The sequence below is a fragment of the Malaclemys terrapin genome, chromosome 1 (assembly GCF_027887155.1).
Source record: "Malaclemys terrapin pileata isolate rMalTer1 chromosome 1, rMalTer1.hap1, whole genome shotgun sequence".
Taxonomy (NCBI): Eukaryota; Metazoa; Chordata; order Testudines; family Emydidae; genus Malaclemys; species Malaclemys terrapin.
In genome coordinates, this window is record NC_071505.1 from 154,637,937 (window position 1) to 154,698,884 (window position 60,948).

The 60,948-nt window shown below is 44.2% G+C and overlaps 1 long non-coding RNA gene across 2 annotated transcripts; it reads left to right on the forward strand.

Annotated features, from left to right (window-relative positions):
* Positions 1–3,864: 3,864 nt before the first annotated feature.
* LOC128845607 (uncharacterized) lies at positions 3,865–60,358 on the forward strand. Of its 2 annotated transcripts, none has more exons than XR_008446686.1 (4): positions 3,865–4,342; positions 20,715–20,859; positions 59,218–59,330; positions 60,141–60,358. It is a non-coding gene; the product is annotated as an uncharacterized LOC128845607 (long non-coding RNA). The 2 variants fall into 2 exon arrangements; XR_008446685.1 differs by lacking the exon at positions 59,218–59,330 and adding an exon at positions 59,383–59,529.
* Positions 60,359–60,948: the final 590 nt, after the last annotated feature.

Here is a 60,948-nt window from a genome sequence, read left to right on the forward strand (position 1 = left end):
TTATTCTACTTTTTCTACAGCAAGTTACAGTGGATCAGTATATTTGATTTGGGAGAAATGAAGTAACAGCTGCCCAAACTGAGCTTGAGCACTCCTGAATTTTGAGGTGTCCAAATCTGGAAGGCAGGTGCTGGGGGGGGGGGGCTGTGGCTCCGCGGGGGAGCACGGCAGCATGTATGCAGCAGCGTGTTTGGCGCTGTGCGAAGCCAGACACGCTGGTCTGAGTGGCACAGTAAGGGGGTTGGAGAAGGGGTAGGGGGTTTCGGGGGGGCAGTCAAGGGACAGGGAGAAGGGGGGGTTATATGGGTTGGGGGGCAGTCAGGGGACAGGCAGTGGTTGGATAGGCGTGGGAGTCCCAGGGGTTTGTCAGGGGACAGGTGGGGGTGGGTCCTAGGAGGGAAGTTGAGGGGGGGTCTCAGGAGGGGGCAGTTGGGGACAAGGAGAAGGGAGGCTTTGATAGGGGGTGGAGTCCTGGTGGGCAGTTAGGGGCAGGGGTCCCTGGAGGGGGTGATCAGGGGGCAGGGAGCAGGGGGGGTTGTGGTTTCTGTGGGGGGCAGTCGAAGGGGGTGGATGGTGGCAGGGTGGGGCTACCCTCCCTCCCTGTGGAGTGACCTGTTTTTTGAATGTTAAAATATGGTATCCCTACCCTTCAGATTGCAGCTCTCCATTCACATCAGGCTGCAGCGTGAGGTCTCAGCTTCCTCACTCCCTCCCCCTCTTTCCTGTTTGTAGTGGCCAAGGGAATGCTGGGAAATGTAGTTCTTTCCCTGTTCCAGGGCTGGCTCTACAGGCAGGGAGCTAACCAAGGAACTACAGCTCCCAGGGCCCCCTGTTGGTTCTCAGCTCCTATGCTGGATCCCTGCCGCCCCTGCAAATAGGCTGCCCCAAGTACGTGCTTGCTTTGCTGGTGCCTAGAGCCGCCCCTGACTATATTGAATCTTATTCTTCAATGTAAGAGTTTGCCATGTCCTCATATAAAGGTTTTCTACTTTCAAACTATGGAATATATAAAAGAGGATAACATATTTAAAAAATAACAATAGACCCCGGGGATAAAGTAGAAGCACTGGTCTTTTAACAAACCAATCTACACAGATATTTCCAGTATTTATTCTTCCTACACCAGAATGCCATAAAAATGTATCCCACATACAGCCATAAAATGAATATGCTTAGAGATCCTATTGGGTCCAATCCAGTGTCAATGGAAAGACTTCAATAGGCTCAGAGGATCTGGGGATTACAGTGGACAAGAAGCTGGATATGAGTGAGCAGTGTGCCCTTGTTGCCAAGAAGGCTAACGGCATATTGGGCTGCATTAGTAGGAGCATTGCCAGCAGATCGAGGGAAGTGATTATTCCCCTCTATTCGGCACTAGTGAGGCCACACCTGGAGTACTGTGTCCAGTTTTGGTCCCCCCATTACAGAAGGGATGTGGACAAATTGGAGAGAGTCCAGCGGAGGGCAACAAAAATGATTAGGGGGCTGGGGCACATGACTTACGAGGAGAGGTTGAGGGAACTGGACCTATTTAGTTTGCAGAAGAGAAGAGTGAGGGGGGATTTGATAGCACCCTTCAACTACCTGAAAGGGGGTTCCAAAGAGGATGGAGCTAGGCTGTTCTCAGTGGTGGCAGATGACAGAACAAGGAGTAATGGTCTCAGGTTGCAATGGGGGAGGTCTAGGTTGGATATTAGGAAAAACTATTTCACTAGCACTGGAATGGGTTACCTAGGGAGATGGTGGAACCTCCATCCTTAGAGTATTTTTAAGGCCCAGCTTGACAAAGCCCTGGCTGGGATGATTTTGTTCGGGTTGGTCCTGCTTTGAGCAGGGGGTTGGACTAGATGACCTCCTGAGGTCCCTTCCAACCCTGATCTTCTATGATTCTATGATTCAGAGTGGGTGCATAAAAGGCACAGCCATAGCACTGCAAGTGGTGATCTGGGCCGTTTCCATACTGTACACTAGATAGTCAGACATGTCCAGACCTTGTGCAGGAGAGCTCCAAGGAAAACCCCTTGGTGCTGCAGGAATTGTATCGGTGATTAGGATGTTATGGCCATAGTTTTCAGACCTGAGTGCCTAAAGCTAGACTCCTAAAGCCACATGTAGGGCTTGATTTTCTGAAGATCTGAGCATCTGCTGCTCCTAAAGGATTTAGTGGGAGCTTCTGGGTATTCAACTCTCCTGAACATCAAGCTGTAAATATGGATTTAGGCGCCTAACTTTAGGCAACCAAGTTTGAAAATTTGGGCCTTAGTTTTTAATAATGCTGTTTCTTTAAGCAAAGTAAATGGTCATCAGGGCAGGTCGCCACTTACTACCTGAAAAGCCTAATTCATCAGTTAGTGTAGTCAATTATACCTGTGCAAAGTGGATTTAAACCTCTTCCAAAGCAGAATGGAAGTGGTTTACACTCACTTTGCACAGGGAGCAAATGAGTGCACTAGAGAACCATCAAGCCACAAGTGCTAGTTCGCAATCTGAAACAGGAATCCCTCTGAATTATGCAGAAAAATAATGGGCCTGATTCTCACTTACACTAAAGTCCCTTTATCCTGTCAAGGTGTTATAAAGAAGCCTTAATGTAAATGAGAATCAGGCGCAGTGTATCACTATTCCTGTCCTCATATAATACTGGATTGCTTCACCTTTCTCCCACCATTGTATTTCCAGTAAAGAGAGTATAACTAAGAGTAGTGGAGACAAAGAGGAAAATTTAGATTACAAAGCAGTAAAACTTCCTGTCATTGAGATCAATTAGACTGTCTCAAGAGCAGTGTTGGAAGCTCCATAGATGGGACTTTTAAAACAAGCCTGAACAAGAGAAAACTACTGTAAGGAACAGTCTTCATTCGTTCCTAGACAGATGGAATGACCTTGTCTTTGTTCTCCATCTGTGAGGTCTATGTTTTTATGTCCATTTTCAGGGAAATAAATTATCCATTCCTTGGTTTTGTTCTACTTGCTGAAATGTCTCTTGGCCACTAGATGGGCAAAATTCTCCTTGCACATTTGCTTGACTCTAATAATCTGTTCTTCCTGCTTCTGAACGAGATCTAAAGCCCATTTAAGTCAATGTAGAAAGACTCCCATTCAGTGGGCCTTCGATTAGCCCATTTGTATGGCTGGTGTATGTAGTTATGCAAATTTAGGAGAGATGCTATGAATCTGATTTACATGTACTGTGTCTTTAAATGCAAGTCGTCTCCTTCTATGGTTTCTAGGGGCATAGGTGCTGGAACTAGGGATGCTGGGTGTGCTGCCGCACGTCCTGTCTTGAAGTGGTTCCCATCATATACAGGGTTTACAGTTTGGTTCAATGGCTCTCAGCACCCCCAGTATACACACTGTTGCAATGCCCTTGTCTGGGGGCAATGCTCTGAGATAATCCAAGATAGTTATTATCAAGAAAGGGAGTAACACCTCTCTCTCAATTTCTCTCTCTCTCTCTCTCTCACAGGGAGTCCTATTGTTTGTCCTTTCAGTGTTTGTCTTCTTCTGAAATAAGTCACACAGACAAATAGTAAACGATTTGCTCATTGTGTAGAGAAAACATGACAACAGGGGGCTTGCTTTGATGGACATCGATTGAGCAATCACATTGGCTGGGAGTGCTGCAGACCCAAAGAGAGCAAAACCGCAGAGTTGTGCTGTGTGGATGCGAAAGGAAAATTTTGTCCGTAGCTTGGAAACAAGGAGAGAAAATTATCTGTAATTAGAATTAGCAGAATTATGAGAAGTCTTGTGGCTAAACAAGGCATAGTTTTCCTGTGCTTCAACATGAATAATAATAATTAAAATTATTACGAATGGTACAAAGTGTACATTGAGGTTCCCAGACTGTGGGCTGTGGCCCAACATAGTCCCAGGTGGGCCGCCAACGCAACTGCATTCCCCAGTCAAGCTTAGTAAATCTTTAACTCCATGTTACTCATGTGATCGAAGTAAAAGCTATATAGATGTAATGTTCTAAACTGTGTATGTTTGACAGAGTATAGAAAAAAAAAATTATTTATTCAGTTATTTTAAAAAACCAAGCTGCAATATGTCAAGTTTAATTTTCACGAGTACAGTGCTGCCTTTCACTGCAAGGTAGCCTAGCAATATACACACAATCTGCCATTTACAACTGTAAAAAATGGCAAGCAGTATTTCAATCTGACACGGAGTGATATATTTTTTGAAAACAAGAAGGGTGCACCGGTGGAGAAGATAATGAAAGTCCTGGACCATCTACAGCTACAAGAAATGAGCCAGTCAAAAAAAGAAAATATGATGATACATACTTGAAGTTTGGATTCTCCTTTATCAGCTCGGATGAGTATCCAGTGTCTCAGTGAGTTATAATATAACTGTTATTTTATATTTTTATTTGCAATATTTGATTCTTTTCTATTAGTAGACTGTAGGGTTGGGGCTTTACGTACACAGTACAGGAATACAGATTTTACACTAAAAATTTTGAAAATACAATATAGTGTTCAAAGTTGGATGACTATTTTGTTTTAAAATCAACAACTAGCAACACGTATTTTTTTACAATTTTGTTAATATTGTTATGTTGCTTATTGTTCGGTTTTGTACAAAATTGTGTTTTCCCTGTTTGAACACTACATTTTGCTCTCAACGTTTTTTTAAAGTGTAGTTTTACTAAAGCTGTTTGGTTTCAAAGATCTTGAAGCTTTTCTTTGAGTGCATATTGCTAGGGATTTCTACCATCACAATTGCTTACATTAAAATGAAAAGGGAATGTGCATTGTTTATTTACAGTGTTACCGTTTATATGTATGTCATTAAAATTAATAATTTTCCTCAAGAAGTGTTAATAGTGGGCCACAGTGCCTATTGCAGCTGCACAGGTGGGCCTCAGGGAAAAAGGTTTGGGAAACCCTGCTGTGCAGAAATGTCTTTAGCTGTATAGTTTGAGAGAAAAAACCTTAAGGGTCAGAGCCTCAGCTGGTGTAACTCAATATGGCTCCATTGCAGTCAACCAAACTGCTCTCAAGAAAATAGATGATGATGATGATCAAAAATTAGCTCTGGCAAGCATGCTAAAAATAGCCTTTTCTTTTTAAAAACAACGGTTGTTATTGCTAGGTGTAAAGGTATACACCATGTAAACACTACAAAAGTACAAAGGGCAGCAGGTGTGTTAGAGTTAATGGGGAAACTGATGGTAATGAATGGTTAGAAGGTGTCTCCGGAGACTGCCTTTCCGCCACATGAGTGGAGGAAATAAGAACTATGCGATCGCTTCCCTTGCATGAATTCAGTGTCTTTTGCCCCCCTCTGTGGCCTATTTCAAAGCCCATTAAAGACAATGGAAAAGGGGGCTGCTGAGTGCAGTGGGCTTTGGACCAGACTCTAGGAACCCAGCTGAGAAAGCTGATGATGATGTCAGAAAGTCGAAAGGCAAACCTGGGGCCTCAATCTCTCCTTGCAGTAATTCCCACTGACTTCAGTGGGAGTTACTCATATCTTGTGGAGGGAAGAACTGGGCCCCTTGATCCTGCTCCCACTGCAGACAAGGAGCATTTTTCTACTGACTTCAGTTGGAGTTTGATTTGGCATCAGGTGAAGACCATATTGTGTTGGAGCCAAAAAAGACAAACAGAGTCTATGCTGAGGGGGTTCCATTGGGACACAGCCTCAGCTACAATCCAACTTAATCCACTGTACAGGGGGGAAACTCGGACACTGAGAGGTTAAGTGACTTGACCCAAGAGTCAGACCTAGAACCTAGATCTCCTGACTCCAAGTCACATACCGTAGACCATGCTGCCTCCCATCCTTTGAGCACAGAGATCCTCAGTAATCCAGTCAATGAAGCACAGAAATGGACTGACAAATGAAAGGAAGGCAAATTATTTTGGTCTTTCTTTGAAACATGCCTGAGAGTTTTCTCAGTACAATAGTTCCACTTTAAGCCCAAAGCAGGCTCCATAAATTGATCCCCAGCTTCAGCATCACTTGTTTTCCATGTTATAATAGCCTGGTGATGCAGGAAAAATGACCAAGGGATTTTTTTTCACACTCTACGTGGAATCTCAGAATGATCACCTGTCATCTGACTCTGTTATTACAGAAATGACTGAAGATGTCACTTTCCTAATCTGGGCTCTGATCCTGCAAAGAATGGCTCTGAGGGAGTATCAGGGACCATTTGTGCAGGTCACCTTTCAAGAACCAGGCCTTGCCAGGGACCATTCTTTCTATCCCAGAGTGCATTAATTACTACATCAGCATGCACTATGCTGCGGGTAGGAAAATACTGATGCTGCTGATTCAAACAGTTCCCAAACCTGGCTGAAAGCAAATGGGATCTAAATAAGACATTTTTTGCCGATGATCAGCATAAAGAAATATATACAATCAGCAAGTCACCCGTTTGCATCTTTCTTACAAAATAACAACAACGTAGATGACTTTATGGGCCAGAGTCACTGGTACACTCTTTTTTCCAAACCCACAGGCATGAGCCAAAGCCGATTGAAATGAATGGAAAGACTCCCGCTAATTTCAATGGGCTTTGCATCAGGCCCCAATTCACCTGTCCGTACTAACTGCTCCTCGGTTTTTTTGCAATGCATTGCATTAAATAAAACTTAGCACCATTCCTCCATGCATTTCAAAGCACTTGACAAGTGTTAATGGATTCCCTATGTTAAGGGAAGTATTATACCAGTTTTTGAGCTGCTGAAAATGAGTACAAGAGTGGCAAAGGGATTTTGCTGAAGGCTACAGTGAGTTAATAGGGGGGCTGGGATTAGAACCCATGAGTCCGAGTCCCCTGCTTTAGCTATAGTTAAACTGCACAGTACTAGAGTAGCACGTCAGTGTAGCTACTCACTCAGCTGCAGGAAAGCTTCTCTTGATGCTGTAGTTAATCCACCTTCCCAAGAGGCGGTTGCTAGGTGGACAGAAGAATTCTTCCATTGACCGACACGGGGGCTTAGGCTATGGCTGCACTAGAGAGTTTACAGTAGCGGAGCTGTAGTGATGCAGCTGCACCGTTGTAAGCTCTCTAATGTAACTGCTCTAAGCCAACAGGAGAGAGCTCTCCCACCGGCTTAACTACTCCAGTCCCATGCGAGTGCGAGCTAGGTTGGCGGGAGATTCCCCCTGACACAGCATTGCCTACACTGATGCATACGTCAGTGTAACTTTACATCGCTCAGCAGGGTGGCTTTTTCACAGCCCTGAGTGACATAAGTTATACCGCAGTAAGTGCTTGTGTAGACATAGCCATGGGGGCTTACCTATGTTGCTCAGAGGTATGGATTTTTCACATCCCCGAGGGATGCAGCTGGGTTGATCTAATTTTCTAGTGTAGACCCGCCCTTTTAAGCAGCATTGCCTGAGGAAGTCATTTTCTATGCAAGAACATAATTTCATTTTGAAAGTGATTCATGAGGGTAATATGCAGTATGAACAATTTCTGCTTTCTTCAGATCATTCCTCTTTGTATAACACATTGCAGATGATTTTATGAAATTGTATCATGACGCCTACATGTATGTGGGTCCACCGTGAGTTAGCAGGATTGCGTCACATCACTGCCAAGCCAGAGACACTGGTGGGTGATTAACACTCAATGATTGTCTAGTCTAAAGTAAAACACCTTAAGACAATGGGTTTGCTTTAGCTGGGAGAAGACACTCCCTTCTCTTGCCTAATGGGATGGGGTGTTGGGAGCAGCGGGAAGTTACCAAAAGGCAGAACAAAAGAAGCAGGTGACTCCAGCAGGAGTCTATAGGGGGGACTATAGGAATCTATAAGACTCCCATGGGAGAACTGGGATAGAGAGCCATTTTGCAACAGATTAAGATGATGGAGGCTGCTGGCTGCAGGGGCAGGGTAGGCAAGGAGGCGGGTGGCGGATCTTGCCTGCCTGCCTGATGGAACACGGATGATCACCCAAGGAAAGGGGGAGTTAGTGAGGGAGATTGTGGTTGGGATGTTTTATTGTTTTCTCTATGATCTGTGCTTTATCTGTTAAGAGCAATGGTGCTAGAAGCTATGCCAATTTTGTCTAGCAGTATGTGTTCAGTGCCTGCAACTGCCAAAAACAACAAGGAGTCTGGTGGCACCTTAAAGACTAACAGATTTATTTGGGCATAAGCTTTCGTGAGTAAAAACCTCACTTCTTCGGATGCATAGAGTAACTTTCACTCTATGCATCCGAAGAAGTGAGGTTTTTACTCACGAAAGCTTATGCCCAAATAAATCTGTTAGTCTTTAAGGTGCCACCAGACTCCTTGTTGTTTTTGTAGATACAGACTAACACGGCTACCCCCTGATACTTGCAACTGCCACATTGCCTCTGAGAGAGTTAAATTGTAGACCAGAAGGTTCATATCGTTTTTGGCTGAGTTTTGGGGGAGAGAGAGAGAGAGTGTGTATGTGTGTGTGTGTGTAAGTACCAGGAAACCAGAGAGGTCAGTGCTGTGCCCAAAGGAACTAGGGTTCAAAACTCACAGAGGTTGCCAGCTAGGAGATCTGTGCCCTGATAATGTGCCTAGGAACCCCAAGATTGGGATAGTGGTTGGACTCTGTTCAGGCTCCAGGACCTTAGCACACCTCAGGGGCTCCAGAGCACAGAAGCTTGTATTCCCTTCACAGCAGCACTAGTGGGTGGCCAAGAAGGGGCACTGGCTAGGATCTGTGACACTTACACATTGTCCATCATTGTGGTATCCAAGCACCAAGTGCGCATTTCAGCAGAACAAGGAGTCAGGATTCAGAAAGGAATGTCTAATGGGGTATCAGTGGGGAGTCAGGCTGATCCTAGAAATGGTAGGGACTAATTAGCTTAATGATAGTTCTAAGTGTAATTGTGTGACATTTAAAATGTAAATGCAGATTTAAATTGCTCCCAGCTGTGAAGAGGAGAGTGGAAAACTGCTCTGTTCCCTTCATTCTCATGGGTATCTGGTCCTATGTCAGTTTAAGTAGTAAACATGGGGCTGGATTGTCCATGGCCTAGCACCCTGTTTAGTCATTTACCTGTGGGCAAACCCGGATGCAAAACTATCAGGACACTTTGCACAGGCCTATGACTGCACAGGGCACCAAGCAATGGAGAATGAAGCCCAACATTTACAGTTGCACTTATTAAAGTAAAATTGCAAGAGAATTAGGATGATACCTTGTGTTTCAGGACATAAATTGGTCAACGAAGGTCAAGAAGAAACTTTACCCTCCTCCCTCACTATTAGTATGGCACAATAAAGTGCATTGGCGGAGGTTTACACCTTCCTCACCATCCAGCAATAGCACTGTTGGAGACAAATCACTGAACTAGAGCGACCATTGGTCTCCTCCAGCATGGCACTGTCTTTGTTCACATTGAGGATTTCAGTAACTGAGCCAGATGTTAGCGGGGGTCTATTACTGGAGTGGGTGGGTAAGGTTCTGTGGCCTGCAATGTGCAAGAGGTCAGGCTAGATGATCACAATGGTCCCTTCTGGCCTTAAAAATCTATGAGTCAATGGTGAAATTTGTCCATTGAATTTTTTTTTTTTATGGAAAATGGATTTTTGTTGTTGTTGTTGAAATGGAAATTTCCATGGAAAATTTCTGTTTTTCACACATTTTGTCAGGTTTCCGTTGAAAAAATGAAAACTGAAATTGTTGTGGTATTTATTTGTTGGAAACTGAAAACTGATGACAAATTTTGACTCCCCCCCCCTTCATTTTTGTCAAAAATATTAATGAACATTTCCCCCCCAGTTGTCTCTATTCTCATGCCCATGATTACATTATTTAATCCATATGACTACAGATGTTGAATTCAAGCTGCAAGAAATCTTACTACAGAACAACATTTGTTGTGCTGCAGTTTCTGATCAGAGACTGGCTCTAGCTGAATCGGTGGGTGTGATATTTCCCATGGGAGTGGGAGAAAGGAGAAACAGGTGTTGAACTGTTTATGTGATGTCACTATTAGAGGAGTTACGTGACTTGATATGCTGCAGTGGTTTCATTGGCTTCTCTCTCTCTTCCTCCCTCTTTTATTTATACACACACACACACACAGAGAGAGAGAGATTTCAGTCAAACCTGTTGTCTGAACTTGGGTTAATTGAAAGTCTGGGGCCCAGTGGAATCATTCCCATGGGTTATGTGAAGGTTGGATTTATCCCCTGAAATTTCAGTCCCATGAAGCTCCTATACTAAATTCTGCAGGACAAGAGCTTTCATACTGGAGAGTTTAGTCCTTTGGATCTCCTAAACTGCACAAGGTCCTCAAACCTGCATAAAGAACAGGAGTACTTGTGGCACCTTAGAGACTAACAAATTTAGAGAGCATAAGCTTTCGTGGACTACAGCCCATTTCTTCGGATGCATACAGAGTATGCATACTCTGTATGCATCCGAAGAAATGGGCTGTAGTCCACGAAAGCTTATGCTCTAATAAATTTGTTAGTCTCTAAGGTGCCACAAGTACTCCTGTTCTTTTTGCAGATACAGACTAACACGGCTGCTACTCTGAAACCTGCATAGTACAGGAGCTCTGTAGGACCAGAGTTCTTGTTCAAGTGAGCCCACCGGAGCTCTTAAAGTCTATATTACGGCAACTCTTACATCACAGAACTTCTAAGTTCTGCAGTACTGAAGTAAACTTCAGTAGGCTTCTAAACACTGCAGGAGCGGAGCTATGGAGCAGCTCCTGAGTTGCTATCATCATGACCCTGAGTACAGATCTCAAAGCCTCTTGGAAGTCCCAAAGATCATTGGATAAGTGGTTATCTACTGAGTAGTGTGAGGGTTTTTTTTTGTTTTTTTTTTTAAAGAAAATATGACAGTCGTAATTTGAAAGGTGAGAATGGTCAGACGTAAGCCCTTCCTAGACTATAAGAAGTTGAAGATCACTCAGTATGTTGTTAGGTTATTTCCCCCTCAATGTGGAATAAACTGTAATAACTCGGTCTATGATCTCCATCTCACAAGGTATTTAAAGATCATTAAACAGGTAATGCACAGACCAGACACAGTCCGGACACTGTTTGTCCTCACTCTTCTCCCCAGTTTGTTTTTCTCCATCTTTTGTGTCTCATCATATGCTAATATTGTAAGCTCTCTGGGGCATGTACTGTCTTCCCCCCCTCCCCCAACTCGTTTGTACAGAGCCTGGAACAATCCAGTCATCATCCCTCTAGGGAGCTTTAAGTGTTACCACAATACAATTGATAAATAGTTAACATATTTTTTTTGCACATTTTCAAGGAGTTTATTCGTTTGCAAGGATGAACTCAGTAACACTAGAACTCATTACATTCCAAAATGTAATATTTAACATTAAATATACTAGTTTATTGGATGGGGTGGTGACGGATAAAGATTTTGATTTATGGAGACAGTCAAGTGGTCTTCTGGTAACTTGGCTAATTTCGCTTATTCCTTGTAGTTCAAGCCCATGTTGTTATTTGAAAGAATAAACCTATTCTGTATACTTTTTATGGGTTTTATACAATAAGTAAGCAGATATTAACATTTACATGATCATATCACTAAGGCTAATACTACTAAAATTTCTCTAAGTTAATTAGAATTAAGCAATACAATGATTAAATCACAGTTGCAACTGAAATTAAATCAATAGATCAACGGGTTAAGAACAATATTGGAGTAAGTCATCAAGTGGTCAAATTATCAAATTACTACAGCAGGTAATCAAATCACAAGGTTAATATCACAAAGAAGCACTTTTTATTAATCCAGCATCAGGAGACTGAAGGAGGCAGCTGTTTGGCTTTAGTCTAAAAACCCCACAATCAAAAGATCTTGAAATGCATTTAGCTGGTGAAGGACATCGCTGTCCATTTTGGTTTTAGACCTTGACCAAGAGATATCACCTGTAAGAGCACAATAAATTTAGCTATTCTTAAGGAAGTACAGAGACCAAAGTGGTTTCTTAAATTACATCTTCCATGTTATTCCATGCTTCCTCCTTAAATCTCATGTTGTTATGGCAACTAATGTTCTCCTCTTATTATTTACCAAGTTATTTCTGAACAGAACAGAGGTAGTTTTACTGAGCAATGCTTACAGCTTACACTAGAGCAGCTCTGGATAACACTCTTTCTTAGCTGAGGAAACACTTGGAATGATTTGGTGCCAAAATTAGGATTTTCAGTTAGGGAATCATTACTGGTGCTGTTCCCTAACAGAACAATGGACAGGTCTTTCTGTAAAATAAAAAGAAAAAAGAAAAAAAGGGGGAAAATAAGATACTTAAAAAGATTTAAATTTCTTCTGCTTTGTGCTCTTGGTGTCACATGTTGCAGGATTGTGGCTACAGTTACTGGTGACGCAGGAGTGTTACTACAGCCACAGATGATGTAATAGCTTCATTGTAGAGCTCGACACTAGCATGAGTCTGTGCTGGTTCTCGGAGCACCCACAACTGTGAGTCATCTTGTTACCCTCCTGCCTCCCGCACTTGCTTGGGCTTAACTGGCTGTCAGATCCCTGCCACCACCAGCCTATGAGCCACCCAAGCACCCTCCTCTGGGCTATGCCAGCCCTATTATTGTCTTGCAGATTAACAATAGGTGCAGCACAGTCCCCGAGCTCCTGCAAAGGTTCCCCTGCAGTGTTCAGCACCTTATCCACTGAACACTCACAGACATAGCAGGTCTGCTCTCCCCAAGAAAACAGTGCATACACCAGCTTGTATGATCCAACTCTGGATCAGCTCCTTGTGTAATACCACAGCACTGAGATATATTTGTAGTGAAATCAAGGATAAGTTTACTCAAGATGCAAGAGAGAGTAAGTAAGGATAATGGAAGCAAAAGGTTACATGTAAAAACAAAATCATAACACACTTTCTAGAGACTAAACTTAACAGTCTAACCTCCTCTCTAGAGAAGTTTGTTTCACCCCAAAAATCATATGCAGTATTTCAACCACTTCCTAGGTGCAGGATTATGGGGTGTCTTCTCTGTTCCTCAGATATAGTCCTGCAAACCTCGCCCTGGTGTGTGCTTCTCTTTGTTGACTTCATATCATTCTGTTGGCTTCGTGTGTAAATGTGCCCCCATTTTGTTAGCTTACAATGCTTAATCTATATGCCATCAGGCGAATCAACATATTTGATCTGACAGGAAACCTGTTTGTCAATTCTGCTTTGACTCAGACTTCAAAGCATTTTTCGAGTATACGTACATAACTCCCTGCAAAGTACCTATACAGACATTTCACGGTGATTTTAATGACCATTGTGACCCTGGCTTTTATTTGAGACCTCACATGACATTCTTTAGTGAACCAGAATGTAAATACCAGAATCAGGAAATTCTTGTAACCCCCTTGCCTGTTGGCTTTGAGTGGGTTCATGGGTGTGATGGGGTGGACTAGGCTCAGAGGCCCCTTTCTGGAGGCCACAGTGTCCTGCCACACTCATCCCAGGATAGGAGCAGTAAAGGGCCTCCAAGCGGGCTAGAGAGGCTGCAGGGAGCAGCCAATCAGGACCCAGCAGGCCCATATAAAAGAAGCTGCAGGACCAGAGTGAGTTCAGTCTGCTAGCAAGGACTGGGGGAGCAAAAGGTGCTCCTGGCTGACTTCAGGGGCCTCAAGGGCCAAAGCAGGTAGTTACTGGCAGGGACTTGGGGAGCGAGGAAGGAGCTTCTGGTTGGCTGCTCGGACTCAATGAAGAAGGGCTATGGGGAAGTGGCCTGGGGAAATGTAGAGCAACAATTAGTAAAGGGATGCAGCATGAGGCTACTATACTTAAAGGGTCCCTGAGTTCTGACCCAGAGCAGCCACTTGCGGGAAGTTGCTACATCCTAAGAAAGGGAATTAGAACTATGGCACTCCGGGGAAGGGGGCTGCACTGGGACTCACTCAGTGGAGCGCTGTGGTCAGCGAATTGAGGCTAAGAGGAGTGGCTCAGCAGAAGGGCTGGGGTCACTGAGGACTCACGTAGAGGTTAGGAGTCCCCAGGAAGAAGCCCTTGGGGTGCTGTTCAATTCCAGAGTAGAAGCCTTGCAACCTAGCCGGACCAAGTGAGGGTACTGTGGTGATCCCTATTGGACTGGTTAAAGACTGAGCCCGGGGAGGGATGCAGAGAAGGACACACCAACTGAGAATACCACAACGGGCCCTGTTGGACTGTTTTAGAAGACTGAGCCCTGGGAGGGCTGCAGGACATTGGGGACATTTTGGACTGTGTACCCCATTTTTTTAGTTTCTCACACGGATTGAGTATGACTCAGCTGGAGGGCTGAGTAACTGAAGACCCACCTGACAAGCGCAGCGGCCGACGGGATACCGTGAGCAGAGGAAATTGAGAAAAAGCTGCAGGCACCTGCACACTCGACCAGGGGGTGCTGGCGAGAGGTGAGTGCATCCAGACCACTCAGGCTGGAAGAGCTGAAGGACCAAAGTATTCCCCTCTCTCTCCCTGGGGTGGCCTGCCCAAGGGGACTACGAGGGGCACTTGCTTCAGATGATGTTGATGGCCTGAGAGAGCACTCAGGCTTCCCCTTTGTCTTGACCCTTATAGGGGGCAACTCTCCCACTTACTCCATCTTAGGCCCCCACCTTCATAGCTTTGGGGACAGTTAGATGGTTCACTCTGGATACAGTCAGTGTGGCCCAATCCTCAGTAATCTGGGCAGGCTTCAGCCTGTGGCCAGTGTGGGAAGTTCCACTCAGGATGACCATAGTGTGTGGAAAGATCACTTTGCAACTACGTACCATCTGCTCCCTCAGAATACAAAACCAGACGTAGTGTAGAGCTCACTTTAGAGGAAACTGCCTCCAACCTTCTGTCTGGGCCCACCCCTGGCATCAGTGATCATTATAAGCCTAAGCAGTTTCTTAAAATTAGCTAATTGTCTAGTCATGATCTTGTCATTCACCTATACATCCTCTTACATACTGGAAATAGATGTCACTAGCCGGTGACAAGTTGTCACATCTATGCATCAAGCCAAAAATTTAAGGAAATAAATGATGGGCCTCAAATGTGTAAAAGATTGACATATAGCCAATAACTTTTGACCAAGTAGCAAAAGACTGTTTTTACATCTTAGCAACATCCGTTCCATTTAACTCAAAACAATTAAAGTTTAAACCACACCAAAATTCTCATTTGGGCTATTTGTCTCAAAGGGTGTTCCACTTGTATACATTAAAGAGAAAGATCACAACTCTCTCTCTCTCTTTGATGAGGGAAAGGTTTACCCAGCATGTATAACAAAACTTTGTGTAATAAATCATACTAGGCGAGGCATGTTTTTCAGATTAAGAAGTTGATTCACACAACTGGGAACTGCTGACTGGTAATAGAATTACCACAGTTCCTGGGTCAAAAATTTGGAGGTATTTATTTTCTGAATCTTTTATTTTTTGCTAAAAGTATCATCCAACTTGATTATATTATAACCATCTATAAGTAATTGCGTTGTAAATAGCCTAAGGGGGAGTGGCTATTTAGGAAGTCAAAGATGATCTATAGAAAATAAATGATATAGAAATTAGAACTAACTTTTAACAATGATGTCCAGGCTAAAATTAAACAAAGGGGGAACTGAATTTCAACATCAGGCAACCTCTTTCTAATGATGAGGGGAACAATTAGTAAAATAATTTGGGGTATTGGATGCGTCATTGGATTTGTAATAGGTGTGACAAGATGGTCGATATAGTATGGTGGGTCCTGCGCTTTTCTTGGTGGGAGGGACTAAAATACCACCCCGTACCCCTGCTCTTGGGGCACCGAGGGCCCCACTAGTGGCCCAGGAAGTCTTGTCTGCTCCTAAATGTCCCCCAAACAGATGACTGTGAGCTAAGTCTAATACAGCCCTTGTGTGCTTCCGTGGTACCAAGAGCTATTCTACTACTTCCCCCCGTATTGGCACTACCTGGTACAACAGATCCTGCTTGATTATATAGTATGGCCCTGTGTCTTTGGTTTTCCCATCTACTGGCACGCCATTTACCTCTACTACCTCCTCCCTCACGTTTGCATATAGTGGGTCATCAGCTTGGTCCTGCCCAAAACATTCCCGTGCGGGACCAGTCTGGCCTGATTCTATTGACTTGGGTTCCCCTCCTTCTTTTGAGGTGCTGGTCTCTCGGTCTCCACGAGCCTTCCTCCCAACCAGGGCAGCTTTCTGGTTTGCTGCCAAGATCCTGGTTCCTAATCTTTTGTCTGCTCTCCTTTCCTGTCTGGATTTCCGGGACTTCCCAGGGGGTGAAAATAACTCTGGGGAAATCCCAGAAAAATTGTGGTAGGATCATCCATGGGCACCTCACATTCTGCTCAGGGTTTACTTCCCTTTCGTAACTCAATGGGGGCGGGGAGTAGGCTCTCAAACCCAGGAAAGTCCCTGCCAATTAAGACTGGGTAGGGGAGCTTGGGGACCACCCCTGCAGTCATCTTGGTAGTACTTCCCTGGATCTCAATCCATATTGGAATTGTGGGGTAGAAATTTACTGTGCCATGGACACATGTCACTCCAGTGCTCTTGGCCCGGCTCAGTTGGTCTTGCCCCACTAATTTACCTGAGACCAATGTGACAGCACTCCCAGAGTCCATTATGGTCTGGATGCCATTCATCTTTACTGGCCTGGTGTACTCATGTTGGGCCATCACAACCCCAACCAGGCTGATTAGGCCACATTGGTCCCTGGGATCCCCCAGATTACATTGCATGGGCTCCTCCCTGTTGGGGCACTGGGCTGCTATATGCCCCAGCTCCCCACACTCATAACAGTGATATCTCATTCCGGAGGTTGCCCTCTGTCTTGGGCCCTCTGACTCGCTTCCCCAACCCTCTCACCCCGGACCCCCAGGTCCCTTTGGGGCCTCAGGCTGCTCCTTGGTGCCTGTTCTTCCAGCTATGGCTTTCCTGGAGTTCTCGATGATCCGGGGCCTCGGGGTTGGGACTGTTTTCCTAAAACACCGTGTTTCACCTTCTGGGGTTTCGAACAGTTCACGGGCTGCCAGTTGTCTCTCTACAAGGGTGTCTAGTTTGTCATAGGTGGAGGGGTCCATTCTGGCCTACCCAGGCTCGGAGGCCCGAGGGTAGTCCCCTCGTATAGTGGTCCAGTAGCAGGAGCTCCATCATTTTCTCTGAGCTGAGAGCCTCCGGGCGTAACCACTTCCGGGCTAGGTGGATTAGGGCAAATAGTTGTGATCGCGGTGTCTTGTCTTCATAGTACTGCCATTCATGGAACCTCTGGGCTCTCAAGGCCGTTGTTACCCCTGCCCTGGCTAGGATCTCTGCCTTCAGTCAGTGGTAATCTGCTGCCTCCCCTGTGGTCATATCATAGTAGGCCTTCTGGGCCTCCCCGCACAAAAATGGGGCAAGGATCCCTGACCACTGGTCTCAGGGCCAGGCCTCCCTCAGAGCTGTCCTCTCAAAAGCCAGGAGGTATGCCTCCACATCATCCTCCCAGGTCATTTTCTGCAGACAATAGCTGGCCCGTATGGTCCATGTCCCATCATACCCGTGGCTCAGCTCTGTAAGGACCTTCACTTGGTTCACTAGTTCCTGCAGCAGGGCCCGATCTTGGGTGGCCTGGGTCATCAGCAGGTGATTGGTCTCTTGCTGCAGCCGCATGGCCTCCTATTGGGCAGCTGCCTGGACCCGGGTAGCCTCCTGCTGGGCGGCAGTGGCTTGCACCAGTGCTTTGACCAGATCCTCCATCTTGAGGCAGGGTGGTTGTGACCCACTCTGGATTATGTTCACTGTGCAGAAATCCCACTACTGACACCACGTGTGACAAGATGGTCAATATAGTATGGTGGCTCCTGCGCTTTTCACCAGAACTAATATTCACATGAAAAAATATTTTTTTAAAGATGTCGGCGAATCTCTTCAATAAAATCTTTTGTATGAAAGACTCTAATTCAGGCAACTAGACACCTCCAGCTGAGCTCCAGAATTATTATCTGCTGCCTCCCAATACAGTAGTTTGTCTGAATGCCAACAAATTTCAAGCAGTGGTTGCAAATAGTTTTCAATTTTCTATGGTTTTCAAGAAAGCTTTTAAAAGCAAGTGAACTCCCTGAGGGAAGAGTCCTTCCTTCTGTCTGTGCAATATCGTCCCTGCTTATTGGAGGTCTTCACCTAGCCAAATGTGAAAGTCCAACCAGCCTATTAAACTCTGCTCAGCACCACTTTGTTTGTTTGTTTAGATTCTGCAAATGCATCAGCCCAGCATTGTAGCCTATTTAAAAACAATGTAAATATACATGCAACATTTCCAGTTAGCCCCAGGGCCACGTTAAAGTATGGTTCTGCCTCTGAAATTGATTTGGTAATTATGGCACTTTTGGGCTCCATGTTTATTCTCTCTCTGTGACCAGATCAGGTCTGAGCACTTTTCAAATTCCTGGGAGTTCATTGTTCAGGTACACAGGGTGTCTACAGACACAGCACAATCAGTGCTGGCATGTCTGTGCATGTGTGTAATCCACATGCTGATATCCCATTCTTATGTGCACTTGTATGTTTCTAATTATAGTCACCCTGCCTACTGGGATTGGTGCTGGGAGCCAAATGTGGTTATAGCCTTCCAGAAATTCCTCCCCCGTGTCATGCATGGGACAGACTAGCAGAAGACCTTATTCACCTCTTCTCTGGTTAGGGTTGTCAGATTTGGTTGGGTGTATTTCTGGAGGTTTCATCACATGACATCATCTTTAATTCCTGGAGATTCCAGGACAATCCTGGCGGGTTGGCAACCCTAGCTCTGGTGCATCCTGATCTACTCCCCTGAATAGGATCACCATAATACACAGCTGTTGAAAATGCCCCCCATCCCAAATACCTACTTTTCAACATGCTTAGAATGGGCTACATGGCAAACTGGACATCTAGGGCAGCTTGAACTTGTACTTTTCCATTTCCTTGTATGTGTTTGTTTATATGGGGAACATACAGAGCAGGTTCTTTCTCTGCCAAGGCCCCATTTTTGCTGGAGATGCCTTCTCTTTAGATTTGGTGTCCTACTTCTGTGCCCAAGGCCAGTTCCTCTCCTGTTTAGCGAGGGAGAGCCTCACAGCTCCCTGTTTTCATGCCCACTGTGCAGCTTTTCCAGCACAAAGTATAACATGCACCGTTTCACTTACATGTACACAAACATCAATACATCACACCATGGTTTGATTTTGACGGCCTTCTCAGAAGTAACTTTGCAGGAGGGTTCCCCAAAATCCTAAAACTATCACTTCTATCAGGGAAATGCCTCTGTCTAGATCCATCTTCCACAAAAAAATGGTGTTTTCTCACTGCTCTAAATGATTCATATCCTCAGTGCAAAAGCAGGAAACTGAGGTTGGACAATAATGGAGAAAATTCATGTGAAGAAATTCATCACACATCGTTCCTTTATTGGTGTTACTTTTCTATCCCTCATTAGTAGTAGCAGTATTATAGTGTCTAGGAGCCTCAATCATGGATCAGGAGCCGAGTGTGCACAGCACTGTACAACAACAGAACAAAGACCTGCCCCAAAGACCTTACAGTCTCTGACTGTTTGTCCCATGGTAGGTGCTTTTGTCCCATACTCAGGACTCAGCAAGATAAGGTATAAGGAGAAGAGTCAGTATTGTGTACAAGTGCGTCCCAAACTTCTTTGGCCAGCTAATATTTTACTAGACTGGGGATTAGTTGTTGAATACCAGGCACATGCTTTCACCGGTAATGTCACTTGAGATATGCCAGTCTCACGCACAATTGGCAGATAATGGTTGGGAACATAGAGGGTCATCGTTAGTGTCGGAAGAGGGAGCTAGGAGCCACAACAAGGATAATTCAATACATTGTGCCCAATGTTCTTTGCCCCATGCATATTGGCCATCTGAAACACAAGTAGTTCAGCTCATATCTTTTTTGCCAGCTAGCCAGCAAGCAGCCAGATTTTTCAGGCAATGAATCACCCACAGAGGTTTTATAGAAAGAGCAAGTATTATCCGGCATTGTTCTCCAGCAATAATTCCAATACACTTTCTGTTCTGTAACAGCTCATTTACTTGCTACTGTTTTCATGTCAATTACTGACTCACTCACTACCAATAATTTCCACTCTTCTCTACTGAGCTGTCTGAGCACTGGGGATATCACCTGCTGGACAACCTTTAGATCATGTTGGCATGTCAACAGTTGTTGATCTTGGTCTTTTATTGGTTCATTTGGCAGCTGAAAGGGTAAGTCACTGGTATTATACAACATGAGTGTTGTTCCCAGGTTGGCTGCTAATATGGTTGCCTTGCTGTTCTTTGGAAGGCGTTCTCTAAATGGAAAGCATCCATGTGACAGTAGGCAGAGCACCAGTAGCAGCACAAGGGGTGGTAGCGAAGCATTGTGTCTCTGTCTCATGTCTGGGAGATGAACCAGAGTTACCTGCAGAACCTATGATACTGTAACCCAAGCGCGTCTCTATCCATAGCTGCTATTATGATGATGATGTATTATTTGTATAACCATAGCACTTATGAGCCCCAGTCATGGACCAGGAATTCATTGTGCTAGGTATTGCACAAACACAGGACAAAAAGACAGTCCCTCCCCAAAAAGTTTAAAATCTAAGTATAAGACAAGACACAACAGATGGATGTGGACAGATGAGGAATACAAAGAAATAATGAGATAATATTGGTCAGTATGATAGCAGCCTACGTGTTGTCAAGTTTTTGGTAGGCATCATGGCTATTCAATCCTAATTATTTATTTTGTCTTATGTAGGGTCTTACATCTGCTTATTACCATGTGTGATGTTCCCCTGTGGTGTTATCTGGACCAGTGATCTGCTAGGTCACTCCATTCCTTGACTCTGGGAGCCAGCCTTACCCTGCTCTGCTGTGAGAACCCCCACTCCAGCCTCTGGCATGTAAGTGCAACCGAATGACACTAGCCAATATCTCTGGTCCCAGACACGCTGTAAGCTTATATGAGTTCATCAATTTAACAAAGAAATTGATATGTACCAGGCTTGTTATCCCAAGAGGAGTCTCTGACATGCTTCAAACCAAATGCACTGCTTCAGGTAGAATAAACAAACAGATTTATTAACTATAAAGATAGATTTTAAGTGATTATAAGTCAAAATATAATAAGTCAGATTTGGTCAAATGAAATAAAACCAAAGCGCATACTAAGCTGATCTTGACACTTTCAATGTCCTTACAAACTTAGATGCTTCTCACCACAGGCTGGCTGGTTGCTCTTCAGCCAGGCTCTCCCCTTTAATCAGCGCTTCAGTCACTTGGTGATAGTGTCTGTAGATATAGGTGGAAGAGAGAGAGAGCATGGCAATGTCTCTCCCTTTTATCATGTTCTTTCTTCTCTCTTAGCTTTGCCCCCCCCCCGTTACTCCCCCACACACACTTCAGAGTCAGATGAGCATTACCTCATCGCAGTTCCAAACTGACCAAAGGAATTGGGGGGGGGGGGGGGGCAAAAATCGCACAGTCTCAGTTCTGACTCACATTGCCCAACTGGTGTGAACTGTGGCATTTCAATTTATATTAAGGCAAGAGCAGAACTAATCGTACACATCTAAGTGAGGGCCAGATGTGCTGAAAACAAGCAGATGAAAATCAGAAACCTTGGCACAGTAGCCCAAAACAGAACAAGCAGAATGCAGAGAAAGGCCTTTAGTCACTCACAGCAGCAACAGTATTTCATTTGAATTTACCTGAGAGAATTGGAACAAATTGAAAACGGAGACAGACATATTTTCTTGTTAGACAATGAAATTGGGACAAGTGAGCAGAAAGAATGTTTCCCTGCTCTAAGACATCTATTCTCCTCTCCATTAAACCCAACCTAATACTGCACTAATGCAGTGCCTTTTAACCCTTCTGATTTCATATCAGATATTTTATTCCAATAGAGTTCTTAGCCTAATTTATTTACCATCTTTGGTGCGACACCTTTGATCCTCGGGCCATACATTGAAATATCATCCCGACACTCATTGAACTCTAATGGCTGCACCTCAAATGGGTGACCCTGGATCTACAGACAACATAGATAATGTTCCTTCAAAGTCCTTTTTGTGGCTGCTAAATGAATGAGTGACTGAGGACAGGTTAAAACCTCTGGCCCTGATCCAGCAAAGCACTTAAGCACATGCTTTAGTGCTTTGCTGGACAGAGGCCTGTGAGCACAGTCTTAAACTTGTGGTCAGGCTGCCTTTTGCTCTGCATACAGACAGGGAAAGGGGATGGGAGAAAGAGGTGAAAAAGGAAGGGAAGGTGACAGAGAAAGGAGGGGAATGAAAAAAAGAGAGGGAGGTGAAGACAGGGGAAGAAGGAGAAAGGTTAGAGAAGGGGGAAGGAGTGGGAGGAAGAGAAATGGAGGGAAAGTGGAAAGGAGAGAGAATGGAATAATCAGGAGAAAGAGGGGAGGGAAAAAAGGAAAGGAGAGCACAGGAACTCCCTTTCCATCTGTCTGGGTGGGAGAATCAGACCTCCTCACATTCAGCAGTGGGATAGACGGGGACACTGCAGTCAGTAGCAGGGACAAGGGGAGCCAAAGCAGAGTGCACAAAGCACAAAGCTAAAGCAGTCTTAGCCACAGGGGAGTTCCAGAGCCCCTCCCAGTGTGGCTGGGCAAAAAAGTGGCAGCAGCCACTGTGGAAGGGGATTGCTGTTACCTCCAATGCTCCCCATGCTAGCAGTTTAGCGGGAAGAGCAAACACAGTCTTTGAGGGGTAGAGAGCTATTATCGACAAATCCACAGCAAGAGAGCCAAACAACCATCCAAGTCAACAGAATTGCACCAGTGTATGCCAACAATGAATTGGCTCAAAGGGTGTGAAGTGAGGAGAGCTGAGGGGCAGAAATAATTTGAAAATAATCTCAAAACACAGTGCTGACAATTTATTCCTAGATTATAAAGCCAGAAGGGACCACTGTAATAATCTAGTCTGACCTACTGACTATCACAGGCTGTAGGTCTTCCCTGAATTAATTCCTGTTTCAACTAGATCAGATTTTTTAGAAAAACATCCAATAGATGAAAAAAAAAATCCAGTGAGGGAGAATCCACCACAACCCTTGGCAAATTGTTCCAATGACTAATTACTCTCATGGCTAAAAATGTACTCCTTATTTCCACTCTGAATTTGTCTAGCTTCAACTTCCCGCCATTGGATCTTGCTATACCTTTGTCTGCTAGATTGAAGGGCCCGTTATCAAATGTTTGTTGGCCTTGTAGTTACTTACCAATTTTTAGAGGCCTCCACATTAGAAACAAGTAAAAGAGCTGAATAAACATTTGCACAAGCTGTCCTCTGGGACATAGAAGTGGTTTCATCTAACCCTTTCATCAGCCCTGTGTTACACTGTAGTCCTTTGATCAGCTCTGTGTTGAGAATGACATTCAAACTGTAACTATCTTAAAGGCCATGTTAGAAATGAAAGGGGGAGGTTGCCAGCAAAGGGAATATCATAGGGCCCTGAAAAATTATAATACAGAAATCAATACAAGTGGGGAATGTTTTTAAGGCTAGCTTGCTACAATAGGTGCACGTGAAAAAAAAAAAGAAATAAAGGCGAAATAAACTTCAGCACTTATGTGTCACCCATAGCTGTGCCTCGCAAACTAGCAAGGCCCCAAATATGGAACACAATGTACGTCAAAAGTCCAAAATGAGGGACACACAAAAATAATTCATGTAGGGAATTTAAATACAATGGGATTCATGTCCTTCGTAGCGATAACGTTTCCCATAACCTCAGTTTCATAATTCCAATGGAAACCATTTTTAACAATGTAAGGGAAAGGGACACCAAATTTCTGTGGAATGTAGGTTTCTTTGGGATTAAAAGGAGTGACATACCTCATGAAGAGGGACAGTTGAGAGGTTTGTTCAGCCCTTTGAATATCTTTAAAATAATGTGAGTGACTGGAGCTGGTGAAACTGTTCACTGAGTGGGAAAAAGTCCACATTTCTCAAATTTTGAAATTTGGATAACTTTTCCAATTTAACAACAAAGGTCTGTGTGTGGGTGGGGGGGTGGGGGTCCAAAAAGAGTTCACACATTTCTTTTCCTGATTTTGGACCAGTTCAGCTTGTGACTAAATTATTCAATGAATTTGGCTCTTCTTTTCTCTTCATTGATTATCCACAAACTGACAAATTGGGTTGTTCTTCAGAACTGTTTGATTAATAGATTTGTTGTATGTACATTTTTGAGCTTATGGGTGGAGCTTCTGGTTGGGGGGGTATTTTATTTTTAGCAATTTTTTTATGTACATGTCCAAAAATTGGGATTTATGGGGCTTTCTCTTTGTATATACTGTAATGAGTAATATATATTATATATGTTACTTATTACAGTAATTTATGCTAATGCTTATCAATTAAAACTGAAAATCAGAAACTCTACCTATGATTTTGGGCAAAGTGCACATAAAAAGTGTATTTGACATTCAGAATTCAGTGTTCAGGGATACCCAGTGTTTGATCTGTTTGATTGGTTTTCTATGCCACATGGTACTGTTTTGCTTCCCTGATTTGTGATCCTAATTCTTGTATACAGGAGCAGTGCTTGAGAAATCATAGGGGTATCAGATTTTTCAGGGAGAGGCAGGGAAATGCTTTAGAAAGGTAATCATAGCAGGCCTTATGCCAGTTAGCCATTTATACCACACCATCTCATGTATTCCCTATGGCTTTCTGTTAGAACTGTGCTAGTAATGAGAATATAAATCATTGAACAGTCTTTAAAAAAATCACAAAGTTCATGTAATAAATAGTTCCATGAATATTCTTTAATCTGCTGCATCCCTGTGTTCAGCAAGGTGTATAAATAATATGATGGAAGCCAGATATTTGTATCCACAGCTACATCATATTCCATAAAATAAGTGAAAGCTGCAAAGTACCTGAACGCCTGGGGACATAGTTTTAAAGGTATTTAAGAATCTAAAGATACAAATAAGTGCCTAGAGGGATTTTTCAGACGTGCCAAGGTGCCTAATTCCCTTCTACATGTTTAGGTACCTAAATACCTTTATAAATCTGGCCCCTGTAACTTAGAGATGGCAGATTCCAAAGTCGGGCTCATGGGAACACAAAGGAATAATGGATCTGTTTTGTCTGGCACTTTCTCCATGGTGCTTCAGACAGGGATGTATATTTCCAAGGTGCATTATTGATCTCTCTCTTTTTTTGGTCTCTTTATGTTCTGTTGTTGTAAATGCATCATTCTCCCCTCCTATTTTGATACAGAATTTTGTTGTTTTGGTCTCTGTAAATTGTTTTTTTTTAACAGGGACTCTAGGTGGAATATGTTGCGCTATATTCCATTGGCTTGCATGCAGGGTGACAGGTTTGACTGACAGACTGACTCTGCTAGAGTGTTCCTAAAGTACACTAGATAGAGAGCTTGGGATTAGAACTATCTCTAACAGTTAATTAGTAAGGTCTTGATCTGCCCAAGTTTTTGCCACTCTCTGCCTGGAAAAACGTGGTGCTTAGGGTGACCAGATGTCCCGATTTTATAGGGACAGTCCCAATTTTTGGGTCTTTTTCTTATATAGGCTCCTATTACCCCCCACCCCCGTCCCGATTTTTCACAATTGCCGTCTGGTCATACTAGTTGTGCTCCACTTTACAGACCTGCCCTCCCTTCATCTCCTCCCTTCCTTCGCCTCCACCCCTTCCTGTTCCTACAAACTCTTTGCCCCCATTTAACCTCACTCCCATCCAACCATGGTCTCTTATCTTTCCCTTCAAGTCTCCTCAGCCAGACTTTTGGGGCCTGATTCTGATATCAGTGGAGGTGCCCATTCCAAAGCCCATAGGATCCAATGAGAGTCTTTCCATGGGCTCTAATTGGATTTGGATCAGGCCCTTGATCAGAAATCCTCCTACTGAAGTCAGTGAAGTTACAATGGTGTCAAACTGGTTTAAAGGAGATCAGGATCAGGCCTTTGATGTCTTACTGCTTTTCTGTTGCTCTGGCTACCTGCCCCAACAGCCAAGCCTGGATCTCTAGGATGCTGCTTTAATTCACCTCGCCCATCTATCCCTTCAATCCTCTCACATTATAGGAAATCTCTTTCTTCCTTTGGAAAGTCCAGCAGCATGCAGATTCTAGAATTATTGCCTGTCAGAGCAACATTTGCAGAAAGCAGTTCTCTCAGATGCAAGTTGCTCAGAGTCCTCCATCCCACTGGAATGCCAGAAGGCCAGCAAAATCTGCATTTCATTCAGGCTGACCTCTAAAAACATTGACACCTTCATTATTCTGAATAACAACAGTGGCAAAACCCATAACACAAAAAGAGATGTGTGTATCCGTGTTCTTTGAATAAGTCCTTTAGTTTTTCTTTTCCTGTAGGCCCCAGCTGCTAGTCTAAATTAAAAACCCAGTGCAAATTTGGGGAAGTCTTTCTTATCAGCTGGTAGACAGGCTTCATCTGGTAGACTGTAATTAGAGCAAAGCACTAGCACCACATTGAACAATAACCTATATTTCATTATCTAAACAAACAAAGCACTAAATAATCTATAAACAGTTACATTAGTATCTGGCAAATACATAGGAATATGTAGTCTAGTATAGAAATTCACAACCTTTCTCCACTTAAACTCCCAAAACACCTACCACGTTTTCCTATGATGTCCCCAACTTCACTATCCTTTGTTGCTGCCGATTTCTAACTTTGAGCTGATTTTTAATAAGAATAAATGTACTGGATGCTGTGATCAGGGTCCTGTGTATTCTGCAATTCTGTGATTAAAGAATCCGCCCCTTGCTAAAGAAGAGTGCTCCAGTATATAGGATTTCATCTTAAAACAATGATGTTTCTATCTCTTATAGTCATGAAGAAAACTTTCCACGCATCAGTTGCTTATAAATCAATGCCATGATGTCTGCCGGCATCCTGAAGTAGTAGAAACATAGGACATGGGACTGAAAAGGATTATCTGGGTCATCAAGTACCGTCCCCCATTAGCACAGGCAATTGCATCGTGTAATCCCATTCATAAACTTATCCTAAAAGCAGCTTGTTTGTCCAGGAGTATGATTATTGCTTTGCATATGAAAGGGCCTGGTTTCAGATCCCAAACAAAGTCTTGTAAAGGCCATGAGTGGTCCTGTATCTTTAAAGAGGAAGGATGGGACACTGACTTAGGTTGTAGGAGACCTGGATTCTATTCCCTTCTCTGTTAGTGACTTCCTATATGAACTTGGGCAAGTCACTTAATTTCTCTGGTTCTCCTTAGTTCTCTATCTATAAAATGGGGATAATACTACTACTACTGTCTATTTAGATTTTAAGATCTTCAGATCAGTAATTGTCTTTGACTATGTGCTTGTACAGCACAATGGGGCCCTGACCTAATTTGGAGTCTGTAGGTTCTACTGTAGTAGTAGGGATAATAATAATGCGGCTGATGATGTCAGGTTAGTCCCCAAGGCTATGCTGTATTATTAACTACTGGGAGATGGTTCAGTGTGACAAAATTTATAACGCCGTGGAGCACGGACCAAAAATTGTTTCCCCTGGTATAGTGAGTGCTGTAAGAACAATGATAAATTCCTGCAAAAATTACAGAAATTTCAAGGAGGAATGGGGGGGGGGGGGGGGAAGACACTTAAACTGAAAAGATTTGGGCTGTTTAATGGATTAAGCATTGGCATTTCTTTGCAGAGTTCCAGTTCAGAACCCTGACTGTAGAAAGGAATAATTGAAAAATTATTCTAAAGGTTATGAATTAGTCAAGTGTGAAAATGTGTTGTGTGGCTGCCCTACTCAGCTCAGTTTTATATTGACTTATATGTGATATTGCTCATCTGGCTTGCAGCTTGTTACATAGGTGCTCCCAATGAAGTTTTTATTTATTTATGTATGGTACAGGTCTTTATTTAATTAGGGAATAAAACTTCACTGACACAAGCATCTCAGTCACCAACAGAGTCCTAGCCATCCTGTTGGGTTACATTTCACTCCAGTCCAATAAGATATGATGTGCACAAATACTTCCGAGTAAAATGGTGAAATTTTCAGGTCAGAAAAGAACAAATTAAATCCATTTAAAATGAGTCAGTCTTTCTTTAGGCAGCAGCAGTTATGAAAAGAATATCACAATGTATGGTAAGTGAGTGAGTGATGTCCCCCTTTAGTGATTGGGCCCAGACACAAGTGTAATACTCTCTCTAGAATTCAAAGGATTTAGTGGAACATTGCAAATAACAACTCCAGCACACACAGGCAGGAATTAACTTCTTCTAGCACCACCTCCCTCCCCCCAAACCAAAACAACAACATAATATCAAACAAAGACAACAACTTACCACTGAAATAAAGATACAGCACCACCTATTGGCAGAGGTGCTGGCTACACTGAAGAAAGTTCTTCTGTAGCTCCCAGAGTGGAAGTCTGTGCTTCTGGAGTTGAAGGACCACGTTTTGAGTCCCAATGCTAAATGGGTGCATGTAATTTACATAGTGATTGTGTTTCTTGTCTGCATTTTTTGATTTTATTGTAATATGGCCTAGATGAGTTATCCTAGGAAATTTGTGTCACAGGGTTTTAGGGTTAAAGACTGTTGTGGGAGCTGTGCCAGGGCTGAGCCTGAGAGAAAGGAGCCCCATAGTAACTCATGTGAGAAGAAGACAGACTAAATGGGAGAGGCGGGCCACTGACAGTTCAACAAGGATTGTTGAACAAGCTGCTGCTCTTGCTAGTTAAGGATGTTGTGTGTGGCTGCAGAAACCAAAAGGCATCTTCCTGTTACACTGGCTGGAGTGGCTCATGACCGTGAGCGCCTGCCTCAAGCCAGACTGTCAAAAACAGGACAGATACTCCCAACCTGGTGGTGTGTTCTAGAAGTAGATTTCACCAACACCAACAAATGTGAACTCCTGGATCACTATAACAGTCTTACTATGGAGTCACAGACAGTCCCCTTAGACTCTCCAGTCTATCTGGCCAACTAGAGCACCTGAACTTAGTGGTAAATGGTCATTTTCACCAAAAATCACACGTGCTTCCAGTCGTAAGAGACTAGTCACTTACCCCACATCGATTGGTATCCTAGATTTTACACCAAAGACAATACCTGTAGCCAATCCTGTAATAAACTATCTAAAGGCTTATTCACTAAGAAAAAGAAATAGAGTTATTTACAGGTTAAAGCAACAAACATATACACACAGATGAGTTACCATCTGTCTCCTAAGAGTGACAGAGTTGTAGAGATCTGTCACTTCAAAGTGTCTTTTAGGGTGGACCCCTGAGGTAACCTCTGGGGATCTCTGGTTTCAGTTTGGTTTCTCTGACCCTGCGTGAGTTCCAACAGCAAAAGAGATGGAAAATTTTCCTTCAGCTTTGTTTTATTCCCTTCATTCAGCTTCCAAGTCCACAGGAGGAGTTTCCTTGCACATGGCATTTCCCAGGTGCCATTCACCAATCCTTTGTATTGCCATGTTCCTTGATGGCCCATCTGATTTTGATAGTCCTTCTGGATGGGCGGGGGGGATAATTCCTGTGCCTAAGTTCACAAGTTCAGAGCTAACATTTTCAAAGTTATAAAGCAAAACGTACCTATTTTCTTATCGCCTGGAACACTGACATTACAAGTGAGATTAATGCAGGCCGCAATTTACAAGCCTTTCATAGAGACTAAACATGAACTACATTTTTATAAGACTAAGATCTATTTTGAGCAAAACTAACCCAAAATATGAAGGAGGAAACTGAAGCAAAACTGGAGGAGTCTAAGATGGGATCAGGAAAGCGGATATTAATATAGAAGCAGCAGCCTAAAGCCACAGCAGAGGAAGGATGGGCCGGTGGTTTGGGCACTAGCCTTAGCTGTTGAAGCTTTGGGCTTAAAGAAGAACAGGAGTACTTGTGGCACCTTAGAGACTAACAAATTTATTAGAGCATAAGCTTTCGTGGACTACAGCCCACTTCTTCGGATGGGCTGTAGTCCACGAAAGCTTATGCTCTAATAAATTTGTTAGTCTCTAAGGTGCCACAAGTACTCCTGTTCTTCTTTTTGCGGATACAGACTAACACGGCTGCTACTCTGAAACCTGTCTTTGGGCTTAAGTCTCTCTTCTGCCATAGCCTTCCTGTATGACCTTACATTAGTTCCTCCCCCATAAAATAGGCCTAGATTTGAGATTATTAGCGATCTATGTCAAGAAATTGATAGAAGTTGGCCCTCCCCAGGCTTGGTGTTGGAGGTGAGGGAAGAGATGCTGATTCCTAGGACTGGAGGAAAAACAATGCAGTACATGCTGGGTGTTCTCAGGCCAATCAGCTGTTTATTCACCACAAGTAGGGAAGCACTGCAGAGATCCTGACAGGACTTGCATCACACACATCCCCCAAGAGAAGCAGAAGCATGCTGGGCCTGGTTCTAATCACACTAGTTTTACCTTCCGGGATGATTTCAGTGGAGATTTCCTGATTTGCACTGGTAAGGAAGAGGAGACTCAGACCTAGAGTGTTCTGTAGGGAAGAAGCTTGGCTAATCCCAGGGACCCAAAGGAGGAAAATCATTAGAGAAAAGGAAGAAGCGGCCTCTTGGACTCCTTCCCCTTTAAGATACCTACCTCCCATACAAGCATTGCCTCTCACTGGTCAGCTCTGTCTGGTAGTTGGACCAAAGTAGGAGGAATTATTCAGCTAACACCTTGTGCCCCCAAATTGCAACAGCACCGGAGAACGTGGCCAGGGAGCTTGGGACCCCAGCAAACCATAAGAATAAGCCCTGTAAGGGTGGACTTGGTCTTGGAAAATCTTGTTGATCTATTTTTTATTCTGCAAAACCAGGGAGTGAAGAGGGAGGCTGAGATTTGTCTCCTACTATATCTGAACTTCTGGAGCCCAGGGTGTGGGGAATGGCACATGCAGGGTGTATCTGAAAGCAAGGGGCTGGAGATAGAGCTGGCACTTGAAGAGAGGAGCTACATCTGTAATGGCTGAGGCAGCCAATTTGTAGATTAACCAGTTATCCAGTCACCTGGTCAGGATCTCTTGGCCAGTTAAGCTCCCACCACGGTGGGTTGTAAGCACTGCCTTGCCAAAGCCAAATTATGAGTTTGTGGGCTTAAATCCCACTGGGAATGCTCTGAGAGGTTTAAAACAATTTCCTTCTCCTTTGGGAACCACTCCGAGCAACTGAGCAAAGCTTGCCTCTGAACACATGTTGTCTGTGTTTACTTGGAAAACATGGGAAGCTGACCTTTCCTGCAGTGCAGACCAAAGGGGAACCTCATAAGTCCTTGCCTATTTACAGTCAGCATGCCTGTTGTTTACAGATTTCTTTTCAAATTTAGAAACAGGGACTTTTCCCCTCTCGCTTGTTCCTGGGTAGAGAAAGGTCTCCAGCTATTTAAGTGCATAGCGGTGATGCCAATAGACACAGAACACTGTTGGCAGCCCCCTTGAGCACTTGGCACTAGTTACGTTGCATCTCTCCAAGTTTCTGGAACACACTTGATATCAGCAATTCTCTACAAGGGATACTTTGATCTCACAGCATTACATAGCTGCTTCCTGAAAAACATTCAGCTTTTCCCAGATAGCATGAGAATTGCTTCACTTTTTGCAATCCTGCTAAGTCAGCCTTTTCTGCAAGAGACAAAGAATGATTTTACATTCCCAATCATCTCTTATTTATGATGAATGAGTGAACTGGTTCAGAGCTAATAATACCTAAAACCTTCCCACAAAACACCGACTGAACTGCTGTATAGCTAGCTATGTAACTATAATGCTTATGCTTTCTGTGTCCTGCATCTTTAAACCTAGAGACACTGTTGTAGTCAGAGATAGGTCGCCATATTATTTTTCAGTTCAGTGCAGACTGTCACAAAGGTCTAGATGAAGTCAACATCTTCCATTCAAAGCTTTTTCTTTTCAATTTTTTTTGTAGTTTTGAAATTTTCTGATGTTTCAGAAAAACAAAAAACAAAAAACATTTTTTTTTTCTGTTTTCAGGTTTTGTTGTTTCAGTTTTTTATTTCACCCTGCTTTTTCGCCCCTTATACACTTTATATTCAGTGGAAAAATGGAAAAAAGAAAAAAAAGGAAGGAAAACAGGAAACGGAAGAAGAAAGAGGAAAGAGTCAGAAAACAAACATGAAAAATATTCCATTCTCCCTTTTTTAGTTTTTTGGTTTTTCAGTTTTCACTGAAAAATCTGAAAATTAAAAAAAAACGCCACATTTTTGAGAAAAATAAAGATCTTTTTGTTGTTGTTGTTTGGGTGTTTTTTTTAACAATTTTTCACAAAACTTACTTATTGTTTTTCAACCAGCTCTGCAAAGGACAGAGAGAGCGAGAGCGAGAGAGAGAGAGAGAGCTGTCTCTTGGACATTCACTTTTGTTCTTTCTTGTTTGTTGTTTTTAACTAAACTGAATGGATATATCTACACTGTAATAAAAAACCCACAGCTGGCCCATGCCAGCTGATTCAGGCTCTTGGGGCTCAGGCCAAGGGGCTGCATAACTGAGGTGTAGATGTTCGGGCTTGGGCTGCAGCTGGAGCTCTGGGACCCTCCCACCTCGCAGGATCCTAGAGCCTGTGCTCCAGCCTGAGCTCAAACATCTACACCGCAATTAAAAAGCCCCTTCGCCTGAGCCCTGCAAGCCCAATTCATCTGGCACAGGCCAGCCACAGGTTTTTAATTGCAGGTACCCAAAATCACTCAGATGGAAAGTACGGGCTTGCCCTTTGTATATGGAAAAATATAAAGCAAGTCAAGTCCAGACATCTTTCCTGAGGTATGAAAGTGTTGGGATATCATTTTCCCCCTATTTTTTTCTTTTTAATTTTCCCTGTGTGCTTTGGTACTTCCAAATACTAGTCAGGCTCATAGAAAGATAGGAATTGCCATATGCAATCAGACCCCTGGTCTCCCTCATCCAGTATCCTGCCTTTAACAGTGCCCAGTGTCAGATAATTCAGGGAATGGGATTAGGAAGCCCAGAGTGAACAGTTATGGACTATATTGTAGCTGGCTTTTGCAGGCAAGCAGGGGAGGAAGCCGGGGGGTGGGGTGGGGGGAAGCAGAGGCTGCAGAGGCTTCAGAGCCTGAGCTCCAGCCCAAGCCACAACTTCAAAGCACTGTCTATACAGCTATTTTTAGCCTATGACCCAGACTGGGAGGCTCGCTCATGCAGCCTCCAAATGCAGTGTAGAGCTACCCAATGGGGCCTCAGGCAGTGTCTAATGCGCCTATGAAGTCTACTTATAATGTGGATAGCTGCATGGGTAGGGAGAGCAGCTTCTGCTGGACTGGAATGTCCCCATCTCTCCCCACTATGCATGTGGATGGGAAGGGGCATGGAATGGGCAAAGCCTCGAGTCTGTCCCCAATACACCAGTCAGCATGACTGCGCTGGGTGAGGTACACTGTGCCGGGTATAGATCTGACACAGGGCACCTCCCCACCAGAGCGAGAGGGTGACGAGGAGATAGAGCGTGACTCTCCAAGCCACAATCTGCCTCCCAGCTTGCTCTTGGCACAACATAACAATACTCTGTCCTTTGATAAGGGCTCGAGGCAAAGCCACAGCTCAGCCCTGAGGAGTAACCTGCCCATAACTGAAATATCTTCTTGAGCCCCACGAATCCGTGGCTGAGAAAGAGAAGTGATTCTTATGAAAATAATTGTATTTTTTATTCTAATGTAACTGGGGCTCTCATTATCCACACAGATATCTACTCCTTTTTGAACCTTATAAAACTCTTGCCCTCTAGCTAATGCCATCTAGCAGCAGTAAGTTACACAGGTTAATTGTGTGTTATGTAAAATATTTCCCATTATCCTTTTAAATTTTGTTGCTGTTTTGGTTTCCTTGCATGTCCCTTTATTCTTGAATTATGAGAGAGCACAAATAGGATTTCTCAATTTATCTCCTCTATATCACTCCCTACCATTCTCTATGGCCAAACTTACTGACCCTCCGAGCCACACATGGCAATCTTCAGATGGTCGAGAGCGAGGATGTGCCTGCCTGGACTCAGGGCTTCACCCCATAGCGGGATAGTGGGGCTTGGGGCTGCTGCCCTGTGGGGAGGGAGGTCTCAGGGCTTCAGCCCCGCAGGAGGCCCTTGCCGGGGCTCGGGGTTTCAGCCCCACTCCTGCTGAAGCCCCAAGCCCTGGCAGGTGTGCGCTGCAGGGCTGAAGCCTTGAGACCGCCCATCCCCACTGTGCGGAAGCCAGAGAAGATGCATGTGGGGCCACGTGCCCCCGAGCCCAGGTTTTGCCAGGGTGTGCTGGCCCCGCTCAGTCATTGGGTGCCACTGGGCCCCCTCCCTGCACAGCAGCTGCTGGAGCCTGCAAGCTGGGAGCTATGACTATGGGGAGAGGCAGTGGCAAACAGCGGGAGCTGCAGGGAGGGGCCGCTGAGAGTAAGAGAGAGTGGGTGTCTTTTTTGAGAAGGCTTCTATTCAGCAGTTACCCAGCTTCTTGGCCTCCCATAGTCCAAGAGCTCCTTTGCATTCCTTCTCGGTACATCAGTGTGATTTGAGGATGAAGGCCAGACTAGGGGGGATGAAGAAAAGAGACCAGTAACTCTCTGGCATGCCAGCTGCTCCAGCCAGTCACCATTCTGATGACATGCAGGCTTCACTTAGTGGGCTGTGCTGGCGTTTTCAGCATTCCAAATGTGCTCTTGGAGGGCCGCTCATTTCCCTGGGCCACATAAGCTGCCGGGGGTTTCTAGGTACCACACAGTACCCGGGCACCTGGATGAAAAAGGAAACTGGGAATTCTTAGCACAGCCAATTCACACAGACTCTTCAAGCTGCACTTGACATTCGTTCTCAGTGCCAATGGATTTTCTCTGCTGAACAGAAAGGAGAGGGAAGGCTGCTACAGGGACATGTTGGAATGAAATCGGAGAGTGAGGGAGGCAGTGCGGGTACCAGGGAAGCTATGGCACTAAGGCCAAAGAGGGAGGAGGGAGAGCATCAGAGTAGAAGATAGCATGAGAATGAGTCAGGGAGAGAGTAGAGGTCAGAATCACTAGGAGAAAACCCATATTTATGCTCAAAATAGGAGAGCCTCCCTCAGCTTCCGGGCATAAAGGTTGTGCACATTTTGAGAAGACCTTCAGCACAGCCTGGTACACTTAAGCCTAACTGAAAATGTTAGTCATCAGCACTGTGATGAGTCATGCCCCCCACCCCCCCTTCCAGCCCTGCGCCGCCTCATCGAGGCGAGTGAAAGTACAGATGAAGAGGAAGGTCGAGCTGAGGACAGCACCACAAGCCATTCAGTGCTGCGGAATTTCTCAGCCTCTCACTATGTCAACGTTCATATCATGAATCTTTCACATTCAGCAGTTGGTGTATGCGGAGAAGAGCAGTGACCATCTGGGGAAAGACACGGGGGGAATTCCTTCCTCAGGCAGCCTGCCCCTGGGAGGGAGACATTTTCTCAAGGGGGGAAGAAATGAACAGCATCAGAGACAAGTGTCTGAAAGGTAGAAAAGGGGAGAGATGTATTCACTTGCTGATTGTCAGATTAATCAGAAAACAAAACAAAAAAAGGGGGGGGGAGGGGGATCACCAATGATTCCCATCCTGTGTACAATAAGGGGTGGGATATCAGTTTCTGATGGGTATTAAAACCAAGGGAAATAATAGGACCCAAATCCTGGTCCCACTGAAGTCATTTTGCCATTGATTTCAATGGGGCTAGGCTTTCAGCCTTAGTTTTGGACAGATTTAGGCAGTGGGGTCTGGCAGAAGGTGCTGGGAATCAGGATATCCCACGTTCTAGTTTGCGCTCTTTCACTAACTTGCTTAATTATGATGGGCAAATCACTCTATCGCTTTGCCTCTTTTTCTCCATCAGGTAACTGGAGTCAGGCTGTAGGATCATGTTTGGAGTTATTCTGCTAGGAATGTTCAAACTTTTCATATGAAAACCTGTTTCATTTTAAAATAACCTTTTTATAGAATAAAAATTGCATATAAAACAGGGATAATCATACTTGTTTTCTCCCATCTTTGTTTGTTTTATTATAGTGGTGTGTCATCATGACTTCTGTTTAAAGGTCAATCTTTCTAAATCCTCTAAAGTTGACATGCTTAGTCAGGTTCCTTTGAAATTTGGTGTGCATGAGTAGGGTTAGTGATCCACATTTGGGATCATTTGAGCTAAGGGTTGTGGAGATAAGCCCACCAAAACCACAATTTTTTTCAAAAATTGTCTAGGTTTTTCATTTGTTTGGAATTGGGTTTTTTTTTTTTTTTGTTTTGCACTGGGCTAGAGATCAAACTATTGATGGGATATAAGTCAAAATGGTCTCACTCGGTCAAGTTTTACCTAAGGTAGTGCATGGCACCCATTCAATATTTGGGGAACCCAAACGGAGAATAGTATTTAAGAAAATGCACGTTTTACAGTGTGCATGTGCCAATACAGAAAAATGTCTAGAGGGTTTCCATATACCCCACTTTACATGCTTTAAAACTCAACTTTTATTAGTGCTCTAAAATCTGAATGGTTATTCAGATTGCTTTGAAATCTGGTGTGTTTCATTGGGATTCAGGGTTGTACCAGTGATCCATATTTGGAATCATTTGACCAAGGGATTCCCAAGTTACACCCCTCAGAAACCTGTTTCCTTCTGCTGCCTTGGACTGTTAAAGTGAGAGGTACTGATTGGAGTAATCACACAGACCTCACTGAAACTGATGACTGTGACCTCACCTGTCAATAATAGAACTAATGATAAATTAATCCCAAGCCCCCAGCGAAGACAAAAGGAGGATTGGACTGAGGTGTGGCGGTTGGGTACAATTTGTGAGGCATGGGGGGGGGGCAATTTTATTTTGGGGGAGATATAATTAAAGTATCTGGGGGAAAATTAAGCATGTGAATGCCTCCAGGGAGGGGAAAGGTATTGGGGGCTGAGGAGCGGGGGAATGGGGTAGAGGGGTTTTGGGCTGCCATGAATGGGGTGGGGGGGAAGAGTTATGGGTAGGGAGATAAATAGGGATGGGTAGTAGGGGAGGGGAGAGAGGTTGGGGGCTCAGTTGAGGGAGGTGTGGCACCTACCAGTACTGTAAGTGTACCCCCATCCCCCCTGAACCTCACAGCTCTGCCAGAGCACCCAACCCCCCAGCAACCCCAGCTTTGCCATTGCATCCCAACTACCTCTCACCCCCACCCTCTGCACACCACAGCTCTGCCAGTATACCCCAACCATCCTGCAACCCACAGTTCTGCTACTGCACTCTACCTCCCAGAACCTCCAGCTCTGACCGTGCATCCCAACGACCCTGCACCCCACCTTCCTGCACTCCCAGCCCTGCACCCCGGCCCCCTGCGACTCACAGGTGTGTCAGTGCACCCCAACCCCCTGCAGCCCACAGTTCTGCCAATGCACCACAGCCCTTTCACAACCCATTCACGCTCACCCACAGGATTCCACCTACCACTTTTAAAGTGTGCCCTTGTTGCCAAGAAGGCTAATGGCATTTTGGGCTGTATAAGTAGGGGCATTGCCAGCAGATCAAGGGACATGATCGTTCCCCTCTATTCAACATTGGTGAGGCCTCACCTGGAGTACTGTGTCCAGTTTTGGGCCCCACACTACAAGAAGGATGGGGAAAAATTGGAAAGAGTCTAGCGGAGGGCAACAAAAATGATTAGGGGGCTGGAGCACATGAGTTATGAGGAGAGGCTGAGGGAACTGGGATCGTTTAGTCTGCAGAAGAGAAGAATGAGCGGGGATTTGATAGCTGCTTTCAACTACCTAAAAGGGGGTTCCAAAGAATGAATCTAGACTGTTCTCAGTGGTACCAGATGACAGAACAAGGAGTAATGGTCTCAAGTTGCAGTGGGGGAGGTTTAGATTGGATATTAGGAAAAACTTTTTCACTAGGAGGGTGGTGAAGCACTGGAATGGGTTACCTAGGGAGGTGGTGGAATCTCCTTCCTTAGCGGTTTTTAAGGTCAGGCTTGACAAAGCCCTGGCTGGGATGATTTAGTTGGGATTAGGTCCTGCTTTGAGCAGGAGGTTGGACTAGATGACATCCTGAGGTCCCTTCCAACCCTGATATTCTATGATTCTATGATTCTATGACTAAAAGGATGCACACCCACAAAAGTTGCCCATGCCACCTACCTTCTGTTCCCCTCTATCTCGCAGTAACCAATGGGAATTATTTGCTTACACTTCAGGTACAGTCAGGGTGTTAGATGTACCTACACCAGTGGTTCTCAACCACTTGCCCCAATCAGCACGCAGCTGCAGCCCTTGTGACATCCTCAGGGCCGCACAGGTAGTATAAATAGTGTGTGGACGCTGCCCATATAACACACAGAGAGCTACATATGCGGTCCACAATGGTAAATAGGTTGAGAACCACTGACCTACACTAACTGGTGGAGGCAGTAGTTGGGACTGCTTGGTAAAGGTGTGTTTGTGATATGAGGCCATGTCTGCATTCCTTTGAGGAGTGTGACAGAGCTGTGACTGCGATAGGAGGTGGTCTCTGTTCTGCTCCCTGCAGTGTGTGTGAGGAAAGGGAAATGCTGCATAGGTATCTGACAGATCCAGTATATAGTATTTCAATATAGAACTTTGTACGTTATATAATTAGCAGGGCGCAGGGGTTTTATTACAAAGGTCAGTAGCAAGCTGGGATATGATAGCGGTCTAAGCATTTATTACCTCCTGGTAAAGTGAGTGTGGCCGGTGTCAGGTGCAGCTCTACTGAGTAGCGAAGGCAGTAGTTAGCTCTGCTTGGTAGAGGGTGTTTGTGAGATCTGTGGATTAGTTTAAGGTGTGCAACAGAGCTGTGGTTGTGATATGAGGCGATCTACGTTTTCCACCCTTTCATTTCTGTGTACCTTCAGGGTCCAATATGCATCATTTCTGTCCAGAATTAAGTCGGCAGCAGGACCTAGGGCTTTTATTCCAAAGGATATTGTCAGCAGGGGGGTGAAATATGAGAGGATTCTAACGCTTAAATGAAGGTTAAGTGAAAGTGTTGGTTGAGATGGTATCCCGTGAGTAGGGGTAAGGGAGTTGTAAAAGGCTGTGAGGTGGTTCTTAAATTGTACATGTGTGGTATACTTCCTGGGGAGTTGGCGGAGTGTGTGCCAGGATCTGGAACCTCTTGCATCTTACGGTGACAAGGGCCAGTGTGAGTATGTGCTATGTGCATACTGAGGCATTGCTCAAAGAGGGTACAGGGAAGATGGCATGGTAAAACCCTTTTTTGCCTTTTTGTCCTTTAATAGTGTCAGAAGGAATCATGTGGATGAGAGTGAATTGGGTGTAAAAAGAAGTGAAGAGCTTGTACACTGTGGTTCTGGCAGAGCAAAAATATATGTACTAATGAGGCATATTGTGGCATTGTTGAAAGAGGACAGAGTTAGGTTACATGGGCAACCTTAACTGTGCATGTCCTGGTTTTCAGAAGTCTGAGTTTTGCTCAACTCAACATTCTGCATATCACCAAGCAACCTTAATTCTGCACTAACATAGTTTTTTCCCATAGATACTAGATAAATGGGCCATCTAGTCTAGTGTCCTGTCTCTGAGCACTGTCAGATACCACATGTTTCAGAGGAAAATGTAATGCCCCATCTTGCATCACCATAGTACACCTAATTGTGCAATGCTCTGTAACGTGCACAAGAGGAAGTATTTCTTCCTGACCCTAGGTGGTGATCAAATCACATCCTGAAGCATGAAGATTGATAGTATTTATAATTCTCTTGAGAACAGGTCCCCATGGTACTTACTGCTCACAGCGGAGAGCTGCATCCCAACCTCTCTCTTGGTAGTTCAGTAGCATTTCTGCATTTAGGGAACAATTCTGATCCAATCAAAATAAATAGTAAAACTTACATTGACCATAATGGTGCAGGTTTGCACACGTAATGGACCAGCTGATGTGTCTAGCCCAAATTAATCCACTGATTTGAATGGAGGTACACCAGGGATGGATTTGACCAAATGGGTCTGATTCCCATTTATAGTAACTCCCTGTAACACTGTTCTAGCCACATAAAGGGGCCTTAACGTGGTTGTAAAATTCAATCTGAATTCAATCTGAGTATAGGAATAGGATAGTATCCCTTTAAATAGTTTGTGAGCCCTCTAGTGGTTCTCACCATGTTCTGTGTTTAAGACGCCATCCGAAACTTGCACAATCTGGAGTGTATATGTGTAGCTCGGCCTTGTGTATCGTGTATATTCAGTAAATTTGATTATTTGACACCATCATGCCCATGTGGTTCCTTCATATTATGGTGGTTGTGTAAAAAGCAAAAGATACAACACATTTCAACCCATCTTAAGGCCCCTGTACTCTGTTAGAGTGATGTTATAGAGCCTTAGCGTAAAGGAGAATCAGGCCCAATCTGTATTGTAATACAGCTGGCTGCATTGATGTGAGCATGGAAAAATCAGGCCTGAGTTTTATCCACAGTGGACCTAGTAAATCAGATCATGACGCATCGGCATGTCAGAGCAATCTCACTTTGTATGTGAGGAGATGGACTGCCTGTGTGTCACAACCATGCTCTCTCCCTTGTCCTGTAAAGGCGGAAGCTATATGCAGATGCCTTCCAGCAGTGCCAGGCTCCATACCTCTGTACCTGCTTGTGTTCAGCAATCCTGTGATAACTACTGTCGAAAACCATGCAGCCCTGGACATGTCCTCCCATTATTATTGGTGCTTTTCCCAGGTTAGGGGGGGACCCAATGCAGCACTTAGCTGCATTTCTATATGTATCACTTTGATTGTGGCAAGCCCAACGGTTTGGTGAGTTATGCATTGAACTCTGACTTTCCAAGCACTAAATATAGAAAACGTGTACTCTTTAGGGGCTATATTTAGCTTTGCTGAGGTTAAGAGGGGAGGTGCTTTGTTACTCAAGCAGGGAAAGCAAAATGACCACTGTCAGGGAAACTTGGTTGATGTAGCAGCAGCAGCCTTTGCCTAAAATTCCCCTGTTATTTCAGCGTGAGAAGGAACTAAATTAGAACCAGCAGACCTGATTGCTCTGTTTACAACATGCGATCTGGTAGCTGTCCTATTTAGGCTTTATGGCTCTGAGTCGGTTACTTCCTCCAGACAGGACTTTATGTCTCAGGTGTTCCACTCGAATACTTAGAATGATGCTTATTTAGGTAGAGGAGAGACTTTAAATTATATAGATTGAAATTCAGAATCGCAAGAACCAAGCTTATCTCAGCTAACAAATAATATTTTGCCTAAAGACACTCACAGGGAGTAAATCATGACTCTCTGACATTAGCCTGGGCAGGGCTTTTCAGGAGCATCATAAACAAGGACTGGCTGGCTCAGGATTGCAGCCTTTCACCTCTTATTTACCTGCTCTAGTGCAGGGCTTCTCAACCTTTTTCTTTCAGAGCCCCCCTCTCTCCCCCCCCAACATGCTATGAAATCTCCATGGCCCACCTGTGCCACAACAACTGGTTTTCTGCATATAAAAGCCAGGACCGGTGTTAGGGGGTAGCAAGCAGGGCAGTTGCCCAGGGCTCCACTCCACAGGAGGCCTTGCGAAGCTAAGTGGCTCAGGCTTCCGCTTCAGCCCTGGATGGCAGGGCTCGGGGTCCCGGGCTTCAGCCCCATGCAGTGGGGCTCCGGCTTTCTGCCCTGGGTCCCAGCAAGTCTAATGCTGCCCTGCTTGGCGGACCCCCTGAAACCTGCTTGCGGCTCCCTAGGGGGGCCCTGGCCCCTGGTTGAGAACCACTGCTCTAGTGCACTCAACTGGAAGTCAGGTGATTGGGGTTCCATTCCCCAGATGTGCTATTAACTCATGTGTCCTTGGGCAAGTCACTGTCCCATCTTTGTCCATCAGTTTCCCCATCTGTCAAATGAGGAAAGTGATGTTTACTCTCCTTTGACAAGTATGGATGAAAAGCGCTATGTATTACTCAGGCCAGCCCAGGTTACCAGAAAGTGAAAGTCTAACTGGGGCTGTCTGGAAAAATATCCATCAAAACTGGCTTTGGACAGAAAATTGGGTTTTTAACTAAACAAAATTTTTCACAAAAAATTTCCACAGAAAAATTTGATTGTCAAAAAAACGAATGCCCAAAAAGCAGCTCCCCAGAAGACTTCTTCTCCCAGGATGCACTGTGCCTGTGCAACTGTCATGAGGCACTGCTTCTCCTCACCACAACAGGAGACAGTGGTGATTCTTGAAGGGTGTAACCTGACCAGAGACCTCAGCCAGTAGAGGACCATGGGGGACCCGAACTACAACTCCCCCCGAGGCACTGCAATAGCACTTCAGAATCAACATGTTTCGTTTTTCAACATTTCACCAAAAACTCTGACATTTTCCGTGGGATTCTCCTCCTTCACCCTTCCCCTCCCCCCATGCTCCGACCAGCTCTATAATTAACTAACTTTTGTAATCTGTTCAAATGTGAAATAAGAAAATGGTCTCAGTGCGTTTTTCAGTGGACAAGTTACTACATCAGAAAAATCACCCCCACATCTGGATTTCTTTGGCTTCACGCCATCAGTTGCACTCACTACTGCGTTTTAGAAAAGATGCATGGCTGTAAAAAGAAATAAAAACACTGGGACAACTGTATGTTTTCTTGTCAGAACCAAATTGGAATTGTAGGAGAACCTTGGATATGTTACCTTAAATAAACAATTCTAGCCCAAAACAGACCCAGATAGTTTGTGAGATCTGACACGTTAACAGCCTGCAGTGGGATGGCTGCCAGCAAAGGTAGTGAGTACACTTGGGTTGTCTCCCTCTTCCTCAGCACCCTTGCTCCCACTTTCCTCCTCCTCCTGCCTTGTTGAACTGGGCTCTGGAGTGTCCATGGTGGTCTTTGGAGTGGAGGTGGGGTCGCCTCCAAATATTGCGTCCAGCTCTTTGTAGAAATGGCACACCATGGGGGCAGCACCGGAGCGGCGGTTTGCAGTAGGCATTCCGCAGATCCTTCACTTTAACCCTGCACTGCACTGCGTCCCGGTCATGGCGCCTTTCCATCATGTCTCTCGATATCTGCCTGAAGGTATCGTAATTCCTGTGGCTGGAGCGCAGCTGGGACTGGACAGTTTCCTCCCCCCAAACACTGATGAGGTCCAGCACCTCGCCATTGCTCCATACTGGGGATCGCCTGGCATGTGGCGGTATGGTCACCTGGAAAGATTCACTGAGAGCACTCCACGCCTTGCTGAGCAAACAGGAAGGGGATTTTCAAAATTCCCAGAGAATTTAAAGGGCAGGTCTGATGGTTGGTCACCTGAGGGCAGGGCAGTAGAGTTCAAAGTGATGACCAGAGTGGCTAGAACATGCATTGTGGGACACTTCTGGAGGCTGATCAGAGCACATTAATAGACCAGGGCATCCACACTGGCGCCGCAGTGCTCCAGCCAGGGCGCAGCAAGCGTTATGCTTCTCATGGAAGTGGATTACCAGGAGCGCTCCAGCCGCCAAGTCCAGGCGCTCTACGTGCTTTGCCAGTGTGGATGTCTCACGAGTTAGGGCGCCCAGGGCTGCTTTAATGCGCTCTAACTCGCAAGTGTAACCAAGCCCTTAGATTGTAAAAGTTTCTTAGGGCAGGGCCTTGCCTCTTACTCTGTGTTCATACAGTGCCTAGCACAATGGGGTCCCCGCTCTAGATTGGGGGACTCCCTGCACTTCTGCAATATAAATAATAATAATAATAATGATTCTGTCAGTCTCAGTCACACAGTGGCACTACTGGTAGAGGCAGGTACCGCTCAGTGTGATAAGGGTGTGAGAGTCTTTATGCATCCTCCTTAGTTTCCCTCTGAGCTCCCCCTCTCAAGTACTGACCAGACCCACCCCCATTTGAACTGTTTCTTTTGTCAGTCTTCATCTGAAGGAACAGCTGGTTCCTCCAGGCATTACGTCCTGATTTTGGTTAATGTTGTGTAAGATTGAACAATATCCCATGTGTTATATCCAGAGCTTTGTGCGTTAGAAATGAATAAGGGCCTGATTCCAGGAGGTCTATGCAGTAAGGTACATGGAATAAGGTACAACTCCGGTTATGTCTACACTTTGAGCTGGGGGTGTGAGCGACTAGCTGCCCTGAGTACAAACCCATCCAAGATAATAGGTGCATACTTGTGTGGCTAGCCCCACCCATGGCTCGTGCCACGTCTGCGCGCTATTTTTAGCGTGCTAGCTCAATCAGAGCTAGTGCAGGACCAGGTATGTCTCCTCGTGCTGGGAATGATAGCCCCTGCTTGAAGTGTAGGTGTACCTTCAGTGTGAGTAAGGGTGCCAGAGTCTGTCTATACGAAAAGAGCAAGTGAAATTGCATCACCCACACAAAGGATCCAGATGCCTGTTCCGTTTCTTTTGTTTTTGTGTTCAGTTTCCATAGCCCGCAATGACCTAGGTGCAGGGCATTTCCTGGGATTAGCAGCCTTTGGGGTTGGTGACCTTTAGGTAGATCTTGGCTTAGCCTCTCATTAATTTCACCTCAGCTGGACAGTACCTGGCTATAGCCTATCCCTTACCAGAGCTTATCTTTTTTTTTTTTTTTTTAAAGATGCCCGCTCAAGATGGTTTTCTTTTGGGACAGCAGTAGCTTCCATATTCTCTCTCTCTCTCATTCACACACACACACACACACACACACCACAAAATGATAGAAATTAGCAATGTGACAGGCCTATTTGGTTATCTAGTCTATCCCTACCGTTTCCCAGGGTCTGATTCTCCATTATCCTGCACCTTGTACAATCGTTTACACCAGGGCAAAGTGATGTAAAGTGGGTGCCATTCTGACCCTCACTTTGCCTCTCTTCTTGAGCATTATCTGACCTAGTGTAAAATATCTCACAGGATGAAGCTTCTCCCACTTCCCTTAGAGATTAATCCCTGGCCTAATACATCTCATTATTAGCAAGTTCTTCTTGGTATTTATCATAACATTTCCTTTGTTGGATTTAATCCCTAGTTATAACACCTTGGACCATCCTAAATAATTCCCTTTCCTCTTTGTTCTTTGCACACCGCACCTACTTATAGATATTAGTTTGTACTTTTAGTTGTCATGTGGCCAAGCTATACAGTACATAGTATTTAATCTTTAAATCAATCCCTCCAGGGCCCTGCTGCCAGTGATTGATGTTTTGATTGGAAGGAAGTTGGTACCAGCACAACTCAGAAGAACTAGATGTTTTTCTATTATGGGAAACAGGTTATTGAGTTTCAACAGTATTTTGCCCTTCATTCTTTCAGTGGAACTGTTTGTGAGTTCTCCACAGCCTTTTGTTCAGAGTGGTTTGCCTTCAGCTGGCAAGAGTTATTTCCGTGCTTTCTTCCCTCTCTCCCCCCCCCCATTGACTATGCTAGGGCAGTACAGACAGAAACACCTGAGAATAACTGAATCCACTCTTCATTGCAGTCCCACCAAACTACAGGGGGTGCAGCACATCAGGCTCATGTGAGCCTCACTAGAGGAAAACCATTGTCAAGAAGACAAGTTTCAGAGTAACAGCCGTGTTAGTCTGTATCCACAAAAAGAAGAACAGGAGTACTTGTGGCACCTTAGAGACTAACAAATTTATTAGAGCATAAGCTTTCGTGGACTACAGCCCACTTCTTCGGATGCATATAGAATGGAACATATAATGAGGAGATATATATACACACATACAGAGAGCATAAACAGGTGGGAGTTGTCTTACCAACTCTGAGAGGCCAATTAATTAAGAGGGAAAAAACTTTTGAAGTGATAATCAAGCTAGCCGAGTACAGACAGTGTGATAAGAAGTGTGAGAGTACTTACAAGGGGAGATAGAGTCAACGTTTGTAATGGCTCAGCCATTCCCAGTCCTTATTCAAACCGGAGTTGATTGTGTCTAGTTTGCATATCAATTCTAGCTCTGCAGTCTCTCTTTGGAGTCTGTTTTTGAAGTTTTTCTGTTGTAATATAGCCACCCGCAGGTCTGTCACTGAATGACCAGACAGGTTAAAGTGTTCTCCCACTGGTTTTTGAGTATTTTGATTCCTGATGTCAGATTTGTGTCCATTAATTCTTTTGCGTAGAGACTGTCCGGTTTGGCCAATGTACATGGCAGAGGGGCATTGCTGGCACATGATGGCATATATCACATTGGTAGATGTGCAGGTGAACGAGCCCCTGATGGTATGGCTGATGTGATTAGGTCCTATGATGATGTCACTTGAATAGATATGTGGACAGAGTTGGCATCGGGGTTTGTTACAAGGATAGGTTCCTGGGTTAGTGGTTTTGTTCAGTGATGTGTGGTTGCTGGTGAGTATTTGCTTTAGGTTGGGGGGTTGTCTGTAAGCGAGGACAGGTCTGTCTCCCAAGATCTGTGAGAGTAAAGGATCATCTTTCAGGATAGGTTGTAGATCTCTGATGATGCGCTGGAGAGGTTTTAGTTGGGGGCTGAAGGTGACAGCTAGTGGTGTTCTGTTATTTTCTTTGTTGGGCCTGTCTTGTAGGAGGTGACTTCTGGGTACTCGTCTGGCTCTGTCAATCTGTTTTTTCACTTCAGCAGGTGGGTATTGTAGTTTTAAGAATGCTTGATAGAGATCTTGTAGGTGCTTGTCTCTATCCGAGGGATATATATCTCCTCATTATATGTTCCATTCTATATGCATCCGAAGAAGTGGGCTGTAGTCCACGAAAGCTTATGCTCTAATAAATTTGTTAGTCTCTAAGGTGCACAAGTACTCCTGTTCTTCTCATTGTCAAGAAAACACTGCAGTGCCCTTGTTCTATGTCATGGGGCCAGAGAGGGAGGGCTGCTAGAATGTGTACATACTTTTGTTCTGTACTATAGCAAACAAAGGACTATTTAGAACTATGTATATGTGTGTGCATAGACCTATATGTACACACTCCCCATATCAGCACCTATCATCGTGGGGATGCTTCAGTTATTTGGGTGCTTATCTGATCTGAATCTCCCAAACATTTTACTTTGGGGCGGGGCCTGTCTTTTTTGTTCTGTGTTTGTACAGCACCTAGCACCATGGGGTTCTGTTCCATGACAGGGATTCCTGGGAACTATTTCAATGCAATTTAATATTGTTGTTGGTATATTATTAATAATAAATATTTACCCATCACTAATTCCATAGATAACAAAAAAGAGTTATTGTAAAACAAGCCCTCCCCACATGTGCAATGGAAACTCACTGTAATGTCACATATATCGTCATATATAATCTGCCTGTACAGTGAGCTCTAACATAGATGGTAGGTGCCTTAGAGGTACCTAGGGAGAAAGAAAGAGAGATTCAGATTAGATTTGTAGGATTGAGGCTACCTTGCCACCCGGAGCGAGTGAAGGACCCACTGCCGAAGTGCCGCTGAAGAACTGGTAGGGAACCGCCCGGTGAGTAAAAGCCCCATGTGCCTCCCAAAACAGCCTATTCCCCCGCCCATCTGATCCCCACCCACGTCCTGGCCCCAACTGCCCCCTCAGAACCCGCAACCCATCAACCCCCCCCCCGCTCCTTGTCTCCTGACCACCCCCTCCCGAGACCCCCACCCTAACTGTCCCCCAGGACCCCACCCCCTACCCAACTCGCCCCACTCCCTGGCCCCTGACTGCCCCGACCCCATCCACCACCGCCCTGACAGACCCCCGGAACTCCCACGCCTACCCAACCCCCCCCCGTTCCTTGTCCCCTGACCACCCCCCCCCAGAATCTCCGCCCCCTCCAATCGCTCCCTACCTCTTATCCAACCTCTCCTCCCAGCCCCGGCCTGGCCCCCTTACCATGCTGCTCAGTGCAGCATGTATGGATGCCGCGCGGCCAGCTGGAGCTCGCAGCTCCATCCCCTTACCATGCCGCTCAAAGCAGCAGGAGCTGCCGAGCTGCCCAGGAGCGGTCCAGAGCGCTGGAGCCGACGGCGGGCAGGCTGAGACTCTGCGAGATGGGAGAAGGCGGGGGAGCCTCCCCAGCCAGGACCTCAGGTGGGCCGGATGTGGCCCGTGGGCCGGTGTAACGACAGAAAAACCTCCCTCTCCTAATCACCAACCCCTTTAACAACCAATTCTAAAACGGCTTCTAGATTTAACAACCAGTGCGCACAAACCGGCTGCAGCTCACCACTGCACATACCCATACTGAGAAGTGTTGTTTCTTTTTAATGGGAGGATGTTGGTGTCTATATTCATTGAGTCAGCTGCCTGGTGCTATGAGATTATCGTTTCTTAAAAGCAGCACAAGTATAAAAATAGGACAAGCAGAGAGACGATATATTAAAAGTTACAGGGAACAAAATCCCACGGGATATAGTGAGGATAAAAACATTGTATTGTGAAGCACTTTGATGATGAAAAATGCTATATAACAGCTAGATATGATGATGATGATGTTGATGATGATGCAGACAAGTAAGAATTCTATTCCATTCTCCTTTTACTAATACAAAGCCAGGCTGACAAAACCAGAGCTGACAATAGACTGTATAGTTTATAACAGGCAAAAAATTTTTATATAAGCTCAGGCCCCGATCGGGCAAAAGTTTACACATGTGCTTAATTTTACACACAAGAGCAGTTCCATTGAATGCCTACTGATGTTACTCACATGTATAAAGTTAAGCATGTGCACGTTTTCAGGATCAGAGGGTGTAAATAAATCCATTAATTCAAAATATTAGAATGCTGTAGTTCTATTTTAAAATATTTTTAAAGTGAGGAAAATCAGTTAAGTTTCTGCTGTCAACTTTAACTCTGACCCCACATCACCCCCAGAAATGTGCTATATTATTGCTAACTATTCTTCTTACGTATTTTTTATTTCAGAAGTGTTACAACATTTAAATGTAAACATTTTTGAAACTTTCACCCACTAGAGCTAATCAGGGTGGATAAAAATCAAGCATTGTTTTTTAATTTAAAAATATAGGATTTTTTAATTTAAATACTTTTCTATTTAAATGACAAAGTTTTGTTTTTTTTTAAATAAATCTGTTTAAAACTCAATCTGAATTTAACAATTTATGTTAAGATATAAACCTGCTATCATCTATTAAAATCATTTAAATAAATAACAAAATAATATGCTGAATTAATGAGCTCTCCTCAAGTAAATGCTTTATTTTTATATTAAAAATTAGTGGGAAAAGATCTTTCACTAACTTGTATGGTCAAGCTTCATAAAGATGGTACAATATGACATGAACTAAATTAAGTATCTATATAATTTTCAGTATTTATAATGGAGTGAATTCCAAATGTCAGCACTTTCAGTCTCTGTTGTGCAGAAAAGCTTTTCCTTAATTACTTTTTATTTCAGTTTAGCAGAAATACTTTTAATTTCACATTTTCAGTCAATTCTATTCATCAGAGTCATCTAGCATTCTTTAGTATAGCTTCTACTGTAGATGTCAACAACAGGAAAGTTTGGGGGGGGAAAGTATTTTTTTTAAATGTTGGTTTTGTGCTTTTTTCATTGAATTCCAATTTCTATCCAAATGCAGCTTGACACTGATCATGAATAAAAGTTAACCATTATCCAGTAAATAAGAAATGCATCCATCACATTTTCTAACATAATGAAAAAATGCAGAAACTATTAATCTGAATAAATGTATGTTAAGCTACATAATTGCATGACTAAATGTGTATAGTTATAGCATATCCTCTTGGTTAGCAAAAGGACGTTCCAAATCTCATGAAAAAAGTTATATTTAGTGGTAAATAAGCAAATCTACATATTTTAATGATTATACTAATTGATAAGAATGAAATGGGAAAATAAAAGTACAAACAGAAAACAATTAAAATTGATGATTTAAATAAAAGTTTTCTGCTTGCTGATTTAAATCATGATTGAAATCAGTCATTTAAATCAAAATGACTTAAATCAGTCTACTCTGGAACTAATTAAATAATTTGTAGAAAATAATTTAATTTGATGAATTTTCCTTAACTTTTAGTCTGAGGATTGTTCAGGAGTAACATCCGATTTTCTCAGATGTATCCATCATTTGATATTATTATTTATTGAATCATTTTGGTCAGCAATTCCTCATTTGTAGATCATTTGCAAGTAGTTTGTCGTGAGCATGCAATATTCAAAATTTTTGAGTTGTGTTGTAATTTTGATTGGACACATCATATAAGTCAGGTGTTAGGTTTCCGTCCCCCTGTTGGATAAACACAATTCCTAAAATTTGTTTTCCAACACTAATACTTGCATGCATGAATTCACATTTCTTTCAGCACAAATATTTTCTAATATTTTGCCTTTGAAAATCTCTCCCACAAACATATGTGGACAAGAAATGCTAACGAGGCATGCACACAGTTAAAACAAATTCATTTAAAAACTGGAATAAATATTCATGGTGTGATACTGCACCCCGTATTCTTCATAGTGATATTATCATAGAATCATAGACTTTAAGGTGAGAAGGAACCATTATAATAGTCTAGTCTGACCCCCTGCACAACGCAGGCCACAGAATCTCACCCACCCACTCCTGTATCAAACCCCTAACCTATGTCTGAGCTATTGAAGTCCTCAAATATGGTTTAAAGACCTCAAGGTGCAGAGAATCCTCCAGCAAGTGACCTGTGCCCCACGCTGCAGAGGAAGGTGATTATGATATGATTATGACATAGTTATGATGTATTTTATGCAAGATAGGTCATGTGAGATATTATTGGAAAAGTTATGATTTGCTATGATTATCCTATTTGTATGCACGTATCTTTTTTGAATCTGAAGTTATGAATATTGACTATGTCTCTGCATTTCAAATGTAGTTACACCTGGGGAATGCCCACTAGACAAGATGCTTTCATTCTAGACAGTGGGTGGGGAAGGGGCCATTAGGAAAACAATAGGGCTTAAGAGAAGCTTATCTCCCACCTGGGGAGCCTTCCTGAGCACGCTACAGACAGCCTCTGAGTAAGGACATGTGATGAGACCACATGTCTCTAGACTCCATTTTGGGATGTCAGTAATTTTCCACCAGCCGGTCTGGGGACCAAGCTTTGAAACAAAGGGTCCCTGCCATATGCAAAAGCTATATAAGGTGGGGAGTGACATCATCTGGGGTTCTGCACTCCCCACACAAGAAGACTCCTGGAAACACCTGAGGAACAAAGACTGAACTGGGGGAAGTGCTGAGCCCAGGCTAAAGGGATTTTTAGCCTGTGAATGGAACACCTGGGGATTCCAAGCTGTAAGCAAGTGCACCTGTCCCTTAAGAATCTGCAGCCTGCTTGTATCATCTCTTAGGGTGAGAAACTGCTATTCATGTCCAATCTACTTAGTATATTAAGTTTAGTTTATGGTTTTTGCTTATTTGCTAGGAAATCTGCTTTGATCTGTTTGCTATCACTTATAATCTATCTTTTGTAGTTGTTAAACTTCTTTTTGCTTTATCTAAACCAGTGTGTGGGGATCATAACTCAGGGGCAAAAGGCTGTTGACTATTCCTCTCCACATTGGGGGGGGGGTGAATTTTAGGAGCTTACACTGTGCAGTTCCCTGTGCAGCGCAAGACAGTGTGTGTGCCTGAGGAGCTGGTAGTAGCTTTCCCTGCAGGGGCTACTCGGTGAGCCTGCTTGTAACTGCAGCTGAGTGTGTCCCTACCTGTATGTAGGCTGGTGAAAGTGTAAGCTCAAGAGCTCTGTAGCTTGTCACATCAGTAGAGTGTGATCAGGATCCCAGGCTGGTGAGTCAGGGAGTACAGTGGTACCCAGTTCAAGGTGGCACCCCAGGGGGAACCCATCACACATGGAAGAGTTGTTGAAGTATTCATCCAGCTCTATTAATTACAGGTGAGAAGGAAATACTATACATTCTACAGACTTGGTGTATGGAGTGCTCTGAACTCTGCATTATTATTATTAGTTTATTTATTCTATGACCATAGCACCTAGGAGCTATAGTCATACACTAGGACCCAATTGTGCTAGGTGCCATACAAACACAGAAGAAAAAAGACAATCCTTGCCCCAATACGGTTATGATAAGCCTGTGGACTTCATAAAAGACCAGCTATGGCTGTGGAAATTGAATGTTTCTAGTGATAAGGTACTTCACTTCTTGAGTACAAATAGGCATCTGCCATTTGGCTCTCGTAACTTGCAAGCTGTGCTCGGCATGTCTGTTATGCTTCTGTGTTTCTTGATCCTGAGTTCCTTGGTTTAATTTAAGGAGCTTACAGACTCTTCTGGCTATATTGGGAGAGTTTTGTAAACGAACAAAAGCTATTCAGTTTCTGGAGTTCAAAACTTACCTAATTTCCTTTACACAGACACTTTGGCTTTCAAAATTATCCTGGCAATTGCCTGCAGAACTTATACACTCGTTGAATCAAACCAATTTGGTTTGAAGAGTTTACAGACTCTTCAGGCGAGTCCTGTGAAGTTTATTTAACTCCATTATGCACCATCAAGAATTGTATAAGCTCCACACAGAGATTTGAAAGGTGCAAATACCTGTAATAAATAAATTCAGAATTAATCAGATAACCTTCTAAAAAATACTCCAATACACTAGATTTAGTCTGGGATCTACTCAGATCTCAAAAACGAAGCAAGATCAAATGTGGTGGGAAGTGGAGGAGACCTCTGAGAAAAACCAATGCATGGAAAACAGAAGTGTTGGTGGTTTAGTGAGTAGCTCTCTTCCTTCAGAAAAAACATTGAACCAGCACCTCCACAAGATATTAAAGGGGGTGGTGCTGCTGGTAGTTCATATTTTCTGGTGAGCTGTAAAAGCAAGTTCCTTATCATGACTGGGCATTAAAATAATCTTCTTTACATTTTTCATAACTGTTCTGCTTTGCTATATGCTATTAAACAGCTGCCACATTCCAACACAGAGGTGGCCACATCTCAATGGTGGGTGAAGTAATTTGTGATTTTTTTTTTTTCAGGACAGCCTTGTTCTAGTCCTCCACCAAGGGAATGTCTGTTTTTTATTACTAGGAACTTATTTTTTGTTGGAATTCAGCATGCAGGGCAAAAAATAGCTGTGGGAAAAGAGGGATTTTTATATGTAACTGGTTGGAAAACCGTTTCCAGAGAGTAGTTATCAGTGGTTCACAGCCATGCTGGAAGGGCATAATGAGTGGGGGCCCGCAGGGATTAGTTCTGGGCAGGGCCGGCTCTAGGATTTTTGCCGCCCAAAGCAAACACAACTTTGGCCGCCCCCCTCCCCGTTCTTTAATTACCCTGGCCCCGCCTCAACTCCACCCCTTCCCCAAATCCCCAGCCCTGCCTCCTCCCCCCAGGCTCTCAAGCCTAGGAGGGAGAGAGGGGGAGAAGCGGCACCCGCGCCGCGGCCACTCGGAGTCCCCCCCTCCCAGGTTTGAGAGCCTGGGAGGGAGGGGGAGACTCCGAGTGGCCGAGGCGCGGGCACCGCTTCTCCCCCTCCCTCCCAGGCTCTCAAGCTGTTTCGCGTGCGGTGGCAGCAGCAGCGGAGGTGAGCTAGGGCGGTCGGGGCACATTTTTAGGGGCGGCATTCTGGCGCCGGCCATGCCGCCCCTAAAAATGTGCTGCCCCAAGCACCAGCTTGTTTTGCTGGTGCCTAGAGCCGGCCCTGGTTCTGGGTCTGGTTCTGTTTAATATCTTCATCAATGATTTAGATAATGGCATGGAGAGTACACTTATAAAGTTTGCGGATGATACCAAGCTGGGAGGGGTTGCAAGTGCTTTGGAGGATAGGATTATAATTCAAAATGATCTGGACAAACTGGAGAAATGGTCTGAAGTAAATAGGATGAAATTCAATAAGGACAAATGCAAAGTACTCCACTTAGGAAGGAACAATCAGTTGCACACGTACAAAACAGGAAATGACTGCCTAGGAAGGAGTATTGCAGAGAGAGATCTGGGGATCATAGTGGACCACAATCTAAATAGGAGTCAACAGTGTAATGCTGTTGCAAAAAAAGCCAACATCATTCTGGGATATATTAGCAGGAGTGCTATAAGTAAGACACGAGAAGTAATTCTTCCAGTAATTCTTCCACTCTACTCCATTCTGATTAGACCTCAACTGGGGTATTGTGTCTAGTTCTGGGTGCCACAGTTCAGGAAGGATGTGAACAAATTGGAGAAAGTCCAGAGAAGAGCAACAAAGATGATTAAAAGTCTAGAAAACATGACCTATGAGGGAAGATTAAATAAACCCAGTTTTTTCAGTCTGGAAAAGAGAAGACTGAGAGGGGACATGATAACAGTTTTCAAGTAAGTAAAAGGTTGTTACAAGGAGGAGGAAGAAAAAATATTTTTCTTAACCTCGGAGGATAGGACAAGAAGCAATGGAGTGAAACTGCAGCAAGGGAGGTTTAGGTTGGACATTAGGAAAAACTTCCTAACTGTCAGGGTGGTTAAGCACTGGAATAAATTGCCCAGGGAGGTTGTGGAGTCTCCATCTTTGAAGATTTTTAAGAGCAGGTTAGACAAACACCTGTCAGGGATGGTCTAGAAGGTAATTAGTCCTGCCGTGAGTGCAGGGGACTGGACTAGATGACCTCTCGAGATCCCTTCCAGTCCTATGATTCTATGTACAGGAATGGAAGTTATAAATGTTAATAATAATGGTGATGATAGTAATAGAACTAAAATGCTGTGTAAGAGCTTGTCTACACACAGAAATGGTTCCATTTTAACTATACTAGTATAATTAGTTATACCCTCCCCCTCGCCCCAGTGTAGATGCAGTTATACCAGTATAAATGTGCATAGTCTGGTATAACTTATTTCCATCAGGAAGAGGAATTAGCTATACCAGTGTAAGCCCATGTATATTCGTGTAACTGCATCCTCACTAGGGGTTGTTCTTGTATAAGTATATTGGTAAAAAGTGACACCTTAATGGAAATAATTATGCCGTTATAAAAATTGTGTGTAGTTAGGGTGACCAGACAGCAAGTGTGAAAAATTGGGATGGGAGTGGGGGGTAATAGGTGCCTATATAAGACAAAGCCCCAAATATCAGGAGTGTCCCTATAAAATCGGGACATCTGGTCACCCCATGTGTAGTCCAGGCTTAAAAGTCACAAGTGATTGACATCTCAGGTGCTTCTGTTTGCTATGTAAGTGGCCATGTGCCCCCTGGTGGTCAGATAACTCAATCCAGCCACTTATTTCAATCAAAGTGCAAGGAACAAATTAGCTCAGAGCAGTGAGAATGTTGCTCTATTTGGGGAAGGCACTATACCTCATTTTGTCAGAGCCATTTAGCTCACCTCTGCTTCTGCAGCTACTCGTGTAGCGCACTCCATGGAGAATGGCTTTGTAGCGCAGTATGTCTTAGTTAATTGACTCTAGTAGAGCAAGTCCAGCTAAGTGAAGGACTCTGAAGGAGAGATCCCTTCATCACAACTTGCACTGTAGCAATTTCTGTTAATAAAGTTTATTTATAGTCAGGGTAGGATTACCCAATCGTTATGCTGGGTGCCATAATACGGCCTTTCCTTTCTAGCGTTCCACAGAAGGACACTTTGCAATCATTGGTTGGTAACAGCTAGTCACAAGATGTAGTTCCCCAGGCAGGAAGCAGCTGAGAAACAGACCAAGGGCATTCTCCCTATAGTAATAGAGCTGTGGAGCGGAAATGCAGAGCCAGAGCACTCCAGTGAAGCATCACTAATGTGCACAGTAGCTTAGGTATTAAGTTTGCTAAGGAATAAAAAGGGCAGGCAAAGAACACTCAGGCAAATTTCAGAGTAACAGCCGTGTTAGTCTGTATCCGCAAAAAGAAGAACAGGAGTACTTGTGGCACCTTAGAGACTAACAAATTTATTAGAGCATAAGCTTTCGTGGACTACAGCCCACTTCTTCGGATGCATATAGAATGGAACATATAATGAGGAGATATATATACACACATACAGAGAGCATAAACAGGTGGGAGTTGTCTTACCAACTCTGAGAGGCCAATTAATTAAGAGGGAAAAAAAACAAAAAAAAAAAAAAAAACAAAAAAAACCTTTTGAAGTGATAATCAAGATAGCCCAGTACAGACAGTTTGATAAGAAGTGTGAGAGTACTTACAAGGGGAGATAGTCAACGTTTGTAATGGCTCAGCCATTCCCAGTCCTTATTCAAACCGGAGTTGATTGTGTCTAGTTTGCATATCAATTCTAGCTCTGCAGTCTCTCTTTGGAGTCTGTTTTTGAAGTTTTTCTGTTGTAATATAGCCACCCGCAGGTCTGTCACTGAATGACCAGACAGGTTAAAGTGTTCTCCCACTGGTTTTTGAGTATTTTGATTCCTGATGTCAGATTTGTGTCCATTAATTCTTTTGCGTAGAGACTGTCCGGTTTGGCCAATGTACATGGCAGAGGGGCATTGCTGGCACATGATGGCATATATCACATTGGTAGATGTGCAGGTGAACGAGCCCCTGATGGTATGGCTGATGTGATTAGGTCCTATGATGATGTCACTTGAATAGATATGTGGACAGAGTTGGCATCGGGGTTTGTTACAAGGATAGGTTCCTGGGTTAGTGGTTTTGTTCAGTGATGTGTGGTTGCTGGTGAGTATTTGCTTTAGGTTGGGGGGTTGTCTGTAAGCGAGGACAGGTCTGTCTCCCAAGATCTGTGAGAGTAAAGGATCATCTTTCAGGATAGGTTGTAGATCTCTGATGATGCGCTGGAGAGGTTTTAGTTGGGGGCTGAAGGTGACAGCTAGTGGTGTTCTGTTATTTTCTTTGTTGGGCCTGTCTTGTAGGAGGTGACTTCTGGGTACTCGTCTGGCTCTGTCAATCTGTTTTTTCACTTCAGCAGGTGGGTATTGTAGTTTTAAGAATGCTTGATAGAGATCTTGTAGGTGCTTGTCTCTATCCGAGGGATTGGAGCAAATGCGGTTATATCTTAGAGCTTGGCTGTAGACAATGGATCGTGTGGTGTGTCCTGGATGGAAGCTGGAGGCATGTAGGTAAGTGTAGCGGTCAGTAGGTTTCCGGTATAGGGTGGTATTGATGTGACCATCGCTTATTAGCACAGTAGTGTCCAGGAAATGGACCGCTTGTGTGGATTGATCTAGGCTGAGGTTGATGGTGGGATGGAAATTATTAAAATCATGGTGAAATTCCTCAAGGGCTTCTTTTCCATGGGTCCAGATGATGAAGATGTCATCAATGTAGCGCAAGTAGAGTAGGGGCGTTAGGGGACGAGAGCTAAGGAAGCGTTGTTCTAAGTCAGCCATAAAAATGTTGGCATATTGTGGGGCCATGCGGGTACCCATAGCAGTGCCGCTGACTTGAAGGTATATATTGTCCCCAAATGTGAAATAGTTGTGGGTGAGGACAAAATCACAAAGTTCAGCCACCAGGTTAGCTGTGACATTATCAGGGATACTGTTCCTGATAGCTTGTAGTCCATCTTTGTGTGGAATATTGGTGTAGAGGGCTTCTACGTCCATAGTGGCCAGGATGGTGTTTTCTGGAAGATCACCGATGGATTGTAGTTTCCTCAGGAAGTCAGTGGTGTCTCGAAGATAGCTGGGAGTGCTGGTAGCGTAGGGTCTTAGGACAGAGTCTACATAACCAGACAAGCCTGATGTTAGGGTGCCAATGCCTGAGATGATGGGGCGTCCAGGATATCCAGGTTTATGGATCTTGGGTAGCAAATAGAATACCCCTGGTCGGGGTTCTTGGCATGTGTCTGTACGGATTTGTTCCTGTGCTTTGTCAGGGAGTTTTTTTAGCAGATGGTGTAGTTTCTTTAGGTAATCCTCAGTGGGATCAGAGGATAATGGCCTGTAGAATGTGGTGTTAGAGAGCTGTCTAGCAGCCTCCTGGTCATATTCCAATTTATTCATGATGACGACAGCACCTCCTTTGTCAGCCGTTTTGATTATGATGTCAGGGTTGTTTCTGAGGCTGTAGATGGCGTTGTGTTCAGCATGGCTGAGGTTATGTGGCAAGTGATGTTGCTTTTCCACAATTTCAGCCTTTGCACGTCGACGGAAGCAATCTATGTAGAAATCCAGTCTGTTGTTTCGACCGTCCGGAGGAGTCCATGCAGAATCCTTTTCTTTGTAGTGCTGGTAGGGAGGATTCTGTGGGTTAGTATGCTGTTCAGAGGTATGTTGGAAATATTCTTTGAGTCGGAGACGTCGAAAGTAGGATTCTAGGTCACCGCAGAACTGTATCATATTCATGGGTCTGGAGGGACAAAAGGAGAGGCCCCGAGATAGGACAGACTCTTCTGCTGGGCTAAGAGTATAGCTGGAAAGATTAACAATATTGCTGGGTGGGTTAAGGGAACTACTGTTGTGGCTGCTTGTGGCATGTAGCAGTTTAGATAGTTTAGTGTCCTTTTTCCTTTGTAGAGAGGCAAAGTTTGTCTTGTAAATGGCTTGTCTAGTTTTTGTAAAGTCTATCCATGAGGAAGTTTGTGTGGAAGGTTGGTTTCTTATGAGAGTATCCAGTTCTGAGAGCTCATTCTTAATCTTTCCCTGTTTGCTGTATAGGATGCTGATCAGGTGGTTTCGCAGTTTCTTTGAGAGTGTGTGACACAGTCTCTCAGCATAGTCTGTGTGATATGTAGATTGTAATGGATTTTTTACCTTTAGTCCTTTTGGTATGATGTCCATCTGCTTGCATTTGGAAAGGAAGATGATGTCTGTCTGTATCTGTACGAGTTTTTTCATGAGGTTGATGGATTTCCATTCCATACGGCTAAATGCAGTGCCTTGGCAAATGTGTAACGGATAGCTACAAGTGGGAGGAATGTCAGCTTTGAACCCTCACTCTAATAATCTCTTGCATAAGCTTTTATATAAGCAGCCAGTCTCCTCATAGCACCTATCCTTGGGGGGTGGGCTCCCAGCATTCCCTAGGGCTGGCTACTCCTCAAGCAGTTGTCCCTCTGGAGAGCCTCTCCTTGGTATGTGAGTGAATCAACCAGCTCTAGAGAACCCTAGAGTGCAGGAGATAGGAGACGCGCAGGCCCCAGGGAAGACTGAGCTCCTGCTGGCTAGTTTTGTGTCTAATGGCAGAATTCTAACCCTGCCAGGTTTTGCCACCTTCGACTCAAGACCACACTTTTACTTGCAATGTAAATGAACACAAAGCAACACAGCTGTTCTACTGGGCGGGGCCAAGGCATGATGTGCACGGAAATATCCACCTCGGAGTGTTTCTTAGGCACCATTAATAATGGAAGATGAAAGTTTGGCAGGCTAAGAGTCAAGTCAGCTCTTATATCATTTGGATCTATTTGTTCAGGCAATGCTACAGGGAACCCCATGGATACAGTAACTGTAATTTTTTTATATAACAGGAGCATTTGCCGACCCCCTAGCCCTAGACACACAGCATTGCCAGCTTTCATCATGAGTGTGATGATATTTGGTGTGTTTCTTAAAGCCCCAACTCCTGGAGGCATCTGATCAGGTGAGAAGTTCAGCCTTCATTTTTTTTAAATGTAAGTTTCTTGCCCTCACAGTAGTAGAGAACAGGGCTGGCTCCAGGCACCAGCGAAGGAAACCGGTACCTGGGGCGGCCAATAGAAAGGGGCGGCACGTCTGGGTCTTCGGCAGCACTTCGGCGACGGCTCAAAAGCTCTGCTTTAGTCTTCAGCGGCAATTTAGCGGTGAGTCCTTCGCTCCGTCTCCTCTTCGGCAGCAGCTCAATCGGGTTTTTTTTTTTTTTTCCTTTGCCACTTGGGGCAGCAAAAAAGCTGGAGCCGGCCCTGGTAGAGAAAAGCTTGAAACTGTGACTGAATGTAACCCTGAAATCTCAAAACCCAGAAGGCAAAGAGAAAGTACTCCTCATTAAAAACAAATTGATTTTTTAACCCAATCTCATGAGTTTGGGGCCTCATTCATGATTTTTAAATGTGTGGAGTTGGCAATATTGGACACTGCACGAACATGTGTTAAAAGACAATCTCCTCCCCTAAGAGCTCACAGTCTCAATAGAGAAGACAGATAAAGAAAGTAGCATTGTCCTCATTTAAGTTATGGGGAGTTAAGGCATAAAGAAAGCAACTGACTTGACTGCAGTCACAGTAAGAAGTTTGTACGAGAGCTAGGACATGAACCCTGGCTTCCTGAGTGTTAGACCAACACCTTAACTTCAAGAGCATGTTCCACTGTGCATCCAATCGAGAATGGCGTTGATTTTAGATTAAGAAAAATAAGAAGCAGCAAAAACAAAAGATCTCCATAAAAAAGGAAACCGTGTGTGTCCCATTTTTTGCAGGCTGCATCTGCTCTGAAACCGAAATGGCTGTGATCTTTGGCTGCACGCAGACTGAATCCCTCAATAGGTAAAGGAGCAGCAGGCAGGCAACAGAGACAGAGTTTGATGACTGCATGCAACAACAGTAGCAAGGAGTGAACTGCAAAGAAGTCAGAAGGTTCCTTTAAATAGCGTTGTTGTTGTGTTTATTATTTAATAAAATAGACATCCAAAGGTCAGATGCTTGTCCAAACTTTATCTAAATCGGGTGTGGAAAATAGGATTGGACAGTGCATGAACTCAGGCTCTTTCATGAGCCAGTACCAACACCTACGTCTGGCTGTGCTGAAAATACTAAGTCAAATTGCCTTTCTCTGCACATTTTTAGCACCTCAGCTTCCCATCCAGGTCAGAACAAGGAAATGCAGAGACATATGCAAAAGCACAATAATGGAAATAAAAGACGTGACCTGGTTCAGAGCAATCAGAACAACTTTCCCAGCTGATTATGGAAGGAGGCAGCATGTTTAGTGGGTAGGGTAGGGGAGTGAGAGGAGTCTGGGAGCTGGGTTGTCTCCTCAGCTCCGCCATTGGCTCACTGCATGACCTTTGTTGATTCACATCTGCTCTGTGCCTCCGTTTACTCTTGTGTAAAATGGGGCAGTAAAACAGGCCACCATATGGTAAAGCATTTTCAAAACTTTTGATGCCAGGTGCAATCTCAAGCACCTGTCTCATTCCTGGCATTCCAGAACTCATAAATACAGATGCAGATGACAAAAATGAAGCAACTAAAGGGATAGGCTGAGAAACCTCATCAGACATGAAT